The sequence below is a fragment of the Peromyscus eremicus genome, chromosome 19 (assembly GCF_949786415.1).
Source record: "Peromyscus eremicus chromosome 19, PerEre_H2_v1, whole genome shotgun sequence".
NCBI classification, from domain to species: Eukaryota; Metazoa; Chordata; class Mammalia; order Rodentia; family Cricetidae; genus Peromyscus; species Peromyscus eremicus.
The window spans coordinates 77,282,821-77,354,909 of NC_081435.1; the positions used below are offsets into that span (position 1 = coordinate 77,282,821).

Consider the following 72,089-nt stretch of genomic DNA (forward strand, 5'->3'; position numbering starts at 1 on the left):
AACCTTAATGACTATTTAAAGGAAAATATTTCTCAGAAATATCTTAAAATAGTAAAACTAGGTGACTGAGAAACTGAAAGTTATTTTTATTTTTTGAGAAGTATTTAGTTGATTCTAAGGCATCTGAATGTTTACTTTTCTTTAATATTAGATATAATCACAGTTTTATAGTATAAAAGTTTTCTTGGAAAGTTTTGAGCTGTACTGATTTTAATAGTCTGTGCTTTTATTGAATGTACTGAGATTTCAAATTTTGAAAAGCATCCCTCTAAATCCATTGAACAATTAGCACATACCTGAATTAGCAATATTCTGTAGCAGACTATACACCCACTACAGGAATGAATGGTTACTAATGTAAATAATATAATTGTTCATCTCCATGTCCACTGCAATAATCTAGATTCAACGACATTTTAAATGGCCCAACCTAATTTATAAAGGGAACTCACTTGCATAGCTCCTAAAATCAATTTTCCAAGAAAAGGAGCTCAAGATTTTTTGGAAAGATAGGTAAGTCTAGATCAATGAAAAAATAATCTAAGAAAATGTATTAGTTCTTATATAAGAAGCCAAGGTTTTCTTTAAAGAGTTAATAGAACTAAAGTAAAAGAGAACATGGAAAACAAATTACAGGGCTTGGACTGTGATAATATGGGCATCACACATGCAATGGTGTCTGTGGATAACACAAATATATTGTTTCCTGTGGTTTTGAGTCCACGCTGTGAATAAAAAAAGATATATATTGAAGAGGCTAGGGAGATCCGAACATTTCCTAGGAAATCTTATTACTCAGTTCTTGTGATATGTCCATACATTTATTCCACCAATAAAGAACAGTCACTCAGCATTATGTGTATCACTTAGATGGTATATATTGTGTGGCTCAACAGAATTACCCCATCACGTGCTTTCTATCCAGATGAAATGTATAAAACAATTACAATCAGCTATCATTTTAAACTAGTATGAACTTAAAACTTTCAAAAATATGAATGACCTATTGTATGTTTATAAGTTCTTAACATTTAGAAGAAAAGATCACAGAATTTTAGCACTGTTGATCAGTAATGTGCTAGCCAGCTACTTGATTTGCATAAACTTGTGAACTTATATGGATAGAGACAACGAAGATTATGAAAAAAAATTACAAGAAATAAGGCTTAAAGTGTTTCTTCAGGACTATGGATTAGAATCTAAGTTATTTCCCTGGGATCCCTCTCAAATTTTGATTAGCATCTTCAAGTCCAGAGTGACCTAGAAATAAGTATTTAAAAATTACTAAAAAGAAAATAGTGATAATATTTTAAAATTTTCATATTTTCTAAATGTATAGAAATCTAGCTTATTGTAATGACAGCCTGGAATCTTTTCTGAAACATGCACTCAAGAGCCTACTTAGAATTCAGTATTAAATATATAAAAGAATCTTAGTGCTGGGGGATGTCTTTCTGTACACTGTGAGTATATGTTGTTCCCACTGGTTAATAAATAAGCTGCTTTGGCCTATGGCAAGGCAGCTTAGAGGCAGGTGGGAAATCCAAGGAGAGAGACAGGAAAGAGAAAGACAGAGTCTGGAGAGACACAAGCCTGCTGCCCAAAGAGCAACATGCCAGTAGACTGGTAAAGCCAGGGAACACATGGCAAAACATAGGTTAATGGAAATGGGTTAATTTAAGATATAAGAGCTAGCTAGCAAGAGGCCTGACATATTAAATAATATTAAGCCTCTGAGTGATTATTTTATAAATGGCTACAGGACTGTGGGGTGGGACCAGAGAAACATGAGACCTCAGGGCCAGGAGGAGAGAAAACTTCCGGCTACATCTTAGTCTGACTGCATTTATAGTTTAGATCTGAATTCTATTCAGATAGTCCATGTAACCATATTAGCCCTTAGAAACAGAAGAGGCAGGGAGAAGCATCAGAACACTGCTGCTAAAGGGAAAAGGCAGAGAGGAGTAAGTAGAACTTGAACTGCTGCTGCTGGCTCAGGAAGGCAGGAGGAAGTCGGTGAATGTGTCTCTAGAAGCTGAGAACTAGTACCCTCTAACAGCCATTAAAGAAGCAAGGCCCTCAGTCCTATACCCTCAGGGAAGAAAACTTCACTGGCAACTTGGAGAAGTCTGGAAGCACGTTATTTTGTGGAATCTCCTGAAAGAAGCTGGGTTTCTTACACCCTGATTTTGTTTCTGTGAACCCACAGGCCTTGCTAGTTTCTTTGGCTTTCTAAATCTGTAGAACTTGGAAATCACAAATGTGTGCTGTTTAAATTTCACCAACAGAAAACAAATAATACTTTTAGCCTTAGTACTAAATAAAATCATTTAAGTACTAAGTAAAATCGTTTAAGAATTCCACATTGGAGGTTCATTATAAACTTTTCTCTTTCTGAAACTCTACTAATATTGGGCAAGTTAAGATCTCTGTTTAGGTATTTTTTACATGCTGGAAAGTTGAAGGGATGCTATAATATTTCACTGACTTCATATAAGATTGCCTCAAGGTTTTGGTGGGCAATCTGCCAATTCCTTCTTTTGTGTGCTACTTGAAGTAAAAATTTCCACAACATTCCATCCTAAAATCTTGCACTTCAATTCTTCCCACCTCTTCCTCTTCCTTTTCTTTTTGATCTTCCTCTTTCATCTGTAACTATAACTTTTTCATTATCTTGAAATCTGGATTAAAATTCAAAACTATTTCCTGTGCCCTCTTCTAATTAAAAGAACAAAATTATGTGTGGGGTTAGAATTGGTGGGTTATTTTGTCCAAAATCCATCATTGCCCCAAGGGGCATGCCACAGAGATTTATTTCACCGTCATGTCAGTCCAGTACATTTTGCATGGGAGGAATTTTTTGATTCTTCAATAGACAATTTGAATAACAAGGAAAGCAGCATGGGTCAGTCATCCTTGTATATTGTACTTCTCATTGGACAAACCACAAAGATAGCAGCCAATGAAGGACACAGGGTGGTACAGTTACACATTTACTAACTTATTAGGGCTCAACTTAGATATAAATTATTTATGTAAATTTCTCAGGAGTTATTTTAGCAGAGGTTCATGAACACAATGTCTATAGCATTTTTGCAAAATGCCTTCAATAGAATAATTCTTTCATGTCTTTTATTGGCAACTTCTCATTTGTGGATGGTCTACATTGCGGTGTAACTGATAGTGTTAGCTGCCTCTTCAAAAGATGTCCAGGTCTCTTTGGTTGGGGTTCCATTTGAGAGTTGGAGACTTCAAGGCTCAACCAAAGAGAGCATGAACTTACTTTGACTCTTGCTAATTCTGCAAGCAGCAACTTAAATTAACTTGCTTTCAATTTTCACACTTCTAAATTAGGCTCAACTGAAGGAGAGTCTGAAGTGAATTTAACTTATGTCAGGGCTAAAAACAACAACTGTATTTTTCATAAACCTGATATAATTCTTGAAGTAAAAAGTTTCTTATCTGTAGCTGTCTTCAGAATATATACTATTCCAAACTATATAGCCTGGCAACTACCACTACACCAGCATTTCACTGTTATTTAGTTTATTAGCATTATCTTTTCTCTTTATATTAACTTCTTGAGAATTTCATACAATGTATTTTGATCATATTCAGCCCCTCCTTTAGGGAGCTAAGGAAGCCCGGAGTGAGTGAAGTCCTGAGGAAATGTGTGATTTGACATGAGTCCAGCCCGTTGAGGGCTCCAAGACCAATAGGCCCATCATAAATTTTCAAAGCTGTTACTCATATGTGCCAGGCTCAAGAGGGATGGCAACACTTCCCTCAGGAGTGGTTAAGAATGACTGATCAGTGTGTGCAAAGACCAGCAACTGAAGCTTCCTCTGGATGTTTATAACCTGAGACTGCCAGTATACAGAAATGTCCTATCAAGACTACCTAACCCTCCCCTTGTGCTGTACTTAATGAACAGGCTGAGGTTCCAGGTTCTGGCCATAGAGGTTAGAGAACCCTCACCTAATGCCAGCTTCATTGGATGTGTGTTTGTGTTTCTGTCTTTTTCATTCCTTTGCTGACCCTGGCCAGGGTTACAGAACCCAAGTAGCACAGGACACAGCCTAATCCTTTAAACTTCTCCAAGATCCACACCACCTCCCTGCTTTCATAGCTTGGTATCATTTCTTTAAACCCATCAAGTCCAATTTGTGTTGCACGTATACTCTAGGGGGCATGGCCATCCACTAGAGCATGATTGGCCTCCAAGGAGTCACAACCTTAAAAAAAAACTCACTCTCTTTCTACAAACACCTATCAGTTGCCAATACTTCCTCAGCTCAGGGTGGGACATCATGCTTACCTCTCCTCTATAATGTTGGAATTTTCTGAGGAATAAGTTTGTAGAGGTCTTGTGCATGCTGTTACAACATCTGTGACTTCACAGTAAAACTGTCCTGTCTTATTTGGGAAACATTGTTTCCTTGTGTTTATCTTCAACCTTTTGATCTTACAGTATTTCCTCCCTAACTTCTGTAATGACACCTGAGGACTGGAAGAAGAAGTGGGATATAAATCTCCCATTTAGGGATGAGGATTGCATAGTCTCTCATCCTCTGCACCTTGATCAGTTATAGGCCTCTGTGTGTTTTAGTTACCTTTATATCACTATGAAGAGACACCATGACCAAAACAATTTATAGAAGAAAATGTTTAGTGGGGGCTTACAGTTTCAGAGGGTGAGTCCATGACTGTAACAGTGGTGACCATGGCCGCAGGCAGGCAGACATGATGCTATAGCAGTAGCTGGGAGCTTACATCTGAACCACAAGCATGATGCAGAAAGAGGGCTAACTGGGAACAGTGTGGCCTTTTGAAACCTCAAACCTACCCCTAGTGACACGCCTCCTCCAACATGCCATACCTCCTAATTCTTCCCAAATAATTCCACTAACTGAGGCCCAAACATTCAAATATATGAGCCTATGGTCTTTCCTTAAGAACATCTTTTCTATTTTGCTCTTAAGTGAATTATCTGTATAATTTTCTTTCTCACATTTGCCTCTTCTGGGTTTTGTATTAACTTTCTACTGGCCTTGTATGAATTGGTGAATGTTCTCTATTGCGCCTATTCTTGGGAAATTTGAAACAATTTGATAGCTACTTTCATGTGCTAAATTACTGCATTAAAGCATTTTCAGACAGGTGTTAAAATGTTACTCTGTGTCTATGAAAATGTTTCTGAAAAGATTTATCAACTGTAAGAAATTTAGGAAAGTGGGCAGTTTTCTTCAGTGTGGATGGGCATCACTCACATTCATCTTTGATAGAACAAAAAGGTGATGGGAATGCAATCCACAACGTGCTAGAACTGTTGCTGCTGTCTGACCTGAGTTCTCAGGCTTCAGAATTACACCACTGGTTTACACCTTCAGATCATGGGACTTGTTTATCTTGTGAACCACCCCCGATAAATCTTTTCCTACTGGTTTTGCTGGAAAATTATCAGTAATAACTGATTTTTAAATAAAAATGGAGACTGGATCAGCACATTTTAGAAACTGAATCTACTGCTTTCTTTATAGAATGATTTCAAATCTAAATCAATTTTTCAATTTTTCTAAAGGCTAATTCTAAAATCAATTTCATTTTTTAATGTTTTTTTCTTTATTTTTAATATCAATTTATAAAGTTGTTCATCCTATTAATTTATGCTACATATATAGTTGTATTAGTTACCTTTTTCATAGCTGGGAAAAATACTTGAAAGAAGCAATTAAATTTTTTTTAATGGTTAGAAAGAGTATATACAATATGACTGGGGAGGGTGCTGAGGCAGAGGCAGGTATAGGGCAACTGATTACACTAGCAGTGAGAGAGCACAGAGCTTAGGTGGATGGAAACATGGAAGTCCTTATCCTAAGGCTCTCTTTCAGCCAGCTAGGCCCCATGTCCAAGTTTAGAACTTCCCTAAAGAGCACTATCAGGTAAGGAATAACTGCTCAAATGCATGAGCCTGTGAAGGGCATTTCTCATATAAACTGAACAAAGGTAACTCATGTTTATAAAATTTGAGAAACAATGTTCCATATTTTATCTTTCCACTAAAAATAAACACAGTTTTTGTTTAATTTTCAGTTTCAAATATTTTAAAACCTAACACTGAAATTTAAATTCATTTTCACAAGGTGAAATCTTTATAAGTAAACCAGATCAATAAAATATTTATCTGTATACTCTTGGTTAACCTGTTTAAAGATGTTGGGGTAGGGACTGGTTATAGACATTCAGGGAATACAGAGCTTGTTACATGGTGGATGTTGGTATCTCAACTCTGGTCCTTATGACAGTGCAGAAAGCATTAAGTTAAGCTCTTGGTTATTTTTGAGATTGTGAGAGTAAAAGAGCAAGTACCATTTTTTTTTTAATTTGACTTCTCTTGCTCTACATTTATGGTATACATCCAATAAGTTCATAAAAGTTAACTCATTGTTTTGTTTTGTATGTATGTTTCTTAGCTTTTGGAACAGGGTCCTACAGTGTAGCCCACACTAACCTTGAATTCATGGCAGTCTTCCTTGCCTGCCTGTCTCAATCATTTCTTATTGTTATATGTAGTATTTTACTATAGAAAAACAACACAACATACATATTCTACTTTTAGACATTTACAATCAGTCCTACTACAAACATTTCTTACATGATTTTCTTCTAAGTATGTGTTTCTTATCCTCTTCTCCCACTTCTACTCCTCTGCCTTTGCATGCTGTTTTCATAACACAAATTCTAAGAACTGGTTTAACCCAAATCCTCTGGTACCTCATTCCTATTTAAGGCATCTAATCTAACTCAGTGACTGCCACAGAGACCGACTTATAAAATGTGTATTGTTTTTATAAATCATTGTGTTGTAGGAAAGGTTGTAGGCTACAACACAAACATTTTATAGTAAGGATTTCGGTCCACAAATAACCAGAAAACAGTAAAAACATAACCAAGATAATATAATTAACATTTTTTTAAGTTTCAGAAGAAGCAATTCTCTTATTTTTATTCTTTCACATTTTCAAACGTGTTTATGATGAACTTGATTCTTCTCATGACTCTATCGTCCCCCTGTGGTACTGAAACTTTTCTTGAAGACCTGCGTGTCCTTTCGTGGGGGTGGGGTAATGATATACTGAGTTTCATTGTCTTGTCGCAGCTTGCCTGAGCATGGCAACCTACCACTTAAGAAAATGTCACACATCCCATCCGAGCAACCATAAAGTGTTGATACCTCTCCCATCCATAGTGGAATAGTAGTGAATCAATTTATAATATTCTAACTAGATTTTAACACAGAGGGTGTCAGAGCTCGGCAATCCAGTCCTTTATTTTAAAGCATGACTTCCCACTTACTTATGTACTATCACAGTATACAAGTGTGTTCCCTGGACTTAAGTGACAAGTTTAAAAAATGTGACAAAACTCAAGGGTGTATGTCGGACCCTACCTCACTTCCAGCACTAAATTCACCTGACAAAGCCATACGTGCATTCCGGGAAGAGTCCCATGGCACACTTGCGCCTTCACAGGAAGTACCCCGCACGAATTCGCATCCTCTTCTGAGCTCTGAGGGCGCGAAGGCTCCGTGGGAACCCGAATGCGCATGCGTACTGCTCGGGCGCATGCGTCGCATCCCGCGCATGCTCGGAAGTTACAACCGCTAGGCTACCCGGGGCCTGAGGGAGGCCACCCCACCCTGCCCCGCCCCGGCCCGGCTTGGAGCTCTTCGGCGTGCCGGGCCGTCTTCGCTTCCCTTTCCGGCAGGCAGGTGCCTGGCGCCGGCGTTTCTGTATCTCTGCTCGCGCTCTTGGCGGGATCCATGCCACGCTCCATGGCCAGGGCTGCGGGGCGGAGGAGCTGGGCAACCCTCCCGCTCTGCGCTGCCGGTGAGGAGCAAGCGGAGCGGTGGGGAACGGTGGGAGGTTGTGCTGGGGATGGAGCCGAGCTGGGTTGGGGCCGCGCCGCAGGGTCCCAGTCATCCTCGGTGGGCCGGGCTTCCTCAGCGGAACTCTGCGGTCATATGCCTAGAGGGTACTGCTACCCTCTGCCATCAGGAAGTTTCCTTGACTCCACTGATAGACTAACAAGGATGTTGAGCCCCAGCTTGGTGTAGGTTCTGAGTCTTGTTACATTGGAAGGCTTTTCTTTCACAAACTAAGAAAGGGATGACGTCCAAGGGCAAATCCTGGTCAGATAGCCAAGACTATGTTGTGAAGAAAGACCCAGTGTCTTTTAAGCTGTCAGCATGGAGTATTTGGGTTCTCTGTGGTTCACTCCTGACTCGCCACCAATTTAGAACCCTCTGTGAGTGGGGCACTGCCCTGTAATAAGTATTAGAGCTGAAGCCCAGTTTTGTCGTCTTCTACCTATTTGGGGGAAATCCAGTTGGACTTTGTACCGAGAGGATAAATGTTACTAGAGGAAAAAGAAAATTTTTATCTCTAGGCCAGAAAATTAGGTTAGTGAAAAGGAAAAATAAAACGGGAGTGGAAATATGTAGAACAATACAAGTAACAAGTATTGTGTACTCACCTACATAGTGCTTGCCCTTTGCAGTATGATTACATGCATTGTAAATTTTACTGAGTGGGTGAACTACTTTGCTTTTGTGTCACTTAACACCATGTAATGGATCATTGTTGAGCGTTTTGGTAAATAATAAAAAAAATTCCAACATTTTATAGGCAATTTAGACTTAAGGTAAAAACAAAGTGATAAATCATTTATCTTCTACATTTTGTCCTTTTGTCCTTTCCAGTTATTTTACTTGACCTGGCTGTCTGTAAAGGATTTGTAGAAGATCTAAATGAATCGTGAGTATACGTACATGTCTTAAATACTGTGTAACATCATTTAACTCAGATACCATCCAAATATCTACATAGGAATCTAACTTTTCAATAATAGGTGCAGTGGTGACCAGCGTTAGCATATTGCCAAATTTGTTTCAGTTGCCTTAAGTGCCATTTGCATGTTAAATGGAGGAGTGCACCAGATAGTTTTGCTAATAGTTGTAAGGTGAAAAGCCAGCAGATGTTTCTATATTGTTTCCTTTCATTTTGTTTACTCATACACAGTAAGTGCTGGAATTCAGTGTTTAATCTGTAGTATAACAGGTTTATTCACAAGACCTTGCTCACAATGGGTGAGAAGTCTAACTTTATTGCAAAATTCTAGGTCAGTCTTTCTGCCTGGACTGCACGTGATAACAATCTTTTCCCTGGCAGGCCACATGGGTGCCTTTCCCACACCAGATTTGGTGTACAGTCTCTGGAGGGACTTGTAGTCAAGGACTCAGACCTCCCATGCCAACCAAGCTCATAAATATACCAGCACTCCCAGCCTACTTGTTGGATCATTGGTGGCTTCACCTTTTTCATATACTTTACTAGTAAAATGTTCTTATTGAGGTCTTTAACTTAGTTACTTTCCCACTTACAGAGAGGCAGAAGTCTTTTCTTCTATGCTCCTTATCAGTGAGATGGATTTCCCTGTCTGTGTGTACGACATCTGCCTGATGTTTGTATGGTACTGTTTTCATAACAGAAACAAACAACGTCCATCCAAGGAATTACCATCCTTTTTTTCTCATATCTTTCACTGTTAACAGTGGATGAATCAGGACTTGTTACTTCCAGTTTTCTTTTTGTGTGTGGCATGTATGTAGGTATTTGTTTGTAGTTTGTAGCATGTGTGCACATGTGTGAGCACAATCTTTGCATGCATGTACAGAGGACAGACCATCACTCTGGAAGTTCTGCTTTACTGCTTTACATCTTACTCCCTTGAGACAGGATCTTTCACTGAACCTGGTGCTGGCCAGTATCTTGCAAGCCCCAGAACTCTTCCTGTTTCTACCCCTGTAAACTGAGATTGTGAGCATGGTGTTAGCTTTGTTGTGGGTGCTATATTCTAAACCCAGGTCCTCTTTCTTGCACAACAAACTCTCTTACTCACTGAACAATTTCTACAGACTGTTAATTTCAATTTTGTTCCTTGTCCCAATCAACCACCTTGCCACCTGACTGTGTGATCGAATTGCTGTAGTGAGTAATATGATCATTTGAATACAGGTACTCTGATGAATTAGCCAGAAGTATGAATATCACATGGGTTATAGTCATAGTAATGGACCTTGGCGGTATGTTTGAAGATTGTTTATAGAAACTGATTTTTGAGGAAAACTCTTTGATAACAAGAAAGCAGCTTTATTTAACTCAATGGTGTCTTATGGGATATGTCACTATCAGCCACCTTTTCACACTGCTCTAATAATAGTAATTCTGTGTAAGGAGAGTTTCATTTCTAGTAATCACTTTGCTCCTTCTGTGGATGTTCACCTGAAAGGCTCTTCTTTTGGGGAATATTAATGATAGAGTACCTTACTTGTTGGCTAAATGAGAAAACCAAAATGTATCTTGTAGTAGTGCCAGCAGATGTTGCCACTCAGACCCACAAAATTCAGACATGATTCCAGACTGAGCAGGGAATTCAATTGTGAAAAAGCACCAAAACAGTATGAAAAAAAAAGTTCCATTTGTCATATCCCGGTGAAGATATCTCACAGGGAGATTGCTGAAGCTCAAAGTCATGCCGTTCTCACCATTGGAACATGTTGGACCCCTTGTGTTGTCTTAATATTCCTCTGGACCTGACTGCCAGTGATGTGTCACTGAGTTTAATCATCCCCATGCTTTGTGCTGACTTGACCCACTCTGTCGAGCTCATGTGTGCCATTTTGCTTCCTATTGAGGTTGTCTAAGAGTGTAGCATTTGATGGTGGCCTTGGAGTTTTGAATTAGCCTATATATAGTGGGCTCATTCAGGGGAATACATTTAATCCTATGCTGTGTCACACACATCCACAGGACTAGGTGAGTGTTAAGATACACAGTTAAAGGACAAGCCTAACTAGCTGATGGCATTTTACTAGTTTATTATAGCCTGGAATATGAATCTCAGACCTTTGGTCCCAGTACAGCAATTCTAGATTTGTTGCTTTTCACAAATATTTTATGAGAACTGCATTCTTTACCAGGAAATGATAAGACTCCTCTTAAAATCCTCGCTCTTCATACGAACAAGGGGCCAATCTTGTAAGCAGACTTTTCTAAGAATAACCTTGGGCCACAACATTAATTTCTTGCATGGATTTAAAATGGAATACAGAAGAGAAGAGGTTAGGAAATACATCATCATCCCTTAGCACTCATGGAGATTAGTTCCAGGATTTTCTGTAGATAACGAAGTCTGGATGCTCAAGTATGTTATATGTATGATAATTTTTTACATTTATCTGTACACATCTTCCTGTGTATTTTAACTTATCCCTAGGTTTTGTGTAACACCTAACAAAGCATAATGTAAATACATTTGCTGTTTTGTTAATGTAATAAAGAAGTGAAAACCAATACTTATTCAGAATAGAGAAGCCCCTTGTTCCAAGTGGAATACCAGATAAAGGAAGCAGACTACATTTGTGGTTTTCCCCAAATATTCTTTCTTTCATTGGAGTTTTTCAATTCTTTGGACAGTTTTCAATTTTAATTCTTAAAATGTTTACTAAATAGGATAAGACTTAGCAATTACTGAGTAAAAATTTCATATGAAACTTTTATTCAGAGCATTTGTTCTGTGTCCTTGTATTGATCAGTTCAGTATTCTTAAATAAATTATACTAGTTATGGTAATAAATACTATTAGTAGGGATGTTGTTTGTGAACATAAATATAAAATCAGATTTATTTTTCCTTTTGTTTTTAGATTTAAAGATAATCGAAAAGATGACATTTGGCTTGTTGATGTGAGTATGTAAATTTTAAATATCATTTTTGGTCTCTTCTGTGCAAAGAGACCAGTTTTTTTCTCAGAAATTGCTACTTTTATTCCCCTCTAATGTATGTGTATGTGGTGTGTATGCATGTATGCATGGCTATTTCCAGGTGTACATTCACTTATGTGAATGTGAATGCATGGTATATGTCTGTGCCTGTGAAGGCTGGAAGTTTATATTGTGTCTTCTTCAGTTGCGCAACACCTTGTATAATGTAAGGCAGGCTCTCTCACTGATCCCAGATGAAACTCAAAATTTTCTCTATTTTGGTTAGGTGTCTTGCTCTGGGGATTCCCTGTCTCTTCCTCCTGTGGACTAAGATATGTAATCATAGTTGCATGTTACCTGCCTAGGTTGTACTTGTGTTTTGGTGATCCAAATTCTGGTCCTTAGAAGTGTGTGGCATGCTCTTAACCCTCTCAGCTATTTTCCTGCCCCTATTTAGATTTTTATATTTAAATGACCCTGAGAACTTTCAAGCTTCTGGCAAAGGAATTTATTTTCGGTGAAATGCTGGGAGTAGGTCACTCTGGGAGGAAGCTGGGACCATTTCTTACAATGAGGTTGGGGATTATATCTAAGGAGATTGTGTTATGATTTCAGTATAGACTTCACCCTTGTTCCTTCATTTCTTTATAAGATTGATCTATCTTAATATATAATAATACCAAACATACTTTTATCCCAATACTGAGCAAAATTAAATTTGGGGATTTACTTTAACATATATAAGTATAACCCACAAAATGGAACAAGAGAACAGATTAGTTACTGTTGAGAATAGAAAATAGAGCCTGAGAATCTTCTGTTTAATTCTTCCTCCTTTTATTTGTGTTTGAACATTTCAATGGATTCATGTTTAAAAATAAGTCTCATTTCATGAAAATACATAAATATTGTGTTAATACCATGTAACTAGAGTTCGTTCCTAAGTAAACTCTGTTTGATGATTCTGAAATGGGAAGGACTGTGATTGTAATCAACCTGACTTTTCCCTGTGTCAGATCTCTCAGTGATCACCCAAAATCCTGCTAGTGAAAACAGTAGAACTCAGCAAATGTATCTACCTCTGTGTTAAATTTTTGTGCTAGGAACAGATATTTTCTATGAATACAAGTTGCATGTGGTATGGTGCATGCCTGTTTATTTAACGGTTTTATTTTATGTAGAACATGGACACATTTGCACAGAATTAAAGACTTTGAATCAATCATGTTTCTATTCTAGGTAGGTATTGATAGTTAATTAAAATGAAACTAAAATAATAGTTTTGAGGTACGCCCTAAGAGGTAAGTGATCTAGATTTATATGTTTTATTTTATTTTGTTATATTGCCACTTAAAAACTATCTTGTCTGAAATAGATTAATATTAGATTGCTTAAATAAATTCTTTGAATATTATGGTTGAGCTTCATAGTGGTACAACATTTTAGTGTGTTTTCTTTTTGTGTAGTTTTATGCACCCTGGTGTGGCCATTGTAAAAAACTGGAACCAATTTGGAATGAAGTTGGACTTGAAATGAAAAGCATTGGTTCTCCAGTTAAAGTTGGAAAGATGGATGCTACTTCTTACTCTAGTAAGCTCATAGTTAATTATTTTATTGTTCTAATAATGGAAATATTTTAATTATAACAATATTCAGGGTGAGTAGAAGAAGAGATGTTTTACCACGTAAAGTTGTCTTAATAACTTAAGGCTGTATACTTTGAGTTAAATGAATTAGGCATTAAAATTTTAATATACAGCATGTGCTAATCTTAAGCATAACATAGACATGTAAACCATTATTTGCTCCTAGTTGAGTCCACATTGATAATCTTATATTATAAGAAGCAACTACAGAAAAGTTGAATTTGTAAGTGTAAGCTTAGGAAGCATAATATGGAAATAAGTAGGCACTTAAAGAATGAATTGAGTTAGAAAAATGTAAGTGAGGATTAGGAACGTATTGAAAGTTGAAAATGAAGTTAATGAGTGGTGCAGAGAACTAAATGAAGCTGAGACGATGGCACCCCATAGGCCAAGTTTGCCCTGCTGCCTGTTTTTGTAAATAGAATTATTGGACTATTGCCACAGTCATTTGTTTATTGCTATATAGTCTATTTTCATGCTCCATTGTCAAAACTGAATTGGGACAGAACTACATATCCCCATAACCTAAAATGTTCGCTAGCTGCCATTTCAGAAAATCTTTACCAGCAAGTGTCTTAGGGGAAATAATAAAAGAAGTTAAGTGTTGTTGTTTGCTTCTGCTGTTTTTGGGGGCCCACCACCCAGTTCCCAAATATATCACACACAGAGGCTTATACTTAATTATGAATGCCCGGCCTCAATTTGGCTTAGTTTCTAGCCAGCTTTTCTTAACTTAAATTATCCTGTCTACCTTTTGCCTCTGGGCTTTTCCCAGTCTCTCTCTTCTGTAAATCTTGCACTTTCTCTGTGACTTGGTATGTAGCTAGCTGGGTGGCTGGGCCCTGGAGTCCTCCTCCTTGTCCTCCTCCCAGATTCCTCCTTCTATTTATCCTCTCTGCCTGCCAGCCCTACCTATTTCTCTCTTCTGCCTCAATATTGGCCATTCAGCTCTTTATTAGACCATTGGGTGTTTTACACAGGCACAGTAACAGAGCTTCACAGAGTTAAGCAAATGCAACATAAGCAAAAGTAACACCCCTTAAAATAATATTCTACAACAGTTAAACTTAAAGAAGTATGAGATGACATATCAACTTGGAAAGAGCATGGCTTCAAAGACAGTAATATTGGCATTGCCTGTAGCTTTTGTGTGTGACACTGGGAAGGCTTCTAAAGGCCCTAAGCTTTGGCTTTATTGGTAAATATTTAATTGTGACATTTCTTTTACTGGCTATTTTGAAGTTTGAATGATGTGATGACACTTGTTAAATTCTTCATATTCAATAAGATTGGTTTTCTTGTCTTTTACTTATGAAAGTAGAAGTATGTTATGTGGCAATATGCATACTTGCTCTCTTTAAAACAAAACGATTCCCTGTAGTTTGGGCTGGCCTAGAACATTCTTTGAAGTCCCTGGACTCATATCAATATTCTTCCTCTGTCTCCCAGGTACTAGGATTACAAGTATGAACTACCAACACACCCTGCTCTTTACTGTACTTTTTTAAGAAAGTCATGTTCTAGATTGCACTTTGGGTCAAGACAGACCCATTGTTTTTAATCATCTGCTCTTATGTCCTATTTTGTGGCTTTGGGTGGGATACATAACCAAATTTTAGTTATTGAATCTGTCAGAGAGTGATGATGTGATGATGATTGTATAATGTTTCATACTTAAAACTACTTGGTTCAGTGGCTAGTGCATGTGATGATGCAGAAGGTACCATATTGTTAATGAGTTTACCAGATGAAAGAATGCTGTACATTTTATCATTTGTCAATTGGGAGAAAACACATTTGAGGGAAAGCAAATGTGCTGTGGGATGTTCTATATGCTGTGAATGTGTTGCTCTGATTGGTTGATAAATAAAATGCTGATTGGCCAGTAGCCAGGCAGGAAGTATAGGCAGGATAATCAGACAAGGAGAATTCTGGGAAGTGGAAGGCTGAAGGTTAGGTGCCAGCCCACAGCCCAGGGAACAGCATGTAATGGCACACAGGTAAAGCCATGGAACACGTGGCAGCATACAGATTAACAGAAATGGGCTGAGTTTAAGTGTAAGAGCTAGTCATTTGTAGGCCTGAGCTAATGGCCTAGCAGTTATAATTAATATAAGCTTCTGTGTATTTACTTGGGAGATGCGAGTGGGAGAGGTTTGTCCCAACCACTGGCAAGCCAGGACACAGGAAAACTTCAGCTACAGAAGGCTGAGTCAGGTAGACACCAGCCCACTGTCCAGGGAGCAGCATGTAACAGCACACAGGTAAAGCCATGGAACATGTGGCGACATACAGATTAACAGAAATGGGCTGAGTTTAAATGTAAGAGCTAGTCAGTAGTTAGCCTGAGCTAATGGCCAAGCAGTTTTAATTAATATAAGCCTCTGTATGTTTACTTGGGTCTGAGTGGCTGCAGACCAGGTGGGACACAGGAAAACTCTCAGCTACACAAATGACTTGATCCAAATGTTTTTGGTAGAAACTTGTAAGATGAAAGAGAAGAATAATGCATACAGAAAGATCATCTATGTGAACTTTTGTATTTATTCTGTGTAGGGTGCTCGGAGTTCAGGCTTGAATGGAAGTAGCAGAACCATGAAAACAATGCTGATAGTCATTTGCAAGGCTAAAGTTACAGATTGGATAGATTGGCACTGTAATCCTCAGTTTACTTTCTGAGCATCACCACTGCTATATGGCAAAGCATGTTTAGTTCTTTGTTTATGTTCAAGCTGTCAGCTAATCTAAATTAGCAATCTTTTAGATTACTGATGTTAATGAATCAGTGATCTAGAATGTAGTTGAGTTGTTAGAGCTGGAATTCCTGAGTGAGATAAGATAATTAATAAGCCATTGTGGAGGAGAAGGAGAATAATTCGTTTGGACTGGTATGTTTGAATTAGTTTTTAACAGTGTTAGAAGGAGTTGGAGAGATGGCTCTGGTAAAGAGCACTTGCTACAATTGCAGAGGACCTATTTGGTTCCCAGCACTTACATAGTAGCTCACAACCATCTGGCAGCATCCTCTGATCCCTGAAGGCATTGTACACATATGGTACATGTTCATACCTGAAGGCAAAACACTTAAAAACAAAATAAAATAATAAATCTAAAAGAAAAACATTGTTAAAGAAGTTTGTGCGTTCAGTGATAACCAATTAAAGTAAGTTCTTGTCACTAGTCACAGCTTGATTACATATGCAGCCATGCATATTTACTCTTCACACGTTTATTTATGGATGCACTCATTCACTTATTCACTCAATCATATTTCATTTCCTAACTTTATGAACCCATATTCTAATCTTTGGAGATTATTGAAAAGCCAACAAGTGTCACTTGGCCAGCAAATACTTATAGCCTGTTAGAGAGAAGGAGACATAAACTAGTAAGTGCCAAAAAGTCTGGAAAAATGGTAGATTTGTTGATCATTTGAATCATTTAGTGGAAAATAAAATGAAAATATAAAAAAAGTCATTGGGAAAAATGCATACATATAGTACATGTAATGCATTTAAATCATACATATTTTAAAGATAAACTGTGATGCCTCAGTGATATTTATATTAACTCAAAGCTTGCAGTGTCTGATCCCTTGATATATTAAATTTTGTATTCATTAAGTGACCCTATTAAAGGGGTTCTGTGATTAGAAAAAGTAACCAAAATAAGAGTAAGATATGTTCCTCAACTGTAAAGCACTTACCTGGAATATATAAAGCCAGTAAGTTTTGTTTATAATTCAGGTGAGAAAGTGTTTTATATGCTATGAATTTGTTCATAGTTTTCTTTTTAGCTACTCTATATTGAGACATTTTAATTTCATAGATGTTGTGATTGTTACAATTTATATTTCTTGTTCACATAGTTTTGTTATGTAGAGGTAGCCATACAAGAATCATGTATTTAACACATCATCTTGTACAAACCATGTAACTTTAGAAAGGGGAAAAGTGAAACTCATACATATGGTGTATATTAACTGCCAAGTATGTCATGAATTCTTTATACACCTTTTGTAATATACTCTGTGGATATAGACCAGTGAAACTCCTCCACTCTTCCCTTCCAACTTATAGCCCAGCCTGAATAGTAATGCATTTTTGTGAATCTTGTTATTGCTTGAATAGACCAAATATCTATTACAGAAGTCATTCTTTTGAAGAAAAGTTACAAAGTCAGCATTCATTTACCTAGATAATAACCTAGTGAGTGTTCACTATATGCTGGCACATGCCAGGCACATTCTAGATATTGGTAATATACCACTGAGCAAAAGAGAAACTGTGGGGTCTTACAGAACATAAACGATTTAGAAAAGAAACAATAACGAAAAAATATAAAAAGCTTTTTTCAGTAGATTCACGTTCCTACTATGCTATGCAGAAAAAATGCAGGAAAGCATTGATAAGTAGTCATAAACTACTGTCTAGAGATTACAGACAGAGTTTTGTCCTATAATTCTCAGTGCTTCCTTAAATACTGCAAGACTTTTAATAGAAACATTTTAATAGAATTTAGAGTTAAATTGATAAAGCACTGAAATTTTTCAAGCTACCTGTCCATATTATTCTGTTTATTGACTGTAGAATAATAAAGATTTGGCTGTTTCATAGATAACCTCTCCAATGCACATTACACTCATGTGTTTCTCAGAATTTGGTCCAAAAACTGTGCACCTGCATTAAGATTACCTGAGTACTCACAGTCAGTTTAGAGTCCAGAGGTCCACACTGTCCTATCATGAAGATCTTTCAGACTGGGTTATGAGAATAGTTTTGTAGGCATTCACATACTTTCACTGCAGAACTTAAGTTGAGGAACCATAAAATACAATATTTTGGTATGTAGTTACATGATTTTGGTTTGATTTCAGAGAGGACTATTCAGAGCAGTTAAGTGTAGAAAAGTCTCTAAGATTCTTTTTAACAGTAGCTGTGTAATTGTGGCTGAAACAAATGTCATCAGGTTCAACAAAACAAATGCCAATGTATAGAACTTTTGAAGAGGAACTTTGAAATAGTATGACTTATTTTTCTGTGTTGAAATTGTGCCAAATATTTTGTGCAGTTTTAATTAGTAGTTAGTCAAGCAAGTTTTATGACATCTATACATACACAGAGATCTATTCTTCCCAGGGTGAATGCTAAGGATATTTCTCATTTAGAAGTTAAATTGTATAGTTTCCTCTATTGTAGTGTGTTTATTTCTATTGTGGAGCCCCTCAAACTCTGCTTACTCTCTATCCTACATATAGCCTTGTACAGTCAAGAGTCCTCTGCATCACTCGCATGAATAAACTTGCACTGGTGTTTGGCTGGTACCATTCCTATTCTTTGTTCTTAAAGCATTAGTTTTGCAAATTTCCTTTCTCGATTACAAACTCTTTTTAACCTATAGTTCATGGTTTCTCAAACTTGTATTATTGACATTTTGGACCAGCTGTTCCTTTCTGGCTTCCTGTGTGTGTGTGTGTGTGTGTGTGTGTGTGTGTGTGTGTGTGTGTGTGTGCGCGCGCGCATTGTGCAGGTTCTTTTCCATGTGTTGGAATTTTTTGTTGTTGTTTGTTTGTTTGAGACATGATTACTTCGTGTAGTTTTGGTGCCTGTCCTGGATCTTGCTCTGTAGACCAGGCTGGCCTCGAGCTCACATAGATCCTCCTGGATCTGCCTCCCAAGTGCTGGGATTAAAGGCGTGTGCCACTGTTGTTGTTGGAATTTTTAGTAGCACCTTATCTCTGACCTAGATTGAAGAAAAGCCTCCTTACATCCCAGGTCTTTCTCCTCTGCCAATATGTAGATTAAAAGCATCTTTACTTACCTGAGAATCACTATTCGTGTGCCCTTTCCATGTTGGTCATAAAGTGACAAGAAATATGAAGAAAAATAGTATTTTTTTCTTTTAGCTCCTAACTCTACCTCCCCTTTCAGTTCATAGTTAGTAACAGATGATAAATAAACAAAGTGAAAAGACTGATCTCACAGGCCAAAATTAAAGGCCAAGTTAGGCCCAGAATCCATATAAGTTTGTATGTGAACCATTTTTCTTTAGTGTTGGAAGAAAAACAAGTCTATCAGACTGAGTTTCTATTTCACTTTTGCCTGCTGATTGATATTTTCATTCAAACAAGATTCCCAGTGTTCCAGAGTTCTGTTGTATCTGAGATTGAACCATTTTTTTCCTCACACAAAATTATTTTGAGCTACATTTAAATGATATTAAAGCCAGTTACAACTATTCCACCTCAGTATATATTAGCATGTGTACTGTGGTGTGCCATCAGATATCTCTCAGCAGTGAGGTCAGGATCAGGGGTCAGGAACTGGATCTTCAGTTACGGAGTTCTGTGTGCTAGTCTGTGTAGTAAATATTTTCCTTTGTATGTGTTCATTTAAAAATCCTTCTGCACACTTTCATGAGTCTTCAGAATTTTAATTTGTAGATATATGTATGGGGATTATAGATCATGAAACTAGAAGAGGGACAATGAGAGGGAAAGAAGATAATAGAAGAGGGGGAAGAACAAAGTGTAATCATTATTTTGACATTCACTTTTTATCTTTTCAGAGTATTTTCTAAAGTTCATATATGAGATTATTAACTAATTATAATAAAATTTCATGTCTGAGATTTTAATACTTAAAACATTCACTCAGGTTTATATAAATACATTTTTTTAAGTAAAAGGCTCATGTTACCTAGTTTTCTGAATTTAAAAAGAACTTACAAATATTTATTCTTTTTCTTATCAAGGCATTGCTTCAGAGTTTGGAGTTCGAGGTTATCCAACAATTAAGCTGTAAGTTGAGTGTTTTATGTTTATATGTATATTTTTAGTAGTTCACTGTTCTTCATTTTATTTATTCTAGTACTTTCTTTGGAGGGTGAAGTTTTGAGTTTAGCCATTGTTTTTAAGCCGAGTGTGTACTGCACCTCTACAGGTCTTCACATTTAAGTGTAGTGTACAGCTAATTCAGTAAACATGTTTTGAGTGCTTACTGTGTACCCCGCACTTACAGGACGAGGTGTATATTCATAAATTATGAAAGGTCTCCTCTGAAGGAGCCCCAGTTTGTGTTCTGCTTTACAACTGCAAATCACATCTGACATTAATTATACATTCTTGTATAATTAGAGTCTTACTTCATCAGAGAAAAAAGAAATCAAGAGAAGGAAAATTGATAGATGTTAATTTTAATCAATGAGTATTGATCAAGTCTTGTAGAGAAATTAATTTAGAAAAATGGTATGTTTATTCTAAAGGGAATTGTTTTGTAATGATTTTGCTTCATTTTCCTACTATTTTCATTAACCTTATTTTGGCACTATGAGGAGCTAAGCAGTTGTTTTCAAGGTTATCCCCTTTCCCCAAGTATTTTAAAACCCCAAATTTTACAATTTTGAGTAAATATATTTTTCTGGGGTTTTGTATTAGCATTTTTCTTTTGTTTTTTAAAATGCTGTAATTTTACAGTACAGTGTGATGTTAATGTGTGTTAATGATCCTTTCTCTTTGTCATTAGGAGTTCTATTTTTGCTTATTTTTTTATCTGTACAGTCGATTAGATATAACTTTTTATTAACAGGTTAGTTGGAAGATAATCTATGTTTCAGGAAAGCTATTTTTATGTCTGATTCATGATTCATATTAGAGGGTTTATGAAGTAACTTGTATTGGTGAAAATGAGCTTTGCCATCACCAAAGTACTCTTTTATTTCCCACTTGATAGAGTCAAATTAAAACTACTTTGATATAAGCCCTTGACTGTAAATGTGCAGTTACTCACTTTTTAGAAGTACATACTAAAACTCTGCACAACAGAGTAAAACGTATTCCTGTTGTGTGAGTGGAGTATAGCCTTTTCTTACGAATCTTAAGGTGCTGTTCCTCAGAAGACAATTGGATACTCTATTTACACAAGTGTGCTACTCGTAAAGCTTCCCCTTATTTGGTGCTTTGTGCATTTTAAGCTTATATTTCAATAAAGGAGGATTGAGATTAAATATGAAGACAGTTAATTTCCAATTCTTACCTTTTATTTTTAAGTTTAAAGGGGGACTTGGCATATAATTACAGAGGACCACGGACTAAAGATGATATAATTGAGTTTGCTCACAGAGTGTCTGGGTAAGTTGAAAAAGCCTTTAATATATGATTTTAATCTTTGAAAGAAAATATATTTTAGTTGACCACATTGGACATGCATATTTTAGATATGAAATGTGTTGTACGCATTTATGAAAAATATAAGATTATATAGCACATGCAATGAAATTCTGTAAAGAGATATCGTATTGTATAGTATATGTTAATTTTGTGTTTAAGGCCATTTTGTGTTTAGAAGAACCTTTTTTTCTCCAATGAATTTTAATACATTTTCATATTTTTTTATTACTTACACAACAGTGTTTCCTATTTATAAAAGATATCCTAAGCTACACACCTCACCCACCCCCACCCCCTACTCCCCAATGCTCAGAACTGTGCCTAGTACCACAGCATTTGAACATGCTCTATTTCTTTCTCTTAATATATCTTGTACTTTTAGCTTTTCACTTAAAAGAAGCACTTGATTTCCTTTCTTTATGATCTGGATTTCCAATGTCACTAACTTCTGCACTTTGAATCCATTGTTAAACAAAGTCAGGATTACTTACACTTAAGTCCTGAAATTCCTTCATAAGTTAGTCTGGTAACTCAAAGAGCTATAGAATTGCTAATGATCAGGTCGTGTAGACAACATACATACATTGATTGAAGGGGTGATTCATTGGCTTTCTATGTACCTTTGAGGGAAAATAGGTTTCATATTACTCAGAACAGTGCACAGTTTAACTTATGGACTATTTCCTGTGGAAGTTCCTGTTTAGTATTATTGGACCATAATTGTTATGGGTAATTGGAAACATAGGAAATGAAATTGGGAGGATTACTCTACCAATTTTGTGAATCTTAATTTTTAAAAACATTTTCCTTATGTAGTGATGCCTTATATCAACTTATATTTCTTGTTCTCTGATTTTGGAGTCTTAAGAGAAACCCAGAGTGTTCTTGTTCTGATAGACTTGGGACTCTATCCCTAGTTTGTGGTTCTGAAAATAATTTTTAGATGCAGCTAAATTAATTTTCATCACATTTTATGCCATCTGCAAAGTATTCTGGCAGTATTTGCTTACCAGATGACATAGTTAGAACCCAGTGAGCCATTTGCATTGAATGGACAGATCTTTGACTTAATGTTGGTCAGGAAGTATATCCTTCCACAAGCAATTCTTACTGATTTAAATGTGATTTTTCAAAAAGGAAATGTTTATGTCTTGCCAAGGTGTAGAGAATATCAGTGTTTATAATTATATTTATAATATGTTTGTGTGTATCTCTTTTGAAGAACATTTGTCAAGATCAATTAATCTATATTGGCTTTAAAGTTCTAGGGACTTTCTTATTAGCTTGACAAATACAGTGGTAATTATATATAGCTTTAAGTTAAAACAGGATAGTTTGTTGTGTAAAATGATGCCTCAAAATATTTGTGTAAATGCACAGAATTAGGAATAATCTTTGTTAAAGTTTGTGATGCTTATATGTAATTTCCATTGTATTTTCGTATTGCGATTGCATATTTTCTTCATTTACTTTGTGAATAAATATATTTTGAAATGGTTTTATTGGAGGTGAGTGCTAGTGGGATGCACTTGACTCCCCTGTGGCTTCAGGTAGCTTTATATTTATCAGTCACAAGTTCATTTTTCTTTAACCCTAAGAAGGAATTCTCCTGATGTAAAGGTGCTGTTGGAGAAGGGGAGATTTCATGACTCAATTCTAGAGTTGCATCACTTGTTAATTATGAAGGATTGAAGCAGAGACTAGGGAGAATGATGCAATGACCTTAAGAACTGTATGTTTTGAAAGTGTTTGCTTTTGCAAAATAGGTTCTATTCATTTTGTAAGTTTTGAAGACTGAACATATGATAATCTATACCATTTTAAAAGAAGAAAGCATTTATTCCTTTCTTAACTGTGTTTTATAAGTGATATGTTTTATGGTAACCTTTAGGGCAATTCATTTATTCATTTGTTTTTGAAAATGGCTATAATAAATCTTGTAGAATTATTTTCTTTTTGTACTAGCGTAACTATTGCTTCATTCTATTTTTTTTTCTTCCGGTTTTTCGAGACAAGGTTTCTCTGTGTAGCTTTGCGCCTTTCCTGGAACTCACTTGGTAGTCCAGGCTGGCCTCGAACTCACAGAGATCCGCCTGGCTCTGCTTCCCAAGTGCTGGGATTAAAGGCATGCGCCACCACCGCCCGGCTCTATTTTCTTTAAACAAATAGTAATAATATAAATTGGAAGCTTGAGGCTTTGACCTCCATAGGGTACTTAAGAAGTATGTAACATTTAAATTGACACATTTTATATAAATAATAACTCTTGTTGACTCCTAAATACTGTTTCATGATCTGTTTCTGTAAATAATGCTTTTGAAAAGGAAAGATTTCTCAGTAAATTGTCTTGCTTTTAGCCAAGGACTGTAAATGGGTGATTATTCTGTGTTTCACTAATCAAAAATATTATTGATGGTATCTAAAGAAATGTATTTGGAACTGGCAGATTTAATTCTGGGTACTACATAAAGTATTACTATGTACTACACAAACACCATAGGCTGAAATTTTACTTGGGTGTGTTTGGGATGTAGTGCAGATAATTGTTAACACATTAAACATCATCAGCTGTCACATAAATTGGAATGAATTGTGCGTTGTCTTTAGTTCAGACCCATTTGTTTTGTTTTCAAATAGGGCTCTGATTCGGCCACTTCCAAGTCAACAAATGTTCGACCATGTACGGAAGAGGCATCGTGTATTTTTTGTTTATATTGGCGGAGAATCACCCTTGAAAGTATGAAATTATCCTTTTCTTGCACATAAACAGACATAGTGTAATTTTATTTGGTGTACAGCTATGATTTTGTAAAAACTTTAAAGCAAAATATTTTAGCTTATCTAAGTACTTTTTCACAATGAAAATACTTTATTTGATCTTCCTTAATAAATTTGCCATTATGAAATTGAAGTGAATAAAAAATTTGGGTAAATATTGCCTGCCTTAGTAATTTTTATGGTACTAACCAGGTTATTTAATTTTAACACTTTTAAACACCTTAAGTGAAAGAACGGAAACTGCAGTGAAATGTTACCTTTTTAAAGCAAAACACTGTGCCTAAGTTTACTTAATGTATATGTGTTTATGCATACCTTCTCTACTATCATCACCATCATCATTATTCATCATTGTTAATCTGTTAATAACCTGAATTGACTGTGTTATAACTCAACTCTTTAAGGGGAGGATAGGAACACTTAGTTGATATGATTGTTTGCCTTCACAACAGTATATTTAGTTTGGTTATATTTTCTCCTTTCACTGAAAGGTGACATGGTAGGAAATTCTTACACTGCTTGTAAATAGCTTTGATTGTTAAATGAGAACCAAATTTTGGTCTTTGATATTCAAGATGTCTTTTTTCTGTTTGTATTATCATAGGAGAAATACATAGATGCTGCTTCAGAATTAATTGTATATACATACTTCTTTTCTGCCTCAGAAGATGTGGTTCCTGAGGTAATCTGCTTTAATGACAAAAATTCACTCTTACTGGCTGGGCGGTGGTGGTGCACGCCTTTAATCCCAGCACTCGGGAGGCAAAGGCAGGCGGATCTCTGTGAGTTCGAGGCCAGCCTGGTCTACAAAGCGAGTTCCAGGAAAGGCACAAAGCTACACAGAGAAACCCTGTCTGGAAAAACCAAAAAAAAAAAAAAAAAAAATTACTGTTTGATTTTTATGTGCCTGGTTTATTCATAATGTTGTATGAAAAGAGAGAAATTTTTACTATTGTCAGACTATTTATAATTCATGAGCTAATACATCCATGATCCTTGCACATAGAGACTGCAGTTATCACATTATTACTGACTTTTTTCTCTGTGAAATAATACTGGTGAGCAGTGATATACACCAAACTCCAAAGGTGCTTATAAGTAGTAAGTTCTGTGTATGCTGCAAATGCAGTCTCCTTCTGACCCCTCGGACCCAGTGGTAAATAAATATTACAGAAACAAGTTTCCATCAATGCTACCAAAGTAAATGGGCAATTTGAGTGTTGGGATTTGTAGGGGTGGACAACAGTTCTGCATTTTTTGATCCAAAAAATAAGGACAGGAAGAAAAGAAGGGAGGGAAGGAGGTCTGAGTAGAAAATATGTGAACTGAAACCTGCCTGATGTGAAAGAGCCTCACACAATTCTATGAACAGAATGTATCAGAAACAAGGAAGACATCATACAGATGCCCAAGACAAGAGAATGCCTTGCCTATTTGAGAAACAGCACAGTAGCAAGTGCTCGTATAGTACTGTGAGAAGGAGATAGAAACATGCAGAAGACAGTTCCTGTCTTGTACATCATAGTGTGTTTAATAAGGTTGAAGTTCATTTGAAAATACTAAGAGCACAATGAATTGAACAAGTGTGTGAAAGTAGGTCCAGAGATCAGTTGACCTTTGAGCTTGGGAGTCAATAACAAAGCAGGGAAATATGAAATAACTTATAGAGTGTTCACCTATTGTGCATTGCTTCTCAAACTTCCTAATGCTACAACCCTTTAATACAGTTCCCCATATTGTCGTGACCCCCAACCATAACATTATTTTCATTGCTGCTTCATAACTGTAATTTTGCTACTGTTATGAATTGTAATATGACTATCTAAAATGCACAATATCTGATATACTACCCCTGTGGAAGGGTAGTTTGACCCCGAAGGAGTAACAACCTACAGGTTAAGAACCACAGCTCTAATACATATCTAGGTTCTTTTAATGGGAATTCTGAAATGATTTCAGTTTGTTGAAGAACCTCCAGTTTACCTATTATTCCAGTTATAAGACATGTTATTTTTCAGAGAAGATTGTGTTAATATCCTTAATTTGCCATTTCTCCTTTTTAAATCTAAGGATTGATGTTTATATTTTACAGTCAGACCCTTTCATTTTAGTATTCAGGTATACGATTTTTGACGAATGCAAATAGTTGTGTAACCAATACATCTTTGAAGCTGTAGAATTAGCTGGGCAGGATATTATACACCTGAAGATAGAAGCAGGAGCTCAAGGCCAGCCTGAGCTACATGAGACTTTGTATTTATAAAACAACAACAACAAAAACTAAAAAGATAGATAACAGACCTAGCACCCCCTGCAATGTGATAGTGAACGTCAAGGAATGTAGGAGACAGATGGATATGGATATGGAACTGGATTCTCTGCTGCAAGTTCTATGAGGAAGGGCTACTTTGTTGCTTTGAAAGGGAAAAACCTGAAAGTAGAACCTTTTATATCATTTTTGTAGATGAGTTGCCAAGAACAGGTGGATCTAGTTAAGGTTGAGCTTTTTCACTACCTAAGGTAGTTCTTTTCATGATATTGTTTAACTTTTAGTTATAATGTATCAAGAACATTTATCATATTGCCTCTGTGCTGATATACCTGGATCCCTTTATTTATTGTTATTTTCATGTTTCATGTGTTCATGAGTAATTGCTTAGCCAAATTATTTGTCTTCTGATAGTCATAATTTTACTCTTGAAATAAATGCAAAATAGAAGGAGATACTTTTAGGTGATTCCTTATGAATGACAAATGTGTTTAAAAAGCAGTTTAGAGAATTGTTCTTTCCTATGTCACTCATAATTACCCTGTGAGGTAGATGTCATAGACTTTGTTTTTCTAGAATGAGGCAGTCGACTCCCTAGATAAAGTGGCTGCATATCACATAACTAGTGGAGAACGACATCCTTAGGTAGACTGTTGAAGTGTTGGTCCTGCTGTTCTGTGTTCCAGAACTCTCCATCTTTCCCAAGAGTAGTCTTTGTTTTTCTCATGTTTTTTGGTCAAACAGGATGCTTCCAGGGAGATACCTGAAAATATTCAGATAGAAAAGTTGGCTGAACTTAAGATGGTACTCTATTTAGTCTTTTGTTGTTGTCTGTATGTGTTTCCGAGTTTTTTTCAGTGCTTTTGAAGTTGTAGGTACTAATTGTATTGTTAGTGTTGAAACTTAAACTTCTGGTGTTTTTCTGCAGTATGTGACACTGAAAGAGATGCCCGCTGTGCTTGTTTTCAAAGACGACACTTATTTTGTTTATGATGGTAAGTTCCAAAGTTTTAACTCATATAAGCCTTTTGTAATTACATTGTTACAAGGAGGTCTTTATAGAAGATTTTATAAGTGCTGCTAGTGTCGTAGTTCCCTGTGGTAAATGATCTTTTTAACCCTTCAGTAGTTTTTCCATCAGTGTGCTTTCATCTTCAATTGCTTCCAATGATTTTGTGTGTTGTGAAATTATTTGCCAGTTTAAGAAATAAGCTGTATGTGATTTCTGTGCATTAAAGTGTTCAGAATTAATTTTAAGAGGATAGTTAACATTTCACCACACACAGATAAAATAAAACATCCTCAGCAGAATGAAACCCTATACTCTCTCTAAGTATTTTCCCCCTCTGACTGAAAGCACTTCCTTGAAGTGAATACTTCATTTCAGCTAAATTGTATTGTAATATCACTCATACATCATAAAAAGAATGGCATAATAGAACTCTGGTACTCACAGTAATATTGAATGGCTAACCGGACCTACTGCAGTTGCTTCGGGTTTGTTTCTCTTTGAAGCATTTCAGAGCAAATCATAAAGGCATTTTGTCACTATGTTTCATTATTCTTCTTTTTGAAAATGTGGGCTACGTTTTTTTAGGTAGCCACTTGGTTATTCGACCACAGAAGACAGCTTTTTTATTGCTTCAGTAAAAAATTATTATTTTGATTATTGTGCTGAGAAAACTAATCATCTCTATTTTTTTACTATGTTTAATTAAACTAACTTTAATTTCTTGATATATAATTATCACTTCTGTCCATGCAGTTAACCATGCTGTAGGTGTACTGTGTTAACCTACTTAATGTTGCATTGTTATTTTATCCTTTAGAGAATTTATGCAGTGGATAGTATGGCAGATACATGAATGTCCTACATCACTAGAACGTTAGATAAGGAAATTTATACAGTGAAATAGTAAGTCAGTTCATAGGCTCATTCATTCAGGGGTTAGTTATTTAATGTTTACAGTTATCTCCAAGCAATCAAATGTTTGCCATCAAAGGAACATGAGAGGAACTTGTACACATAAAAATAGGAAAAAAGAGCCAGGCGTGGTGGTGCACGCCTTTAATCCCAGCACTGGGAGGCAGAGCCAGGTCGATCTTTGTGATTTCAAGGCCAGTCTGATTACTGAGCAAAATCCAGTACAGGCACCAAAACTACACAGAGAAACACTGTCTCAAGAACAACCCCCCCCCCCAAAAAAAAAGAATAGGAGAAAAGAAATAACCCATATCTGTGTCTTTACCTTCCTTCTTTTTGATGACAGAATAGCTGCTAGAAGTACTCAGTATGTACTTGACCGTTGTTACTATTTTATATATTTTTAAAGTAGAGTGTTTTGTTTTTTTTCTTCCAAGTTAAAATGCTTAACAGTATCTAAATTCAGCCTTCAAATCTCTTACTCTAGTCCTGCTAAGAAGTCCCTAACTCAGACAGCTTCCTTTTTTACTTTCTTGGAAATACAAAAAAAAAAAAAACAAAACAAAACTTGTCATATCTGTTTAGATTTTATATATTCTTTGTACCTGCCTGAGAAAGTTCCCTTCCTTTCACCTTGCTTCCTGCTTCAGTTGTCTTTTGTGCTTGAGACAGAAGTAGTAGGTGTGGTTTCTGAGGGTGTTGTATATGTCCATCTTTGCTGACATTTCACAGACAGTATTTTGAACCTGTCTGAAGCCTTCACATGGACAACAGGTCCCATAATGCCTCAGATGTTTATTCTGCTACTGATTATTTATGAATCTGGAAGCATTAGGATGCTACAGGAACAGTTTTTCTGAAGAGATTTAAGTTTATTACATTGTGCAGTCTTTAGGAAATTTGCTCTGGGCATGGAATTAAGATCCTTGCCTAGTAATCAACTTGTAGTTTTAGGTTCAGTTTTCTAATTTCTAAATTCAGCTCCATAAATACTTTCAAATTGGCATCTATTCTATAGATTTGATTGCTTAAAAATGGTTTGTTTAGCTATATTAAGTGACAGTAAAAGCACACCTTTCAGTCGATGGGTACAATATAATCAAAACACACTGGTAGACGTTTAAAGACCTATACTTGTTGTTGTTGTTGTTTGCTTTTTGGTTTTTTGTGGGTTTTTTTTTTTTTTTTTTTTTTTTCCGAGACAGGGTTTCTCCCTGTAGTTTTGGTGCCTGTCTTGAATCTTGCTTTGTAGACCAGGCTGGCCTCGAACTCACAGAGATCCGCAGGGCTCTGCCTCCTGAGTGCTGGGGTTAAAGGCACATGCTACCACCGCCCGGCAAAGACTTATACTTTTAATGGTTTCTTCATGCCATTATCGTGTTTCCAAAAGTATTTCAGAACTCTATTTAATCAGGATGTGATATTTCCCCAAAATATTGTATTTCCTGTCAGCCTAGAAAAAGATGTATTTGATGTTGAAATAAAGCTCATGAACTGTGTTTTATGTTTGTGTTTAAGTTGTACATATGAGAAACAATTATAAACTAAGATAAAAATCTAAGAAACATGAGCAAAGAAATTACAATACATATTACCTACAATGATGGGAGCCAGGTAACACCTTTACCAGGCTGACATTGTAGGAGAATGTAACTATCAGTGTGTAACTATCTTTCCAACTTCATTTTTAAATGAATATTCAGGCTATAATAACTGTTCATATAATAGTATATGTAGTATAAGTTATTTTTAAATTTATAAATGGACTTTTTTAACATATAAAATATATTCAGTTTTGATTTAGGGCATTTTAATTATTTCTTTTATTTGAATTTTTTTTTGCTAATTTTATTGGTACTATAGTAAATAATTGCATTAATTGTGTTCTACATCTGATTGAGTAGAATAAACTACCTAAGAACCAGCTTAAGGTTTTAAAATTATGATACTGTATTAGATATTTTATTCACATTTCTGGAACGAGACATTACAGCTATCTTGTACTCTGGTGTATTTCATTTGCTTTGTTTTCAAGAGTATGAAGATGGTGATCTGTCTGCATGGATCAGCAGGGAGAGGTTTCAGAACTATCTTACTATGGATGGCTTCCTGTTGTATGAACTTGGAGACACAGGTAACAAGCATATGGCCATTCCTATTTCATTACAGATTTTTTTCTTTGATTCAGTACTTAATTACTGGTTCTTTTAAAAGCTGCATTTATTAATTAAAATATACTTATGTTTATTAGTTCTGCTTTTTAAGAATTAAGACTTACATATCCATACCACGTATATAAGTATATGTGCTTCATATGAGGATCAGTGTAGCCAAAGAAAGGGTTTTTCTAATAGCTAATGGTGATGAGGAAGACAGGGATCCTGGATGATTGAGGAATGTGGGGGAAAAAAACAAAACAAAACATGAAGCTACAAGTTAAAATGAAGCTTTTTTTACAGTCTTCTAAGATTTTTACTTGTAAGTAGGAATCTATCATATTGTTCGTTTCTTAAGATCATATGATAGAAAATTACAAATAAAGCAAGAAAATAAATAGAAAGTAAATATATATAAATAGGAAGTTCAAAACTTCTAGGACATTTACTTTTTTAGGAGAAACTATTGTGTAAATTTAGACCCAATTTTAAGTGAAATATCTATTTATTGTTACCACATGTATTTCCTCTCACAGTTTCATGGTCATGGGATAGAAGTGCAGCTATAGAGAAGAGGCATTTGAAAGTTAAATTAACACAGAATAAAAACTAAGCATGAAATATTTCAAGAAATGAAATAATCCTTATAGACTGATGTTTTCAACAAAAAGAAAACAGTGAGTTGAGATTGTATAGATGTATTATTTTTAAAGATGTGTTATGTTGGGCAAGATCAGGAAAAGCAGCAAAATAACATAGAATGCTATGTTTTGTTTGCTTAATCCTACGTTTGTGTTCCTGCCCTTGTGAGATAATGCTCCAGTATGTTTAGGTATATAAGTTCATTCAACTTTCCTCATAACTCTGAAAAACTGTTGCTTTCCTAAAATAAATGGGCCTTTCTTGAAGTTAAGGTACTTAGCTAGTAAACAGTGGTGCCTCACCTGTGTTCTCCCAGGGCTTAGTGTAGTGCTGAGAACATAACACCTTCAACCCACATCAGCACACCAGAGCACCACTGTTCTATTATTACATCATTCTACCCTCCTGAACATTATCAGTATGCATATGGAGTACTGTTTCACTTATGCCTCAGAAACAATGTTTCACTAAATTTGATGCTATATGTCATTACTGGTGAATGGTGATCCATTGTAATGGATGTAATAGAGGAAATGGCCACACAAAAAGCATCTCCTTTGTGTTATAAACAATTGCCTTTTTAGCACCACAATTTTTATTAAATTTTTTAAAATCAACATCTTTATGGTACAGCTTTTGACAAAATACTGTACCAGTCTGTGGGTCACATAAAACAATTTGAATAGAGAAATTACTACAAATTTATTATTATTTACCTCCTAGAGGAAATTTATCATTTGTAACTGACTAATTCATTGGTCCAGGCTACAAGCAATGTACCATAATATATTGGCTTAATTTTGTGTAACATGTGAAGGACGATTGGAGTTAAAGTCTAGAAACATATTCTTATAGTTCCCAGTTACAGCAGAAGTAATATTTGACAAGCATATGTAATGTGAGTTATATCATTCTCAATTCCAGGAAATGAAACATATTATTCTTAATTTTAGGAAAGCTTGTGGCCATTGCAGTTATTGATGAGAAAAACACATCACTTGAACATACCAGGTATGGTTGCTTTGAAACGATTTAAGCTTCAAATGTCATCCAGATCTCGTTTTGCCTGTAGCACTTAGATAAGGGCTAAGGATAATGGGATAATTAAACTTTTTAACTGAAGAGGTGAAATATTTATGTATTTGTTCTTCTACAGATTAAAGTCAGTTATTCAGGAAGTTGCTAGAGATTTCAGAGACCACTTCCATAGGTATGTACCTGTGTTCTGAAAGGTTGTCTTTGTTTGAAAGGTTGTCTTTGTATAACTTGGTGTTACAGTGAAGTAAATCTAAAACAGATAAATTGAGTATCCCTAATCTCTTAAATTTAAATCTGAAATCTGAGATGCCCTAAGGTCTAAGTGAAGGGCTGTGACATGACACTAAGTAGAAAATCCACAGCTTCCTTCACATGATAGTGGTCAGAGCACAAAATCACTTTTAAAGAATGTGCAAATGCTTTAATTCCAGCACTCGGGAGGCAGAGGCAGGCGGATCTCTGTGAGTTCGAGGCCAGCCTGGTCTCCAAAGCGAGTTCCAGGAAAGGCGCAAAACTACAAAGAGAAACTCTGTCTCAAAAAACCAAAAAAAAAAAAAAAAAAAAGAATGTGCAAATGTTCCAAAACTTGGAGAAATGTGAAGCACTTCTGGCCCCAGGCTTTTAGAAAAGAGAGTCCATTTCACACTTAGAAAGGTGAATCAAGAATTGCAGTGAATAACCAGGTGGTAATGGTGAATGTCTTTAATCTCAGCACTTGGGAGGCAGAGGCAGGCGGATCTCAGTGAGTTCAAGGCCAGCCTGGTCTGCAAAGCGAGTTCCAGGGCAGCCAGGACTGTTATACAGAGAAACCATCTCTCGATAAAAGCAAACAAACAAAAAAGAGTTGCAGTAAATGACCTGGAGCTTCAGGTCAGCATGAGAATAAATCCATGTCACATCTTACAAGTTAGAGAAGATGCATCCAGTCATTTATAATTTATTCCATTCATGCTTCCTGAGGGTGTTTGACATGTATTTTAGGGTAGGAAAATATGCCTATAGACTTAACAAATTTGAAACAATTCTAATGAACAGTCACATGGCAGGTAGATATTCAAATTAGTGGAATATAACAATTTACTTAGGAATGAGAATTTTTGCTGTATTCCAGATTTTTGTGTTTGTTGCTGCCATTAAAAACAATAGGAACTTACAGGATTCAGTATTTTCTTCATATTTCAAATCTACTGAAAGTTCATTGTGCAGCATGGTACATGGTAGCTGACCTCTTCTGAGTGATCCTATTTCATGGTGTATTAGCTTTCCTTAAATCCATTTTACTTGGAGCATGTTTTCTACCTGCCTTTTAAACATGTAAAATGAGGTGAAATGTCGCAGTTTGTTGCCACTGCTCATGTACTTGTTTATAAAACCCGGTAGCACACATTATGTACATATCAGGGATTTCCATGTTCAGTATTGAAAGTTTATGTGCTTACCAAGGTCATGTTCGTGTTGTGTACATTTTTTTTAAATCTAGTTTTGTGTTCTTTCTCTTCTCTCTGTTGTTGATGGTGTCGGATAGAGATTTTCAGTTTGGCCATATGGATGGAAATGACTACATAAACACATTGCTGATGGAGTAAGTAAAGTGTTAATGGTTTTACTAGCAGTTTTTCTTCTTTGATATTTCTGATTTTGAGAGATGGGGAAAGATTTAATTAGCTGGGAAAAAGATACACAAAAAAACCACAAAAAACAAAAACACATCATTTTCTGATGTCTTATTTTAATTTATAAATCCTTTTATTTTGAATTTATTGAGATTCAGTTTTATTCTTTACTATAGAAGATTATCTACCACTTTAACATTATAACTTAGAGTGTCCTTAAATCATTCTACAACATATATATTTGTGGTTTTTTATAATTCTTACTTTAATAATTTTAATACGGAATTATGGGCTGGTAAGGTTGTTTACTAGGTAGAGGCAATTGCATACAGGTCTGGCAACTTGAGTTTGATCCCAGTATACCACAAGGTGGCAGGAAAGACCCCATTCCTGAGTTGTTGGCTGACTTCCACATTTCTTAACACATAGTTTAATCAGATAGTAGAAAATCTGAGCTCAAATTAGAATCAGGAGAACATAATTAGCTTAAGTTGCTACATTTGAAGGATATGTTAGTTTTTTTGTCTCTGACAAATATCTGAGGGAAAGATTTTAAAGGAGGTAAGATTTATTTTGGCTTTATTTATTTTATTTATTTATTTTGGTTTATAAGTCTCAATGTTGGTGGGCTCCATTGCTTTCAGTCTAAAGGAGGCAAAGCATCATGGCAGCAGGAGTATGTGGCTGGTACTCCTCACTTTAGATGAATAAGAAGCAAAAGATGAGGAAGAGAAAAGGAGACCGAGTATCAAGAGCGTGTTTTCAGTGACTTGGTCCATCCAGCTAGGCTTAGCTGTTGAAGATTCTGCTACCTACCAAGATAATATCACCAGTTGGGGACCAAGGATTCCACACATGAACCTCAGGACATTTTATATTCAAGCTATAATAACAGGTCTTTATGTGCTAAGATATGGCTTGCTTTGATGAATTTTTAAGTATATTGGAAAATACATGCATCCTCTTGTTGGATAGAGTGGCAAGAGACTACAGAAAATTCATAGTAGTGTTTATTCAACATGTTTTTATATGTTAACATATACAAGGTACCATGTGAATATTTAGCTTGAATTTTCTCATTTAATTGTTTAGCAAGTTAGGTACTATTGGTTTCCTTATTTTATGAGGAGAAAAAAACTTAAAGCTAAATTACTTGACTGACATCCTGTAATGTTAAGAAAAAGCTCCATATTCAAACACATTGTGACTCCAGAGACTATCCTCTTGCCTGTGTAAGTTTTTGAGTGCCATCTGAGGTAGGGTAAATGTTATTAGTGTTTTGTATAATACTGTGCAGAAATTTATACTTTCTATTTTATATTTAATATAAATATATGTTTTTATATTATATACATGTATAATAATTTATAATATAAATATATTTATATATAATTATATTGAATCACTGTTGCTCAGGTGTTGATTATTAGAATATTTTCATACATTCTTGGTTAGTAGTAAATTTGATGGAAAATTCGAAAGGTTAAGGTAGACCACAGGGATAAAGATATTAAAAATCTCTTTTCCTCCTTAACTGTAGTTACTAAGATGTAAATGATAATTAGGGTATTTATTATTATTGTACTTAACATAAATTTTTGTTCTTTTTTTTTTAGTGAATTGACAGTCCCAACCGTAGTTGTACTGAATACTTCAAATCAACAGTACTTTTTACTAGATAGACATATTAAGGATGCCAGTGACATGGTCCAGTTCATTAACAGCATTTTGGATGGTACAATACCAGTAAGTATTTCAGAGGGATGAAGGGGAGGAGACTGAAGAAAAGTTAGCAGATCTTTACCTTTGATCCTGAGAAAAATAGGTATTTGAAAAATTGCCTGGAGAGAAGAGAGAATCAGCTTCCACCCACTGCATCCTCCTGTCTCATTCACCCAGTCTGTTAGCACATTCTTCTGTGGCAGAGGCTCATAGGTGCAAATGTCCTTCAAAGAGTTATCTGGAATACCTTGCTTGTCACAGTAATGGGAAAGGTGCTCTTGGCCTCTAGGGTTAGATTAGAGATATTAAGAGGTTTTTGATGTGGAATAATGCTTTTTAGAGAATTTTCATGGCACGTAACACCCTTTTTGGTCAGTTGAATTAAGGATAACTGAAGTAAGTTACCAGAAATAGCAATTTTTTTTTTAAAAAGCTGTGAAAAACATTAGTTTTCTAAGCATTCAAGAAATGTATTGAGAATCATAGCTCCAGCAAAGAGTTCTAAAAATACTCATGTGAAAGAATTGTTATAAAGACTACATGATCTTAATTTTCTTTATTGTTCTCTTTGTTACTGTAAATCCTATTGAGGTATTTCTCAAACTAGGTTGCAACTCATAACAGTCATGAAACCTTGCTCAGGTAGAGATCAGGTATCAATAGCACACATCTTAATTAGTTGAAAAAAGTCAAGAAGGGTCTTATTTATTGTTTTCTTATTTTTTTTCAGTTTTACACAAACTTTGAAAAGCCAACATGCGTACCTACCTTGGTTTGAAGCCAATAAGTTGGGGAAACTCTCTTAGTCATATAGTAGCAATATGATATATGTAGAAATGATATTTTCATTGAATGAAACTCATTTGTAGTAGTGAGAGCCCTTCTGTTTGTGATTTAGTGAAACCTGATGAGACTTTTGTAACAGAGATTGCATTGGTCCTGTAGCTTAGGAATTCAAAGAATGGGCAAGACTTCTGGGATGACTAGATGCTGGGGTTTGATTTCCTCAGGAACTCTCTTGGCTTCTCAGCACTCCCTGTTGAGCTCCATCTGCAGGAGGATGTCCCTACTTTGTAGGAAAGTCTTCTGCCACAGTGTGGCTAAGCAGCCCAGAGAAATTCAAGGCTTGTACAAGCCTGGGGAGGGTGGGCCAGCGTCCCAAGCCACAAGGATCATGAGTAAGAGAAGATGAGTTTTTAGGGTGTGTTAGCATAAGATAGGAATATAGGACATGAGGGGGGTGTAAATATTTAACATGAATTTAGGGGGTGATGTGTGTAATATTTTGTAAGTCAACTTTATGACTTCCAGTTACATGATTATGTAACATAAAATGGAGTACTAGTATGTACATAACATATTTTATTCTTATTAAATTGAAGGCCCAAGGAGGTGATAGCATTTTGCAGAGATTGAAAAGAATAGTATTTGATGCCAAATCTACAATTGTGGTAAGTTCTGACAGTTAATTTAGTATCCTTGATAACTAAAAAATTGGGGGCTTCTCAGTCACCTCTCTCTTTCTTTCCATTTGTCTTTCTTTCTTTTGTACTTTATTTCTTTAAATGGCAGACTTAAGTGTAGAATTAAAATGTAACAGTAATTCTCTAACAATGTCTTCTTTCATTTATTTATTCATCTCAGCTGTCTTGCTAACTGCTCATGTCATTTTTCATTTGTTGAGGCCTAGGCCACCATGAAAATGTAGCTAGCCTCCTTTATTGATAAGGAGTAAAATTGAGTAATCTGAATTATCCCATATCTAGCATCCTTCTGTTTTTTCAGTCACATTTGGCTCCTTTTTATTTTGTCTACCAGCTGCCCTCATTTTCATCCAGGTCCACAGTCCCTCTCACCAGTCTTCAATCCGCTCTTCGTATTACTGCACAATGTCCCAACAGCCGTCAGTTCTGAGCACTTTCTTTTTCCAGCGATATACATCAGAAGACCCCATCCATCTGAAATACTTTCCTTACTGGCTTTTATATATTGCTGAGGCTTTCTAGGGATCATTGCTGGTGGTCACATGTTACCTCTGCCTCTTTCTCATTCATTTTTAAATATCCACCTCTTACTCTGTGCATCAATCCAAAAATGATCTTTTTGTTCTCTAGACTCTTCTTAAGAATAACAGACCTAATCCATGAAATATGTCTTAGTGGTAAACCCGATTCAGTAATTTTTTTTTTTTTCTGAGAGCTGAGGAAATAACACATAACATAAAAGAAACTAGTAAGTTAATGTGGCTTTACTAGCAACCAGATGACTCATATATTAAAATACATATAGGACTGTAAATAGATGGCTCTGCAGTTAAGAGCTGGTGCCTTTTACAGAGGACCCAAATTCAGTTCCCAGCTCACAGAGTAACTCCAGCTACAGAGGATCTGATACCTCTGGCCTCTAGGCACCACCAATACACACACAAATTAAATAAAATCTTAAAAAAAAAAAAAAAAAAAAAAAAAAACACTATAAGAGCATGTATATAAACTCTTTATTGTAAAGCAACTTCCTAGAATTCAGACATAGACAGTAATCATCTAAGAGATCATAGGTAATATGAGAAAAACAAGGGTCTTCATTAAGTACTTAATCCATTTGGTTCCTTTTCCTTTTCCCATAGCCAGTTCTACACACAAGCACACTCACATGTGCGCGTATGAGCATAGAGTTTAGAGTCTTTAACATGGTAGGTATTGCTCAGGTATTGACATGTATTCATTGAAACTAAGTTCAGTAGCAGTGAGTGGAAATCTATTGTGGCATTATATTTTTTTATAATGCTTTTTATGTCAGAATTCTGTTCAAGTACAACTGACTTCTCTCCCCAGTCTATATTCAAGAGCTCTCCACTTATGGGCTGCTTTCTCTTCGGCCTGCCACTTGGTGTCATCAGCATCATGTGCTATGGAATCTATACAGCTGACACAGATGGAGGCTACATAGAAGAGCGGTATGAAGTGTCCAAAAGTGAGATGGAAAACCAGGAGCAGATAGAGGAGAGCAAAGAGCAGGAGTCCATCAGTGGAGGATCTCTAGTGCCTACTGTGCAAGAGCCCAAGGATGTATTAGAAAAGAAGAAAGACTGAGACTTCACAGATAAAAAATATTTGATAGGATTTCAGGTTATAAAGAATATTTATTGAATTTAGAGATTTAATCATGATCTATTTACAAAAGAGAACATATTATTTGTATTTTGCTAATAAGAACTGCATGAATTAAAGTAATCCTTCCATAAGTGGGAAGATATTTGGAACAGAGAGATGAAGAGTTTGTACAAAACCAAGCCAGATCATTGTGTCAGTTTACCTTGCAGATGCCCATTTTGTGCACACTCCTCTACGTGCATGTTCTATGACAAAGTTAAGAACTTGGACATAATATTATCTTGACCATTGGGGTGGAAGATATGTGGTTTTGCAGAGAGAAATAGTACTTTCACCTACCATATCAATTCTCCTATATTTTGGATAAAATTTATATGAACAAATTAAGTCTTTAAAATTTAGATGTTTTAAGAGTAACTATTAACTTTTTCCATGTATCAAATTTCAGATTCTGAGTTTAAAAATTGTGTGGTTTTTATATAGCATAGTGATTTTATTTTACTAGTTGTTTTTAAAGGAGAAATGTTACTTTTTTACTTATACTCAGTTGTATTATTATGATATTGGCTTATGGTTCCATGAAGTGAGGGAAGAATCTTGTAATTGGCCTTTACAAAATGACCAGGGTATGTGGGGAATGGTGGCTTCAGTCCCTGCCTTACGCTGCTCAGCAGGGCACACTGTCCATCACTGTAGGAAAGAGAGGCCCTATTAGTACACCTCCCTTTTAGCCAAAGCAGCCTAGTATTTTGTTTTGTGTTATTTTTTTTTTATAGCTTGACATTGCTTCTAAAATTTCTATTAATTAAGAATGTTTTCATAAGTAACATAAATCATGTTTTTTATGATATATAAACTAATAATTTAAAATTTACTGCCACACCTCTATTGTGGGAGGCCATGACATGTCAGTGATATAACTAGCATATTGAACTCAGATGTCATGAACAAAGGGAGAGATCCACATTTCCCTTCTCTAGCCTCTCAGCTTTTCCTCCATGGCAGTCACGACCTCTCATCTTTCATCAGAATGCAGTCATGTCTAAGAGTGGGTATTTTGTGATAACATGTTTACGACATATTAATTTGTTAATTTTGAGGCCTTCATTTTAGCTAATTTCAGAGTTTTTATTAAGTAACGTTTAGATGGCTATTGTTTGAGTAGTTTAGGGCTTATTGAAAGGATCTACTGAGCATTTGTAAACATGGTTTCAGTTCTAACACTGGTGTTACTTAAGCTTCTGCTTTGGTTACCAGGGGAGCTTCTGGTTTCTGAACTGAAACTTGTGTATCTGTAGAGTCAGGGAATTGTTAGTCATAGTTTGTGTCTAGGTGTGCTTTTCATATTTAAAAAAATCCATTTTTAATATTTGTTAACTTTATTGATAATGGTATAAACATACAGTCACATAATAGTTGCTGTGACAAGTAAACTTCTCCAAAGAATAAAGAAGACTCTTTGGGATGGTTCATGATAGTTGTCCCAATGGTCAAGTCTTTTTGCAGGAGGAAAGACCTGAAGTGCATATAGATGCCTCATTGATGCTGTATAGTAAGAAGAGATCTGAGGAAATAGGAAGTACCACTAATATATTTTAATATTGTTCATCACTATCAAATGTTATGTGTATTTTTTCTTATCAATCAAAACTTGTAAATAAGTTCTCAGTAGGAAAACAGGTAAAGCACAGCTTTGCATCAGGAAACAGAAGCGCAGAGGTATTTTTTGTTTTTGGGGGGTGGGGCTTGCAATACTTTCCTTCATGACTGAGTGCTTTGGTTTTCTGTTGTGAAACAACTGTATGCTGATTCTCATTCAATTTGTACTTTTAAAATGTGTTCATTGGGAAAAACAAAATGTGTAAGTGGTTTGTAAGTGAATAGTTTTATTTCATTTTGTATTAAACTACTTTTTGCTTCTTGAGATTTTTGTTTGCATTGTCATATTGTTCACATAACGAAATTTAAAGTTTGTTCATTCATGTGCTTTTTGATATGTTATTCTGTTTGCTTATCAGGAGAACATACTTTAGAATTAGGGCAGCTCTCTTCATAATCTAGGAAAATATTGATCCTCTAATTCAATGGTAAGTCCCATGGTTAAATACCAACAACAGAATCCTTTCAGAAAATTGGAATTCCACCCTTTCTTTCATGTGTAAAGTTCTGATTTCTGAAATTCAAAAATTTAGCTCTTTGGTGCTGAAACAACATTTAAGAGTACTCCAGAGATTGTTCATGCTTAGTCCAGCATCCTCAGCATCTCTTTCTGAAAGCCTTCTTCATCATGTACATAGATATTTTCATATCTTCTGTTGTTTGAAGCGTGTTTGAGACTTATTAGATACACATGTTTTGTTTTCTTCCTCACTCTAAGGACTCCTGGAACATGGTTTAGAAATGGCAAATGAGTAAAGGTGATGGAAAGGACTCTTGAAGAGCTGAAGCAACTGTGTCTGTTGTTTCTGTTTAGTCAATTTTATTGCCCATGATGTTTTTGATATTTTGACTTGGTAGCTCTTGATTTTAAAATAATATTCTCATCAGTGTTTCCTGATGAAATGGACAGGGGAAAAAAAATCACTCAGCTATTCTTATACAGAAACTGTTGTGTGACATGTTAAGATTTAAGTGGAGGGACTGAGTTTGCCATTTTATCTTTACAAATATATATATTTTTTCTGACTGTTTCTGAGTCCCAAGAATAAGCAAAATAGTAATAATTTTATAGTTTGGACTAAGCTATAAAGGTTTTTGAAAGTCTGTATTACTACTAACTTGTTGAATTGTGATACTCTGCCTTATGTTATCAATTGCAAACCTTTGTTTTTCTAAAATAAAGTAATTAAAAACATGATTGCATAATTGCTACCTTTAATATTTATTTTTCAGAAGTTTGCCACATGACTTAATTCTCTATACAAAATCAGAAGCTACAACTAATATTTCATGCAATATTTTTCTTTTATTAAAACAGTTTATTAATAATTAGAGAAACATAATTTTAGATTTTAAGCAGTCCTGGAAGTGAATTGTAGCCTAATTCCTTATAGACTAGTTCCCTAACACCCATTTTTCTAGTGTATTTTGATTTTATAAAGCCTGTTTTTTTCTTTTTTTTTTTTTTTTTTTTATATTTTTTCTCCAAAAGGATGCCTCAACTTTTCTACAAAGTTTAAAGTTAGAACTGGATTTGAATTTTGAATTACTAAATTACAATCCTGGACACAATACTATCCTGACCTCTCATTTTCATTATCAATGAACAGAGAATTTAAAGCCTTTGGGGTAGGGGGTCACTATATTTGATTTTTACTTGTTTTTGCATTGAATGGAAAGCATATATTATAAAAATATAAATTTTATGCAAAGTTAATTTTTAAATTTCTTACATCAAAGTGATGTGTTTTCATGGAGTGATGGGAACAAGAATAACAAGTCAGTCCAGAATATGAGCTTGCACTGATTTGCAGGTTGTGAGCAGAGACAGTCTACTGAGCTATGTGTGAGGGCCGTGCCCTGTGTCAGGGTTGGGGACACTGCCTGTATGGGATGCTGGTCTCACTTCATGGTTCTTTTTCTTGCTCCACCCTTGTGGAATTAGGAAAGCCAATTAACCTCTCCCACTTCTGAATTACCTGTGATTTGAGAATAATGCCACCTTTCTCTAGATTATGAAGGTTAAATTGACCTGTGACTGGCATATAGCCACAGCTCAAAAATTTAATTGACTTTTCACTTCATTTAGAATTCTATCATTGGTGTGGAAAAAAAATTCATTGTAATGTGAAGTCCTGATACTTTTAACTTTTCTTGGCTATTTTTATGCAATTTTTGAATTGTAGAACTTTATATAGTGGAAAATATTTTAATATTGAACTTAAAATTAAATACAAGTATTTAGGTTTAGTCACCTGTGAAAATCCTCTGGCTTTTGTACTTCTTTTTAGATGAAAATAATCACACACAAGGTGTAACTGGTCAGTAAGGTTATTGATTAATATATGTGCATATCTTACTTAGATTTCTGTGTGATTTAGGCCGAGTTAGATGTAGGTAGGTGTGTCACCGGCGGTGGGTTTTGAGGTTTCAAAAGCTGCCTGTGGATTAGGATGTAGCTCTCAGGTGTTTCTCTAGCATCATGCCTGCCTGCCTGCCACCATGCTCCCCATCATGGTGATGATGTTTTCTGAAGCTATAACAAGCCCCTGATTAAATGTTGTTGTAAGAATAGAGTTGGTTGTGGTGTTTCAGCACAGTAATAATAACCCTAAGTCAGTCTTGTTCTGCCTCTACCTGGAAGACTACTTTGGACAGGTGAGCTGGGGAAGCAGGTTGAGAACAGAGCTGATTTCCACACTGGAATGCAAGCATTTGGTGTGTATGTGTGTAACATTTGAATTGCTTTAGAAGAAAACTTGCTGAAATGACATTTTCCTGTCTTCTTGGAATGGTAAGATAATAGTTTGCTATGTCACAGTGGAAGGAAGCAAGTAATCTAAATTGGAGTGGGGATTAATGTCAAAAGTAAGTGGGGGAGGAGCTTAGTCATACTTGGCTTGATGTACCATGCTTTGTTGACACCCATGGGAGGCCTGCCCCTTTCTGAAGAGAAACAGAGGAAGAGTGGATGTGGAATGGGGAGCACAGAGAGGAAGCAGGGCAAGAAAGGGAAGAGATGGGGGAGGGAAAATTGGGGTCAAAATGTAAAATAAATGAAAAAAATTAATTTAAAAAATTACTAAAAAAAAGTAAATGAGGGCTGGAGAGATGGCCATTGACCGCTCTTCCAGAATATCTAGGTTCAGTTCCCAACACTCTGTGGTTGCTCACAACATTTTGTAACTTCAGTTCCAGGGAATCTTGTAAATTGAATTCTGTCATTGGTCCGATAACCAATTTTAAGTAGTGGCTAGGCCCAAAGGGCGGATTTTTTATTGGAGGGTACATGACCTGAATCCTCAAAAAGCTAGAGAAGGGTGAAGCACACTCTTGGAAAGTGGAGGAGTTGGCAGTGAGCCATGTGAGAAAGTCTGGCTGGGTTAGATTCCCCATCCTCTTTGGGAAAGTGGCAGGGGCAGTAGCAGAGAGCTGGACCCCTAGCGGGAACAGCTAGTAACACGTTCCGGATTCCTCACTTGACTTGTAGTTATTCTGCACAGATTTTGCCTATTAATAAAAGGTAATGCATTCCCATGAGTTCTTTTTTATTAATGTGTACAACACTCTTGTTTATTGGATAAAATAACATAACATTTTTTTCTTTATTAAGAAATTTTCTACTCACTCCACATACTATCCACAGATCCCCCCTCCCCCCGCCTCCCACCCCCCAGCCCTTTTTCCCAAGCCACCCCACATCCCATAAATCGAGGTCTCCAGTGGGGTGTCAGCAGAGCCCAGCACACTGAGCTTAGGCGGGTCCAAGCCCCTTCCCACTGCACCAAGGCTGTGCAAAGTGTCACACCATAGGCACTGGGTTCCAGAAGCCTGCCCATAGACCAGGGACAGATCCTGATCCCCCTGCCTGGGTGCCCCCCAAACACTTCGAGCCAAACAACTGTCTTCTGTATCCAGAGGGCCTAGTCCAGTCCCATGGGGGCTCCACAGCCACCAGACCACAGTTCATGGGCTTCCACTAGTGTGGCCAGTCATCTCTGCACATCCTCCCATCATGATCTCGACGTCCCTTGCCTGAAGTATCTCTCCTCTCTCTCATCAGTTGGATTCCTGGAGCTCAGTCTGGTGCCTGGCCATGGATCTCTGTATCTGCCTCCATCAGTCACTGGACAAAGGCTCTATGATGACAGCTAGGTGCTGTGGGATGGTCTGTTTGGCAAATGTGTTGCTAATTAGTCAATAAAACACTGATTGGCCATTGGCTAGGCAGGAAGTATAGGTGGGACAAGGAGGAGAATAAAGCTGGGAAGTGGAAGGCTGAGTCAGAGAGACACTGCCAGCCGCCACGATGACAAACAGCATGTGAAGATGACGGTAAGCCACGAGCCATGTGGCAAGGTATAGATTTATAGAAATGGATTAATTTAAGCTGTAAGAACAGTTAGCAAGAAGCCTGCCATGGCCATACAGTTTGTAAGCAATATAAGTCTCTGTGTTTACTTGGTCGGGTCTGAGTGGCTGTGGGACTGGCAGGTGAGAGAGATTTGCTCTGACTGTGGGCCAGGCAGAAAAACTTAAGCTACAGCTAGGTTATTTGCTAGGCTGGTCACTAGAGTAGACTGGTCCAGGTACCCTCTGGACCACTGCCAGCAGACCAAGGTGGGGTCAACCTTGTGGATTCCTGAGAGCATCCCCAGCACCCTGCCTCTTCCTATTCCCATGATGTCCTCATCTATCATGGTATCTTCCTCCCTGCCCTCCCACTCTGTCCCTGTCCAGCTTGACCCTCCCATTTCCCTATGTTCTCATCCCCCACTCCTCGCCCTCTGCCACCCCACCCACCTAGTCCACTCATGTAGATTTCATCCCATGAGTTCTTTACCTGGCAGCCAGTGGCTGCCTATACCCACCCACGCAGCCTGCCAACCCAGTCCCCAGGCACGGGCCTCGAGCTTTGTGCTCCTTGCATCAGGGCCGAGAGCTCCTGAGGCACACTCGGCCCTGAGGTTCAGGGGCTTGTAGCCAAAAAATCAGGCGCACTCTCAGTCAGGCACAACCGCTCTGCAATCCAGCAGAGGCAACCGCCTTCTAACATACAGTACCTGATAATTAACTCAAGACATTAACAGCACAACTAGTAATACTCTGTGGTTCAACAAACTGCCTTTTATTGGGTTCCAGTAAAATTAGAAAACTGGTTTTACAAAAGAGATTAAATGCAATATTTGGAAAATTACTAACAGTTTTATAAAAATATTTTAAAAGCTTCATTGGGTTACTGATAGCTGAACTACCTACTTTAATAGAAACCATTTCAACTTACACAGTTGGAATCTTAGTATTAAAATATGCAAGGATCTCAGTTTAAAAACAAACTAGTCATAAATGGTTCTAGAAATTGAAAAAGTTCTAGAAAAGATTGTTACTGATTCAATAGATCTTCGACAAACTTTAAAATAGTGTTGATTGGTTCAGGCAATTAAATAATCCCTTGCCATCCATTGTCCTTATAATTATACTTACACGTATATGTCAGCACTGAAGTATAATGAAAATGATTATACCTTGGAACAAGCCATAAATAATAATAGTATTTTGAACCTAAATAAATTTCATCAAAAGATTTTAATGCTAGAATATTCTCACCTTTCTACTGTTTCTAAAAAATGATTCACTAATACATTTCAAGAAACCCTTTAGCAATTAATTCCCTTTAAACTCATTCATGTTCAAACTGCAAAAGTCCTGATTGGTGTTATTACTCTAATTGAAGATATTGTTCTTTGGTTGATAATTATAGGCTACATCTACATCCAAGGAATATAAAGCTAGAGAAGCATGCCTACCTGACCATGTTGGTACATAAACAGAAATGGGGAGGTGTTGCTATGCAGATGGCCTATAAAGCTTTCCTCAAGGGCAAACCTAAATTCACGGGCAAAGTATGATTCAGTTAATCCTTCCCTTGGCATTCACATGGCTCTAAGGAAGACTGCAGGGTAATCTAGCATCCAAAAAGAAAATGTCTTTAGATTCACTCTTTGGGGAGCTATCTTCACAAAGTAACAGAATCCTTGTGACCTCCAAAACCATAGATAAAGCCTGATAATTCCAGTAAACTTTTTCTGTCCTCTAAATGTATTCAAATGTAAAGTTGATTCCTTTACTCTAAGGAACTCAGAAAATCTGTACAAATCTTCCTGCAGGGCCACATTATAGTTTTTGCTGGGCTGGATTTGACAGTACTCCAAACAGAACTGTGGAGGAAGCTTGTCATTTTGTCTCATTTACTATAAACCCTGTGGGAAACTGTGTGATGTGTTTGATGACTTTTGTCATTTCTGCTGAGGGTTGAAATTGTCATATTTCTTTTTCTTCCTCTGAATTTATAGATGCTAGTTCTTTAGATTTAAAAAAAAAAAAAAAAGCCCTCATTGTTCAAACTCTTGTGGAACCTTCGTAATTTATGTCTTTCTTCTTTTTTTTTTTTTTTTCGGTTTTTCGAGACAGGGTTTCTCTGTGTAGCTTTGTGCCTTTCCTGGGACTCACTTGGTAGTCCAGGCTGGCCTCGAACTCACAGAGATCCGCCTGGCTCTGCCTCCCGAGTGCTGGGATTAAAGGCGTGCGCCACCACCGCCCGGCTTATGTCTTTCTTTAAGGGTCAAAACTCAGAACTCACTGGCTATCTCAATTACAAGATCAGCTCTTAGACCACCGAAGTCTGGCTTCCTGTGTAAGGGAGTAGTCAGATTCTGGGATTTATTTTATCCCTGCCAACTTTAAGTCACTGCAGATAAGGAAAATATTTCCTGTTCACTTGACAGAAGAATTGAAGTAATGAAACTCTAAAGTTCAACCAGTGAATCCATGGTTAGTGCATTCTTATTAAAGAAGCTCAAGACTTTAATAATATGCCCAATATTCATGTAAAATTTAAAATAAATAAAGAATATCTCAGGAAAACCAGTAGAAAATCTAATTATTTGAAAAGGACTCAAGGAAGTATTACAGAATATTTAGGATTTCCAATGGATAGCATAAACAAGTGAAAATTACCACAAATATATGTATGTATAAGAGTATTTTTGGCCGGGCAGTGGTGGCGCGCACCTTTAATCCCAGCACTCGGGAGGCAGAGCCAGGCGGATCTCTGTGAGTTCGAGGCCAGCCTGGTCTCCAAAGCGAGTTCCAGGAAAGGCACAAAGCTACACAGAGAAACCCTGTCTCGAAAAACCAAAAAAAAAAAAAAAAAAAAAAAAAAAGAGTATTTTTGATGCTGATAATGACTAGCATTATTGCAAAGAAGATAAAAGATAAGATGAAAGACACAGTCATCAGGATAAGTAGAGGTGTGGTGGTATTGTGCACCCTAATAAACTTATCTGGGACAGCCACTAGATACAGAGGCTTGAAATGGTGGCACTCACACCTTTAATCCTAGCTTCCAGAGGCAGAAATCCATCTGGATCTCTGTGAGTTCAAGGCCACACTAGAAACATCCAGGCATCATGACTCACACATTTAATCCCAGGAAGTGAACCTTTAATCCAAGGAAGTGATGGCAGGAAGCAAAAAGATATATAAGGCGTGAGGACCAGGAACTAGAGCCTGGTTAAGCTTTCAGGCTTTTGAGCAGCAGTTCAGCTGAGATTCATTCTGGATGAGAACTCAGAGGCTTCCAGTCTGAGGAAACAGGATCAGCTGAGGAATTGGCAAGGTGAGGTGGCTGTGGCTTGTTCTACTTCTCTGATCTTCCAGCATTCACCCCAATAACTGGCTCAGGTTTGTTTTTATTAATAAGACTCTTTAAGATTCGTGCAAATAGAGGAAATAAAATAAGATGGTCTATTCTGTTCCCAAAGTCTCAATCATAGAAGGCACAAAAAATCCAATTTCATTATGGTAGCAATTTTTCCAAAATAATGATGATATTATATGATGGTTTATCATTCTTTTATAATATATCTGACGGCATCACATATACCTATAAAGAAAGATATAAATTACAAAGGTTCCACAGGAGTTTGAACAATAAGGGCTTTTTTTTATCTAAAGAACTAGCATCTATAAATTCAAAGGAAGAAAAAGAAATATGACAATTTCAAATCTTCGCAGAAATGATAACAGTCAGCATAATCTAAAGCAGAAGCCCAGTCTTCAGGAGGATGAAGTAGGGGGATGAAGAATTCAGTGCCCATCTGAGCTGCATTCTGTATCAAAATAGATAGATAGATAGATGATAGATAGATAGATAGATAGATAGATAGATAGATAGATAGATGATAGATAGATAGATGATAGATAGGTGATAGATAGATAGATAGGTAAGATAGATGATTGATAGATAGATGATAGATGATAGATAGATAGATAGATAGATAGATAGATAGATAGATAGATAGACCTTGATATCCCATCCAAATATTTGAGGATACAGCCTAGAATGGGGCCAAGTTAGCTTGGACTTTTACAAATTAGAAAATGACAATGTGGATTATTTTTTCTTCCAGTATCTCAAAGTAATCCAGCTTCTCTAATAATTAAATGATGGACATGCACTAACAGGATCGAACAGTGCAGATCACTGAACCAGATCCCAGGCAAAAGCCCAGACAAGAAGGAGCAGAAAGCAACACTTGAAAAATTCTTAGAACCCATATTCTGAAAAGAAAAATCATGAACTGTCACTCTCTCATTCAGGAGAAGCAGTGCATTAGAAGCCCCATATTTCTTCATTTTTATAATGTTTGTTTTCTAGAGTAATTTTTTAGTGAATCACATATCTGCCCATTTTAAAATATGACACCTGACATATGGCTAAAGCATATAATATACTTAATATTACTTTAAGCTTGAGGGCTGTGGACAACAGTCTCAGTATAGAAAATTTTCCTGAAAGACATTCCGAGCCCTTAGAAGTCTTCCAAGTCATGCTAAAACAGTCATCCATGGAATACTTCATTACAAAGCCCTTTTCTATTTCTATTTTCAGAACAGTCTGCAAAGAAAAGAGAAAAAAGAAAAAGAAAAGCCACCTGCATTTACCATGCTACATAGAAATTTTTTGTGCTTTGAAAGATCTCTACCATATATTAATTTTCTATAATCCTAATATTGCAAAATCAATACTGTCAAAACTGACAAGCTGGGTTCTTCAACCTCTGGGCTTCCTGACATTTACATATCAGCTTAATTTGGAAGAACACAAATATTTAAAAGCAAGGTGAATGAACTGAGAGTCCTAAAACTTCCTTCAACTCTTTCCTCCCCTGTTCTCCTTTGATTTTCCACCTTTCCTCTACTCCCCAAAATACAAGTCTCTGTGGCCATGGGGAACCTAGGGATTCCAAAAGCCACATAAAGGACTCACACTCTAACACATTGCCATTAGCACATTTCACAGAGCTTGCATCGGGGTATTTGGGTTTCTCAATGCACTCTCTTTTGCAGGTCTAGTGGGTACTTTATCAGCCATAATGGTGCTTTTATCAACTGAGCTCTCTGTAGAGGCAACTGAAATGAGAAGAAACAGACCCAGGTGGAATACCAACTCTTCTTTAGAATTATATTGGTGCCACTAAGGCTTGCACTTTTAATTTTATTTTGAATTCATCAATTCTGTCATATGTTTAGTCCCTGTAAGTTGTCTCATTTGTCCACATGTGTTTGGTATGTTTAAGTTACCACATATATAAACATAAAAACAGTGGTTATTATTATTTATTATAATTATAAGGAAATTATTTAAATTAAAAATGGAGATGTAACAAGATACCAATAAGAGAACAGGAAGTACAAATATGTAGGCACCCATAATTCAAGCCCCACAAAGTAGGGAACTATATATACTATACCACAAAATTAAATTGAAGTAAGAATCTATACTTACAGCAAGAGACCAGGGTAGTAGACACAAAAATCAACACAGAGAGTACTAGGAGCTTCATGGTGATGAGTGGAAGAACATGAATCTTAAAAGGTCTTATAATAAAAAACCCAGAGCCAGATACTGGGGTGGAAACTAAATGATCAGAGAAGCAGAACAACCAGCAACTAGCTTACCTCTATGAAATCCACAGCCTCAAGAGAGTGAGTTCCTGTATCCTCATGCCTTATATACCTTTCTGTGCCCTGCCATATTACTTCCTAGGACTAAAGGTCTGTGTCACCACTGACTGTTTCTGTTTCTCTCATGTAACCCAGTGTGGCCTTGAACACACAGAGATCCAGACAGATCTCTGCCTCCCAAGTGATAAGACTAAAGGTATGTGCTACCACTGCCTGACCTCTATGTCTAATTTAGTGGCTGGCTCTGTCCTCTGATCCCCAGGTAACATTCATTGGGGTACATAATATATCACCACAACTTGAACAATGGGTATCTCAATTTCTGTGGTGGCTTCTGGAGTTAATACTGTGCTCTCAGAGTTGTGCTAGAGATTGTGATAAGCAAACAAGGCCCATGATATGAGGTGTTAGCTTCTACCTTACAACCCCAGTCCAAAGAGTACAATACTTCTACAGTCTATTTTCAATTGAACATTCCAGATAATTCATTTGCCAGAATATGGGTGATATAAAACATTCCAGTGAGTAAAATAGCCACATATTAGTCAGACTCAATGTGGAAATACATAAAACAGGAGAACTCAATCCCTGTGATTCCTAAAGATACCAATTCTACAGTCATAAATTATAATGAGAGTGAAGTAGTTATAAAAAATGAATTAAAATGTGTAATTGGAAGAATGTTTAATTTAATCAACAAAAATACAAATGAACTTAAAAATGAACTTTTACAGAATACAAATAAGCACTTAAATGGAATAAGGATTTCAATAGACGGCATCGAAAAAGAATTTCATATGAAGATTGAAAATGTTATAGAAATTTGGGGACTGGGAGATGGCTCAATAGTTAAAAGCAGTTAATCCTCTTTCAGTGGACATGGAATTTTGTTCCCACACCTATGTCAGGTAGCTGGCAATCACTTGTGAAAAAACAGCTTTAAGGGTTCCAATGCACTCTTCTTGCTCTTGAGGCCTTCCACACATGTATGGAATACGTGCACACAGACACATATACATAATAAAACTCAATATTAACAATACTGATAAACTGAAATTTGAGATATGAAAATTCATTAAAGTCAGTATTTTAAAATTCAGAAGTTTCCCAAATATAATGAATCAAATGGAAGACAGGTTATGTGGCATGGATGACAACAAGATGAATGAGAACATTCATTCATACTAAGGATTAAAATCAGTAAAGGAAGATGGGCAAGAGAGAGGTTGGAAAGCATAAGCGAAACTGGAAGGAGAAGTGGGTGGTATATATTATCAAGATACATATGAAATTTTCAAAAAGGCAATAAAAAATAATAATAGACCAATTAATTCTGAATTTTAAATAAGGAAATTATGAAAATAATATGTGACATCTTTGGGACATTATTAAAAGTTTATATTGTAAATCATGAGAGAAGAAGAATATACATATATTATTATTTTTTTACAATGAAAATATAGCACGATTTTCCAAAATTTACAGGGACATTTAGGACACCAAATAGAAAAAAAAAATCAGTGTAAAAAACTCTCTCTACCTATATCAGGTTAAAATTAAACTCTAGGTGTAAATACAAAAAAGAAATTGAAAGTTTTGTAAGAGAAGGAACAAGCCACCTATGAAGGCAAAGCAGTGAGAATTACAGCAAATTTATTAACAGAAACCATAAAAGTCAGGAGAACATAGAATTATGTGTTCCAAGGTCTGAAAGACAATGACTGGCAACCTAGATTACTACATACAGCAAAATTTTCCAGCAACATTCAATAGCTTTTCAGGATGTACAGAAATTAAATTCATGACCACAAATCCAGCACTGCAAAAGATACTTAAAGGAATTCTATTCATTGAATAGAAAGAACACATAACTATGTGACTATGTAGGACATTATATGAGCAACTAAGAATAGAAAAAATAATAATCATGGGAAGAAGAAATATCAAAGATAAACACACACATAGAAAGAAACATAAAAAGGCATTTCAAGAAAATTGAACTTAATAACAAGATGGTATTGCTGTTGTAATATATGACAATAATGTTGTAGAAATTCATCCCATTCAACCAGTGGTGTTTGGGGTATCTGACCCAATGGCTGTGGTCTTGTCTGTGTATGTGACTGCTTAAGAGGAGAGAGAGAGGAATTAACCTCACCAGTACCTTACAGATTTAGAGAGGAGCTGCCTAGAGTGGTAAGCACACCTGCTATGATTTATCCTATTACTGTTTGTGAAAGGCCTGCAAATAACAATTTTCCCAAAGGATATGTAGATTGCAATTGGGAACTTATACATATGAAAGACTTAAAAGATATTAAGGAAGCAATAGTTTCCTATGGGATGCAGTCAAGATATGTAAGGCAGATGCTGAATACATGGTCCTTTAGGAATTGAATTACTCCAAATGACTGGGATCAATTAGTCTCAGCAGTATTAGAATATAGTCATTAGTTACAGTGGAAAAGCTGGTTGAGAGAAGAAGCTAAGGCCCTTGAACAGCAAGGTAAGATTAGAGGTTTTGAGATTTCCCAAGATCAAATATTTGGTGAGGGCTGTTTTGCTGATGTAAATATACAGGCTACTTTTGATGAGCACACCTTGTCACTATGCTGTAAGGCAGCCTTAAGTGCTTGAGATAAGATCCAAGAATCAGGAAAAAGAACTGAGCCATTTACTAACATTATGCAAGCTTCAAAAGAACCCTTTATTGACTTTTTGCAAAGATTGATAAAAAGTTGTAAATAGAGTGATATCAGCTCAAAAAGTTAGATGAGTACTAGTTGAATCTTTGGCTTTTGAAAATTCTAATTTAGAATGCAAAAAGATAACTGTGCAGTTAAAGGTCATATTGGCATCCACAGAAGAATAGATCCCAACACACAGACAATATTGAGTCTCATAACTATAGTGATGAGGCTTGGATAGGAGAGGTGATTTCCAATGGCCTAAAGAGACATCAAAGTGTCAAGTGTTTTTAATTGTAGTAAACTAGGCCATCTAAGAAGAAATTGTACATAGCATGTTCCTAGAAACATGGTTTCTTCTAGGAATTACCCAAACAGAAGGCCCAACCTTATGGATTATGTACAAGATGTGGCAAAGGCTGACATTGGACCAACAAATGCAGATCAACTGGAGACCATGAAGGCAACCCTTTATCATCAGGAAATGCCTTGGGGGGGCTTTTGAAGGCCCCCAAGTGAAACATGGTCTAGTCATTCCCAGTCACTATGGAGGAAACTCCTTCCCAGAACAATTAGAGAATCCAGTGCCTATTGTAAAAAAACATACTGCTCTGATGATAGAACAGCTTTGGAAAATGAATCAAAATTTCAGGAGAAAACATAAAACAAATATTTGGTCAAAGACCAAAGCTAAGGGTATGAGTAAATAACATTATAATTAAAGGTTTATTGGACACAAGTTTATTGGAGTGGATGTGACTATTATTACACCAGAATCATGGCACCTAAATAGGCCTCTTCAGGAGGTAAAGTTTAGTTCCTGGGGATTGGAACCCTATCTTAGGTAAAACAAAACATGAGATGGGTTGAATTTAGAGCCAGAAGGACAGAGAGGAAAGTTGAAGCCATATGTGGCTAATATAGCAGTGAATCTATGGGGTCATGATCTGTTACAGCAATGCAATACCTAGATTAACATTCCTCCAATCTCAGAAATGGACCATAAACCAACTCATGTTTCTGGAAGAATATTATAAGGCACTGTAAAAAAAAAGTCACCAACCATTCAGGCTTTACAAAAACAGGGCACAACAGCCATTAATCTCTCTGAGGTACCAATGGCCCTACACTTAAAATGGTTAACTGACAAACTTGTCTGAGTTGGGCAATGACCTATGACCTCAGAGAAACTACAGGCTTTAGAATAGTGGGTTCAGGAGCAGCTAAATGCTCAACATATTGAAGAATCTACCAGCCCTTTGAATTCTCCCTCATTTGTTATTAAAAGAAATCTGGAAAATGGAGAATGCTGACAGATCTGAGAGCCATTAATAAAATAATCCAGCTGATGGGCTCTCTACAGCCTGTAATGTTTTTGCCTTCTGCTACCTAAAGAATGGTCTATTATAGTTATTGACTTAAAATACTATTTCTTCACTATACCTCTACAAGAAAAGGATAGGGAAAAATTTTGCCTTCATGGTACCTACTTATAATAATTCTCAGCCTGTTAAGAGATATCAATGGAAGGTTCTCCCACAGGGAATGTTAAATAGCCCCATCCTGTGCCAATATTTTGTGCAAAAACCATTTTTAAAAAACTGTACAGTTTCCACAACCGATAATTTGCCATTATTTGGACAATATCTTATTAGCTGATTCAAAGGTAGATACTTTAGAAAAAAATGTTTGAAGAAGAAAAGAAAGTTTTGCCTCACTGGGGATTACAAATTTCTCCTGGGGGGGGGGAACACAAATAGTAGATTCTATTAATTACTTAGGATACAAAATAGATCTACATAAAGTTTGACCCCAAATGGTACAAATCAGGAGAGATCATTTGTAGACTCTTAATGACTTTCAAAGATTGCTAGGAGACATTTCCAATTTAGAGCCCACTATTGAGATGAATGCTAATGAACCAAGTAATTTTTTCAGTACCCTAGATGGGGACAGGGACTTCCTAGTCCAAGAGAATTATCAGCTGAAGCTAAGCGGTAATTGGCATATGTCTCTTGCTTGATTCTTATTGGTTGTAATCCTACTTTTATTTATGTTATTACCTTTCCTTTCTTCTAGATAACACTTGATAATTGTTCTTATTGTATATAACTTTGTATTGGATTCAGAACCTTCTTATTTTGACAAAAAGGGGGAGTGTTGTGGGAATTCATTCCATTCAACCAATGGTTTTTTGGGTATCTAAACTGATGGGCATGGTCTTGTTTGTGTATGTGACCACTTAAGAGGAGAGGTAAAGGGGTCATGCTCTCTCTTAGGTAGGGAAGTCTAGGTCAGGCAGTGTGAAGCAGCTTATAGTTGATTCCCATCACCTTTGGACAGAATGACAATAGCTGGATAAGTGGTAGTGTTTATTTTGTTCTGTATCTGTGAGTGTATTATCCCCATTTTATATCATAATAAATTCTTGAGATTCTTTAACAGACTCTTGTAGGTTCACATAGCATAATATAGACTTTAAGACAAAATTAGTGCAAAAAGGAAAAGGTTATTTCATAGTAATTAAGGGAACAACGCACTATGAGTACATAACAATTTTATTATTTATTTATTTATTACATTGAGAACCTAGTGATATGAACTCTCACTATCCAATCTGAGGTAATGTTCATGTATAAGTGTCTGCTCGCATTCAATAAAGCAGTCACTAGTCCCTGAAACTGTCCCCAGAGTGGTTTATTTCCTTGTCCTTTACCGATCCCAGGACATTGCTCTTTTTATAGGAGACACCAGTGTCTCCTACAGGAGAGAGTGAGGAGGAAATCATCAGGAAATAAAAGGGAAACATCAGGGTAGAAGAACAGAACAGAAAAGGAATATTATAGAACAAGCAACACAAAGAATAATAAAAAAAAAGAAGTTTATCCCTCAGAAGTCTGTGTTTTTTCTTTCCAACTCTGCATCTCATCCCCAGTCTTTCTGACTTGCAGAAGGCTGGACCCTCTATATACTGACACTCAGAACAGGAACCTGGTAACACAATCTTTTGAGATTGTTCTGGATAAAGTAATTCTCTGATGTTCAGTACAGATGGATTCTCACTTAAGAGGGTCTGTAACTCCTCCACCACTGCAAGCTGGGTAAATCCAGTTGTTTTTCATGCCTTTTCCTCAAGATGGGACAAGAAGAATTGAAGGACAGACAGTTCTTTATCATTGTTATTAAACATACACTTACAAAAAGAATTAAGATTAGCACTGGTCAGCTGACTGATTTTCTCCAGTTTGTGCAGTTAGCCTCTGCTTTCCAGACCTGGGAACTTAAGGTATAGAAATTTGTGATACAGTAGGGGTAGATATTAAGAACTAGTATACAGAGAATTGAGAAAAGGACATGAATTCTACAGCATTGTCTATTTGGAGTGTTCTTAGAAAGTCACTGGCAGGTGATAAAGAACTCGTGTGCTCTGGAGCCCTCTGCTCCACCTCCTTATGAGGGAACACTCTTCTTGTTATCTCATTCAGAATCTAAGAAAGAAGCAACGAAGTATCATTATCCTAATTGATCTCCACTGCAATGCCTGACTGTAATCACTGTATTCACTCGGCAAGAACCCCCAAGAAACGTACATAGGAGCTGGTGGGATTTGCTGTCACCACAAGTCAGGCTCACTAGCAAGGTGATTCATTGGGGAAAGAAAAGAAAGAGTTAACTTGCAAAACAGCAGCTGTTCAACTGAAACTAAGATAAAAAACCTTGCTGACAATGTCTGCTGTACTATGCCAGGCTTTTAGCACTAAATTGGAAATCCCAAAAGGTGATGCCCCAACCCTACCTTAATCCCAGCACTTGGGATACTAGTTACTAATCTACTCATCTGTTTTCCCCTCTTTTTGCTTTAACCACTTGTCTTTTCCCTTCTACTGGATATCACTACAGAGCTCCCTGATTTGTTTACTTTTACTCGGAAAGCCACACCATTGTGCCAGGAAGCTTCCTCTAGCTGACCACTTGGAAAAGGATGCCTTTCATCTGTGATTTGGGATATTTCTATCTAACAAGTCTTTCAGTCCATTTGGAGATGTCCCAGATTGAAATTCTTGTTACCAAGACACTGACCCTCTCTGCTTCTCCATAGTTCTTCTTATCTCCCTCCTGTAACTTCCTTACTTCCCCTAAGAGCTGCCTGAATTCTCCAACCTCGTTTAACCCTGATAACCTTTCCCCATCACTTCTCTTACTTTCCCAGGAGACAGCCTTAACAGTTTGGAATAAACTTTTTCCCTTTTCAGCCATGAAGCAGCAATTTTGGTTTCTTTACTGATCTCATTTTCATTCATGGTGCACTACAGAAGGATTAATGAAGTTGCCAGTCACCCTATAGATTGTATTTAGTATCAAAAAGTTTTACTTCAATACTAAAAGAACTTCAATTCAAAATTATTATTTTAAGGTGAATCCCAACAGGAATAAAACATAAATTCCTAGTTTTTCTGGGTATATTAGTCTAGGCTGCCATCCATGATCTCTTGGTGTCTGCATTACATCTGTTCAGGACCTTCTGGGTTTCAAAGTCTCCATTGAGAAGTCAAGTGTTATTCTGATGCATCTGCCTTTATAAGTCACTTGGCCTTTTTCCTTTGCTGCTCTTAATATTCTTTCTTTATTCTGTATGTTTAGTGGTTTAATTATTATGTGATGAGGGGACTTTTGGGGGGGTTAGTCTGTTTGGTGTTCTATAGGCTTCTTGTATCTTCATAGGTATTTCCTTTAAGTTGGGAAAGTTTTCTTCTATAATTTTGTTGAATATATTTTCTGTGCCTTCTATCCCTATTATTCTTAGATTTGGTCTTTTCATGGTGTCCCAGATTTCCTGGACATTTTGTGTTATGACTTTTTTTGCTTTGGTATTTTCTTTGACTGATGAATCTATTTCCTCTATTGTATCCTCTACACCAGAGGTTCCTCTCTTCCATCTCTTGTATTCTGTTGGTTATGCTTTCATCTGTGTTTCCTGTTTGTTTACTCAGATTTTCTGTTTCCAGCATTCCCTCTGGTTGTGTCTTCTTCATTATTTCTATTTCACTTTTCAGGTCTTGAACTGTTTCCTTCACATGTTTAATTGCTTTTTCATAGTTTTCTTGGCTTTCTTTAAGGGATTTATTGATTTCTTCCAATTTTTTGTTTGTCTTTTCCTCAATTTCTTTAAGGGAATTTTTCATTTGCTCTTTAAAGGCCTCTAGCATCATCATGAAGTTACTTTTAAGGTTGCTTTCTTCTGCTTCTACATTGTAATGTTCAGGTCTTGCTGTTGTAGAAGGACTGGGTTCTGGTGATGCCATATTGCTCTTTATGTTGTTGTATGTATTTTTGCACTGGTGTCTACCAATCTCTTCCTCCAATAGGTGCAAGGGGTGCCTGTGTCTGAACAAGCTGCTATTGGTCCACTCTGTGCTTGCTGTGTCTGTGTCTCAGGGGGCCCCTCTGGGTCCAATCTTAGCTCTTGGACTAACTGGACCTGGCAGATACTGTATCTCAGGGAGCTGCTCTTGGTCCAATCCAAGCTAGCTGATTCTGTGACTCAGGGAGCTGCTCTTGGTCTTATCAGGGCTCTTGGTCCAGATTCTGTGTCTCAGAAAGCCTCTATTGGTCCAATGAGAGCTGGCAGATTCTGTGTCTCAGAAAGCCACTATTGACCCAATGAGAGTTGGCAGATTCCATGTCTCAGGGAGTTACTCTTGGTCCAATGAGAGCTGGCAGTTTGGTTTCCATGTCTCAGGAAACTGGGGTCACAGGCAGATGGGTATTGGGCTAGGGCATGGAACTTGTAGATTGCAAGGTCTGATGAGGGGTTTTGGTGGGGGAGGCTTCCCCCAGGAGTTTTCTCTGCGGGCCAGCAACTGAGGCAGAGTTGGGTAGGGGTTCCCAGGGACTGGCTGTGTCCCAGGGCTCCCCGCATCAATTCTTTAATCTATTCCATGTGCTTTGCTGGATTTACAGCCACCTTCATCTTCCTAGGCTTGCTGCAGAGTCTCCTGTAGCTGAAGTTTTCCCCAGTCCTGCTTGGCCCACAGTCAGGACAAATCTCTCTCACCCGCCAGGCCTGCAGCTGCTCAAACCCAACCAAGTAAACACACAGAGACATATTTCTTATAAACTGTATGGCCATGGCAGGCTTCTTGTTAACTGTTCTTATATCTTAAATCAACCCATTTCTATTAATCTATAAGTTGCCACATGGCTTGTGGCTTACCGGTATCTTAATATCTTCCCATGGCAGCAGCTGGCAGCACCTCCTCCGCCCCAGCCTTCCTGTTCCCAGAATTCTCCTCTCTGCTAGTCCCACCTATACTTCCTGCCTGGCTACTGGCCAATCAGTGTTTTATTTATCAATCAATCATCCACAACAGTCCTCAGAGAGGAATGTTGCCATTTGACTCCCAGGGGCCTTGTTAAAGTCCTCTGGTGGAGGACACTGAGGTGCCCAGACCAAGCACCATTGGGAACTGCCCTCTGATGCCTGGAGAGAAGTTGGAACCACTGAGTACTCACAAGAGCTAAGAATGGATCCCTTTGTTTTTGTTTTTGTTTTTGTTTTATTTGTATATCTGCAGAGTCCAGAAGTCAGTGTTGGATCCTCTAGAGCTAGAGCTACAGGTAAGTTGTGAACTGCCAAAATAGGTACTGGGAACTGAACTCAAGTCCTCTGAAAAATCAGCAAGCTCTCGTAATGTCTGCACTATCTCTCTAGGCCCCAAAGCCTCTTGACTGGGCTTTTCTGGGGTTGTGCTTCCAGCTTTTTCTGTCTTGGGGTGCATCTGTGTGCACTTAGATGAGAGTGATGCTGAATGAAACCAGGAGAGCATGTGTTCTTCCAAGCAACTACGTTTACTTTCCCCCAAGAAGTGGAATTCCTGATTGCTGAAAAAGGCCTATGTCTGCCAAATGTTCTTCTTAGGACCTATGCAAGATGGAAATGAGTGTACACTGCTCTCACCATGTGCACAGTCCAAAGTGTAACTTCCCAAGGCCCTGACTCAGGACTGTCCTTGGTGGAAAGACTCTCTGGGAGGGACCTTCTAGTCAGAAGGAACAGGGGCTCAGAGCTCCAAGGACCCTGCAAAAGAGCTGGGCCACAGCAAAATCACTTGGTGGTCTGGAGCCACCAAGCTGGAGTTGGAAATGGAGTATAGTGGGTGGGTCCCAGGTAAAGGCTGTGGGGCTGTGCCTCCCCCAGGCTGAGACCCCAGGGAAGAATAGGCTCCAGACTCTGTCCTGTGGCCAAGTGGAAATAGTGCTGCACTGGTTCACCATTGTGGTCCTGAGTGCTGCCTTCCTGGGCATGGTGAGAGCTGAGGATGCACTCCTCCAAAACTGGGGTGCGAGCCTCCTGCAGGGGACCTGTCTTTCCAGGGAGATCTGCTTTTGACCACTTGCACATTGTGTGACCTTTGTGCATCATTATTTGAACTGTCTGGGCTGCGGTTTCATCAACAGAAAAATGAGACAATTCTAATCAAATGTGAAATTGATTGCCCTAGTGTTTTCCAACTGCAGCATACCTTACTTGGTTTCTGCACAAGGTAGAGAGAGAGGGGGCTGTGCTGGTGTGTACCAATGGCCCTCACCACCCCAGACCATTACACAGGCACGAGCCTTCCTGTGAGTTCTTCCCTGTGCCCTGACCAGATCCAGCTAACAACTTCATTTCACAGCTGAAAAATAGACCCCATAGGGGAAGTGACTTTTGCCAGGTGGCAGAGTTAGTTAGGTGGTAAAGCCAGGAAGATGTCTCACTTCCTGTGATAATCCTATTGACATTGAGCCTTCAGAGCCTTAAAGTTTTTCTTGAAGCCAAGTGCAAAGCAAGAAGTGCCTTTTACGGTGATGACCTCTCTTTGTCCCTTGGTAATTGTGACCTTGGAGAGATGAAAATGAGTGGCCTGTGGAGTAATTTCTGGTAAAAAAGCATTTTAGAGATGAATCAGAATTGGTTTTTGACTACGGGGAGGTGGAAGATCCAAAAATAAATCACTACAGATTCAGGGTCAGTCCCTCCATGGGCCAGGTCTTGCTGTAAGTCCTTCTGGAAACATGGAGCGCCTTGGTAACACCACTGCTCTGACCCTTGTACTGACGGCTTGCTGTGCACTTGTGCTCACCCTGGCCCTGAGTCTTGGACAGCTTCTGCTTGGGTAAGGGGCACACCTTGCCTTGGAGCATGGGGAATGCAATTAAAGTCAGTGATTCTCAAAATGTAGATGAATTAGAAATCTTTTCTTAAATTGCCCAAGGAATTTCCTCTGAAAGCCAGCTGTTAACTTTTTGGTCTTATTGCACCTAATGAAAAGCAAAGGTTATCCTTGTTGATTTTAACAGTTTCTTTGCACAAAGAAATGATTCATAAACTGGCCAGAGCCTTAGCCAGTGAAGGCTGAGAAAAGTTCACTCTGAAATATGGGCAGGGAGTGTCTATAGACCAAAAAAGTATATGGAAACATGATTGCATACAACTCACTCACCTTCTTTGGACATTTTGGGCAGTGTGCATCTGTAATGGACAACACTTGGCTATTCAGCTATTTGTCTAAGAATATTCTTTCAGTTAGGCTTTAGTTATTGGAGTACTAAGGTTACAGAATCCTAACACACAGGCAGATATAGGCTGACTTAACAATCCAATGTTTTCTTTTGGGTCTGCTGTTCAGTTTAAAATGGACTGAGGCCTTGGGCAACAGAAGCACTTTCTGTGACCATAGTCATGGTCAGTTTAGTCCAGTTATAGAATTCATAATGAACAATAATGGATTAATTAGGTAATTTTCTTCATGTTTTTAACTGAAGTTCAAAGGCTGAATGCATACAAACATCTATGACTCATGGGAACCCAGCAGGTAAGGGAGGCTGGTATAATAGTTAACGGGTGGTCAGGACTCCTAGATAGGTTTCTGCTGGGACCAATCAGATCAAAATCAAACAATCCACACTCACATAATAAGAGCAACAGTGTTAGAGTGTAACTCTCTACAGGCTTTGTCTAGACTCTAGGGCACAATGGCAGTTATAACCTTAATACAGGCACAAACTCAGACAACTTTAGTACATATTTATACTAACAAAGGTTTGAGTGTTGTCCTCCTTTTGTGGCACCTCCAGCCCATTTTCTTTCATTCTATATCTTAATTTGGATCCCTTCTTTTTCTCTTCATATGTATTTTAGGATTTATATATTTTATTTTATGTATATGAGTGTTTGGCTTGCATATATGTCTATACACCACAAGTGTGCTTTGTGACCTTGGAGGTCAGAAGAGGTCATTATATTCCCATGGAACTGAAGTTATAGATGGTTGATTTTTGAGTGCTGAAAATCAAATATCGGTTCTCTGGAACAAGTGTTGAACCACTGAGTCTGCTCTCTAGCACTCTTTATCCTTTTGATTTTTCCATACCTATCTGTTTTCTTTTCTTTTTTTTTTTTAATTTCTTCTGCTTTCTTGGAAGCTCACATTCTTTTTTTTTAAACGATTTATTTATTTATTATACATACAGTCTTCTGTCTGCATGTGTCTTTGCAGGCCAGAAGAGGACACCAGATCTCATTACAGATGGTTGTGAGCCACCATGTGGTTGCTGGGAATTGGACTCAGGACCTCTGGAAGAGCAGTCAGTGCTCTTAACAACTGAGCCATCTCTCCAGCCCCCTCCCTGTTTTCTTTACTTCTTTAAAAATTAACCGTATTATCATAGCACTTCTAAATTGCCTTTTACACCTTTTTGCTAGTGATGGAGGTGGTATCATATTAGCTCCTGGTTTTACATATTTGTCTGGTTTTCTTTATCATTGTTATGTAGTGGGTAGCCATTCCAGCTTTGGTCTGGAAGTTCCAACCCCCATTGAGGCTTCGGTAACTATCATGCCTACAAGGCAGGGCCAAGAGAGGGCCCTGAAGACCCGAGATCCGGATGTGCCGCTCTCTTGGTTCCTGGACCCTGGACGCTGGAGGTAGACCGAGCAGAGTTTTCCAGAGAACACCACCAGACTGCGCTATGTCTTTCCCAGGTCCTGTGACCTACCTATCCCTTCATTTGTAAGTTACACCACTAAATAAACCTCCCTTTTAACTACGTGGAGTGGCCTTAATAATTTCACCAATATTGTTACTGTTTTTTAAATTTTTCTTTATAGACATAAAACTCTACACTTTATGGATTAGAATCACTGAGCTATACCCCAGACTAGCTAGAAGAAATCTGATCTTATTGAGTTCATAAGTGTAACACATGAAACCTTGGCGTAGACACTGAGGATGCAGAGCAGATATATTCAGTTGTTGATCACACATTTGCTCAATTCTTTCCCCATTCTTGCTCACAGTAAGCAGCTTCTGCAGCAAGAGCAACAGAAAAGGAGGATATACCAAAGATGGATCTGAGTGTGGGTAGCCTAGGCTTCAGGTACCTGGCAGGTATTGCAAGAGATCCAGGCAGACTGCAGAGATATGCACAAAGGCCAGTGATTCCTGTAGTTCTGGTTCTTCTTTCTCAGAACAATTTTGCCTGCCTTACTCTTCAGTATATTTTCATCTGGGCCTTCATGGACTTAAACACTCTGCAAGCAAAAAAAAAAAAAAAAAGTCCAAGGCCTGCAGGAAGGCTAGAATCTGAGCCACCTTGATCAGGAGCAATGTAGGCAGTGCCAGCAGGGCCTTCTCCCCTCCTATCTCCCCCTCATTCTCCCAGCTATGACAAATTAAAAGAGGAAAAGTTTACTTGGACTCATGGTTTTGGAAGTTCTAGTCAATTATGGTGAATAGGGCACAGGGAGACAGAGCGGAGCAGTCTATGCCAAGGCAGAGAGGATCAGAGAGTGAGACAGGAAACACACAGGGAAGATAGACCCTCAAAAACACTCCTCAGGAACCTATACCCTCCTTCCAGCCTTATTTTCTCCTACAAAATATGAAATCCACTTTTTTCTTTTTTTAATTATTAAAGAATTTTCTGTTCATTTTACATACCAACCACAGATGCCCCTCTCCTCCCTCCTTCTATCCCCCCAGCCTTCCCCCACAACCCACCTCCCCATTCCTACCTCCTCTAAGGCACGCACTCCCATGGGTGCTTGAGGCAGGTCCAAGGCCCTCCCTCTGAACCAAGGCTGTGTAAGGTGTCCCACCATAGGCACTGGGCTCCAAAAAGCCCGCTCATGTACCAGGGACAGATTCTGATCCCACTGCCAGGGAGCCCATTAAACAGGTCAAGCTAAACAACTGTCTTGCCTATGCATAGGATCTAGTCCAGTCCCATGGATGCTCCACAGCTATTGGCCCACAGTTCATGGGTTCCCACTAGTTTGGTTTGTTGTCTCTGTAGGTTTCCCCATCATGATCTTGATGCCCCTTGCTCAAAGAACCCCTTTTCTCTCTCTTCAGCTGAACTCCTAGAGCTCAGCCTGGTGCTTGACTGTAGATCTCTGCATCTGCTTCCATAAGTTACTTGATGGAGGCTCTATGATGACAGTTAGGGTGTTCACCAATCTGATTACTGGAGTAGGCCAGTTCAGGCACCCTCTCCACTATTGCTAGTAGTCTAAGGTGGGGTCATCCTTGCAGATTCCTGAGAACTTCCCTAGCACCCTGTTTCTTCCCGTTCCCTTGATGTCTCCCTCTATCATGATATCTCTTCCCTTGCTCTCCCACTCTGTCCCTGTTCCAGTTCAACCATCCTGTTCACTTATGTTCTCATCCCCCATCCCCTACCCTCCATTGCCCCCCTCACCCCCCACCCCATTTGCTCATGGAGATCTCATCTATTTCCCCTTCCCAGGGCAATTCATGTGTCCCTCTTAGGGTTCTCCTTAAATTACAAACCAAACTCTCATATTTACAATGTACTTTTTAAAAAATTTATCCATATATATGGGTTGAATGAACATGCAAACATTATTAAACTAAAGAACCAGCAAATTGATATTGTTTAAATTAGTATTTGTTGTGACCTCTGCCATACATACCTGCATGTTTAAAAACTTTGTTTTGGGTCTTTCACACTCTAATAGGATACATTAGCTTAGCCTGATCTGGGATCTGGGGTTTGTGGATGTAAGCGACTGTTGGAAAGTGGAGTGCTCATCTTCAACTCCTGATGCTAATGCTCCCACCTGCAAATGCTCATTAATTTTCAAGGTTTTTATTTGATACTGTATATGTATTTTCAGATGAGTATGCACTGTACATTAGGCATATTCTCCTCAACAGAATGCTATTATCCTCCCTTTTCTCACCTCTATCATTTCTTTTAATCCCTCTGGACAGTTTTAGTTTATTCATGTCATAGATACATATATGCTTTTATATACCAATACAAAGTGTAGGAACACACATACACACACACACACACACACTCCCACTCAATAATAATACAAAATAATAAAAAAATACATAGTGCAGTCCTTTTGTTCAGTATTCATTAGCATATGATTTTACTCTGATTTTTTTCTACAATGCATGTATAAAAATTACTGGTCAATCAACTTTAAATTTTTTCTTAATGTTGATAAAGGCTTTTTCATTGACATTCTTTGGGTTTTTATCGATGTTATCATACTATTTGCAGATAAAAAATGGTTTATTGCTGCTTTTTTATTCTTATATCTCTATATTAATAAGTATCAACAAAAGCCTTCAATATAACATTGCATGATAGAGTAGGGCACTGCTGTAGATAATTGATTGATAAATAAAACACTGATTGGCCAGTAGCCAGGCAGGAAGTATAAGTGGGACTAGCAGAGAGGAGAATTGAGAGAACAGGAATGTGGTGGTATTGTGTTCCCTAAAATATTGTGCACCCTAATAAATTTATCTGGGGTCAGAGACAGAACAGCCACTAGATACAAAGGCTAGAAAATGGTAGCACTCACACCTTTAATCCTAGCATTCCAGAGGCAGAAATCCATGTGTTTAAGGATACAGCCAGGCATGGTGACACATACCTTTAATCCCAAGAAGTGAGCCTTTAATCCCAGGGAGTGATGGCAGATAGCAGAAAAGTATATAAGGCGTGAAGACCAGGAACTAGAAACATTTGGCTGGTTAACTTTTAGGTTTTGAGCAGCACAGTTCAGCTGAGAGCCATTCGGATATGAGGACACAGAGGCTTCCAGTCTGAGGAAACAAGATCAGCTGAGAAGTTGGCCAGATGAGGTAGCGGTGGCTTATTCTGATTCTCTGATCTTCCAGTGTTCACCCCAATAACTGGCCTCAGGTTTGATTTTATTAATAAGACTCTCTAAGAGTCATGCTACACAGGAAGGTGGAACGGAGGAGACATCAGCCTGCTGTCCAGGGAGCATCATGTAAAGGCAGCAGGTAAAGCCACAGAACACGTGGCAGCATATAGATTAACAGAAATGGGCTGAGTATAAGAGCAAGAGCTAGCCGGGTGGTGGTGGCACACGCCTTTAATCCCAGCACTCGGGAGGCAGAGCCAGGTGGATCTCTGTGAGTTCGAGGCCAGCCTGGTCTCCAAAGCGAGTTCCAGGAAAGGCGCAAAGCTACACAGAGAAACCCTGTCTCGAAAAACCAAAAAAAAAAAAAAAGAGTAAGAGCTAGACAATGGTAGGCCTGAGCTAATGGCCGAGCAGTTTAAATAATATAAGTGTCTGTATGTTTATTTTATAAGTGGGCTATGGGACTGCTGAGGCTTGGCAGAACCTGGAGAGAAAAACTCTAGCTACAAATGGCACCCAACGTGGGGCAAGAGTTTCCACCTAAAACCCGAGAAAAAAGATTCTAAAACGGAGCTAAAAACAGCTTCCTAGTTGTCTCTCTCAAGTTGGCAGGTTCCTAGCATGTGCATTTGACTGGCAGTGTGGCGGGAATGAGGCATCTACAAATGGTAGATTTAGTCTTTGCTAGTACAAAAAAAAAGAAGAGGTTTCTGGACTACACACTGCTTTGATAGAAGCATAGAACCTCTGTTTCTAAGAGTTGATGACTCCCAGAGCTGGTGGTGGCCCAGAGCTGGTGGTAAATGTACCACCGCCATGTTGGGAAGCTGAGGTGGGTGGAGCCACCAGCCAAAGCTGCTATTTTAGCCCTTGTAATGCTGCAGTTTAGAACAATAGATTCACAATAAGACAGATTCAGATGGAACAAGACTTTAAATGCTTTATAGTGTGTGTAAAAATGTACATAGGCTTGGAAGAGAGAAAAAAAGAAATATATACAGTTATATAAAGAAATAGTTTTTAAAAATAAAGTCTTTAAAGAGACAGTAAAGGTAGTATAAAAAAATAAGCCACGTAAAGATAGATATTACACAGAGAATCTGGATTGTGTCGTCTTTGGGATTTTTAACTGCAGAAAAACATTTGATCATAAAAGCTGTTGAGTTAAGCAAATATGTATATTTTAAAGGTACCTTGACTTCAAAATTTGAATGTAAGGATATGTTGCTTTGGAAAGGAGGCTCCACTTTTGTTTCCACAGAAAGCCAGAGGCTATGGATTTGTTCCAGATTAAGATACATCAGTTTGACCACTAAGACCCCCCAGAAAGGTCTCCAATGACACCATGGCCCAGCTGATCCAACATCCAGAACAGTTTCAAGACAACTGGCTCAGACAATACACCCTCAAGGACTACTCCATAATCCTTAAATTTTCTTTGTGTCCCCATAAGATACAGCACCCCCCTCCAGAAGGAAGTAGTAAGAGAAGCTACGCCCAAATTCCCAAATATACCAAGCTGGCTTTGGAGATGGAATTGGCTCACTCCTTCTCTAAACCCAAACATATTGTTTAAAAAAAAAAAGGTTAAGAAATTCTTTTGTCCCATATCAGAAGAGCCCTCTGGTGTGGGACAGAGAAAAACCAGTATTTTTTTTTTTTTTTTTTGGTTTTTCAAGACAGGGTTTCTCTGTGTAGCTTTGCGCCTTTCCTGGAACTCACTTGGTAGCCCAGGCTGGCCTCGAACTCACAGAGATCCGCCTGGCTCTGCCTCCCAAGTGCTGGGATTAAAGGCGTGGGCCACCACCGCCCGGCCGAAAAACCAGTATTTTTATTTAAATCAGGTTGATTATAAATGTGATCTCTTTCTAAAGAAAAAAAAAGAGAATATGATATAGATATTATAGGATGAAAGAATAGATTATTGAATCTACTTTTAAAAGCAACTTGTTTAAAATGTTTTGTATTGCTATAGATTTTAGTTTATTGATACAAGTTTAAACTTAATTTTGTTATAATGTATATATATATTTCTATTCTCATTTGAGGTATTATATTTATGTAACTCATTTAAATTGTAATGGATAATTAAGAAATACATATTAATAATTAGTCTTCTATGATAGTCAAATTTATAGTCATGTTGTTTTCTAGGTATACATCAATATAATTCAATTAGGTAGGTAATCTTCAAACACTTCAAAGACCTATGGAATATGGCATTTAAAATGTTTTAAAAATTTAGACTTTCTGGACAATGAGACATGTCTGCTTCTGGCAGCACCAATTTACTTCAGAGAGGAGGATGGGCATCAAAGACATTCAATATTTAAATATCTAATATTTCACTGTGAGCAGCAGGAAATATTAGAAGGATTTAGATTGTGGAGATAAACAGATAGAAAATAAAGGATAGCCTCAAGAGGGCCTGGAACCTATTCCAATGAGCCTTGAGTGTCTCTGCCCCAGGGTATTTATAGAGACACCAAGGGGTGGAGCAAAAGACCTCCACCCAGCACAGCCAAGTGCAGACCATCTCAGACACCTGCACTCAGGCCCATGGTCCTAATCATCCTCTCTATGCAGATCTGCTGAGTAAAGCCAAGAGGAACCTGAGAACTGGCTCCCACAGTAATGGAGTTGATAACACGCACTAACAGAAAGAGGACTCCATTCACCCAGCTTCCTGCCATTTCAACAAGTTCAAGACTGGATCTGGACATATTCACATGACTGTTTGGGGCAAATTAATTATCTGAGCTTTCTTCAAATAAACTGGTCCTAAAACAGATATATAATAATTTTCTCTCCCTCCTACACTTCCCTTATATTGTGACACAGGATGTCACATGATCGCTGTGAGAAGTACTTTTCCAGAAAGAGTGTTATCAGGAAGAGAATCATTCCTGAGTAATAGATATCAAAATAACATCTCAGATAGTTAAATATTATCTCTGAGGAATGTTAAAGAAACATACTGATCATTCATTTTGAGCCTGGTTATACTACATGGTGTAGGCAATGTCAATCCCACTGATCAAAAACAAGACCACTACAACAATTTAAAGTCAAATTTGAAGCAAGCTTTAATTAAATACTACTGAGGTTGATGGACTCTGGCCAGGTCCATTTCCATCCCAGAAAATATTGTCTCAGATATTCCATCCAATTAATGTGACCAAATCTTGATATTGAAGATTAAAATTATCATCATTTTTTTTCTGAGATAGAATTCCAATGTGTAGCCCTGGCTGTTCTGGAATTAGCTCTGTAGACCACGCTGGCCTCAAACTCCCAGAGATCTGCTTGCATCTGCCTCTTGGGTGCCGGGATTAAAGGCGTGTGCCACCAATGCCCTGCACAGTTGTTATCATTTTAAGAAATTCGGGTATAAAATTAATAGATAATACCATGAATATCAATCAACAGTGATTTAGGTAGAAGTTGAAAAGCCAGAACATTAATCTACATAGCTTGTCACAGAACACAAATGGAACGTAGCAAACTCACAAGGTCAAACTATACACATGACGTCTATTATTAAGAATCCATATTATGATCTTCAAAGGTCAATCAGAGCAAATTATGTTGAGTGTCCAGAAAGAAAACTTCAACAGGATTTTAGTCAGTAAAAGCAAGTGCTCCGTGACTTTACTCAAAGTACAGTGAGAAAGGGAAGAAATCTACTTGTAACAATATAGCCCTACTTTTTTCCAAAAAGGTGCCTTTTTAAACTTTTGAGTGTGTTTATTTATGTAATTACTATATGTACAGGCATTACATGAGAAAAAATTAATGTAGATAATCCATGAAAATAATGTCAATAGCATTGCTCACTAAATGAGTATAGGTCCTTTAAAGTTGTCAGTCACTGTTAACCATCATAGCTTGCTTGTGATGCATTAACTAGATTAGGATAATCAAGATTAGAAGGGGTTCCCTAATGGAGGTGGCACCATTCCATGAGCTAGATTACCATAATGCATAAAAAGAAAAAAAAGTATTCATTTCCTTTCTTCCTTATTGTGGATGCATTTTAACCAACCCCCCCCCCCCAAACTCCTTCCACCAGATTTCCACATGCTGATGAACTCTTTCTTCAGATTTCATAAATTAACAGTTCCTGCCTTGGTTTTTTTTTCATGTATTTTATTGCAGTAGTGAGTAATGTATCTGATTCAATCATACTTTAACAATTATTCTAGCCATGCTGCAGGTTGATGGTCTAGAATATCCTAGAAACATGGTTTGCTTGTTGCATTTGTATCATAAGGGTGGCTCCCAGGATTTTTCTACATTTGAACCCTTAAGGAATTATCTATGGAGAGATCCATTCAGATTTCAAAAATGAGGATAATTTCCTGCCTGTAGTATGTGAAACAAAATTAATATTCTGTGTAGCTGCACAATCAACTTTGAACTTGATTCTATTACTGTTTTGCTTCATCTAGAACAAGATTCTAATATGGGGCTTTTTTATACTCCTTTAAACTGGGAGACAAAGTGTGGTGATATATTGTGTACCCCAGTAAAGCTTACCTGGCAATCAGAGGACAGAGCCAGCCTATGGCGATATTTTATTTGTGCTGAAATGTGATTTTATTTGTATGTTAATAAATAAAATTGCCTGGGGGTCAGAGCTAATAGCAAGCCATAGCAGAAGCCGGATGGTGGTGGTGCACACCTTTAATCCTGATCACATGACAGACAGATCTCTGTGTGTTCAAGGATACAGCCAGCATGGAGACACAAGCCTCTAATCTCAATTCTAACCATAGAGACCTAGAGGTCTGTATAGACAGGCAGTGATGAGGAGGCCATGTAGCTGGGTTTACAACCAATGAGAAGGCAGAACAGCAAGTCAATAAAAAGACAGAAACACAGGAAGTAGGCCTCTTGCTTAGGGGAAGGACGGCAGTGGCAGCGAAGGGTAGGAAAGGGTTTTTAGTATCAGCTCTTAGCTACTGCTCTGACCTCTTGGGCTTTTAACTTTTCATTTGGCTCTGTGTTTCTTATTTAATAAGACTGTTACATCTATACCAGCCACTAAATTAAACATAGAGGTCAGGCAGTGGTGGCACACACCTTTATTTCTGTCACTCAGGAGGCAAAGATCCATCTGGATCTCTGTGAGTTCAAGGCCACACTGGGCTACATGAGAGAAACAGAACAAGGCAGTGGTGACACATGCCTTTAATCCCAGGAAGTACTATGGCAAGACACAGAAAGGTATATAAGGCATGAGGAAACATGAACTCACTCTCTCGAGACTGAGCATTTCCTAGAGGTAAGAACTTGTGGCTGGCTTGTTCTGCTTCTCTGATCTTTCAGCTTTCATCCCAATATCTGGCTCTGGGTTTTTTATTATAAGACCTTTTAAGATTTATGTTACAACAAAGTCCTATTAACACAGGAAAATCAAGGCTAGGAAATTCAGAAAATTGAAACACGAAGTTACCATTATGATTTGCTAGTGACACTTTAACTTATGTGGGTCAAACCCAGGTTCAACCATATGAAAGTGAAAAGGAGATGAGATGTCTGTTCTATTTGAGACACCAATACCCATCCCATTTTACAAGGACTTCGCAGGAATGGAACAGGTCTCAGTAATATCTTTGAATACC

General features: G+C 37.4%; 1 protein-coding gene across 1 annotated transcript; it reads left to right on the top strand.

Moving 5' to 3' along the window:
* Positions 1 to 7,680: 7,680 nt before the first annotated feature.
* Positions 7,681 to 40,816, top strand: Tmx3 (thioredoxin related transmembrane protein 3). Its single transcript, XM_059246338.1, has 16 exons — positions 7,681 to 7,889; positions 8,762 to 8,816; positions 11,767 to 11,806; positions 13,291 to 13,414; positions 20,224 to 20,269; positions 21,518 to 21,598; positions 24,275 to 24,374; positions 25,020 to 25,097; positions 27,613 to 27,679; positions 30,644 to 30,742; positions 32,360 to 32,417; positions 32,563 to 32,616; positions 33,970 to 34,026; positions 35,674 to 35,803; positions 37,162 to 37,230; positions 38,614 to 40,816. The coding sequence occupies exons 1-16, from the start codon at positions 7,823 to 7,825 to the stop codon at positions 38,869 to 38,871; spliced, it is 1,383 nt and encodes a 460-aa protein (XP_059102321.1). The 5' UTR covers positions 7,681 to 7,822; the 3' UTR covers positions 38,872 to 40,816.
* Positions 40,817 to 72,089: the final 31,273 nt, after the last annotated feature.

What these genes read in the sequence shown, in the direction of transcription:
- Tmx3 (XM_059246338.1), top strand. Translation starts at nt 7,823, where the DNA reads ATGCCACGCTCCATGGCCAGGGCTGCGGGGCGGAGGAGCTGGGCAACC. An exon ending in CAGAAGATGTGGTTCCTGAG is followed by an intron (nt 25,098 to 27,612) that starts GTAATCTGCTTT and finishes GTTTTTCTGCAG; the next exon opens with TATGTGACACTGAAAGAGAT. An exon ending in ATGCCAAATCTACAATTGTG is followed by an intron (nt 37,231 to 38,613) that starts GTAAGTTCTGAC and finishes TTCTCTCCCCAG; the next exon opens with TCTATATTCAAGAGCTCTCC.